The 72089-nt window shown below is 45.9% G+C and overlaps 1 protein-coding gene across 1 annotated transcript; it reads right to left on the bottom strand.

Annotated features, from left to right (window-relative positions):
* Positions 1 to 31136: 31136 nt before the first annotated feature.
* Positions 31137 to 44515, bottom strand: LOC122215182. Its single transcript, XM_042930303.1, has 3 exons — positions 44479 to 44515; positions 32743 to 33243; positions 31137 to 32002 (listed from the first exon to the last, which is right to left on the bottom strand). The coding sequence occupies exons 2-3, from the start codon at positions 33139 to 33141 to the stop codon at positions 31610 to 31612; spliced, it is 792 nt and encodes a 263-aa protein (XP_042786237.1). The 5' UTR covers positions 33142 to 33243; positions 44479 to 44515; the 3' UTR covers positions 31137 to 31609.
* Positions 44516 to 72089: the final 27574 nt, after the last annotated feature.

Raw genomic sequence — 72089 nt, 5'->3', positions numbered from 1 at the left:
TCCCTACCCTTGTATATTTCCCTTCTACGTTAAATAGGCTGAGCTGTGCGCCCGGGAACATTCTGTGGGAACAGTGGCTCGTGGCTCTCAAGACTTGGTTCATCAAAGGCAACTTTCGGCTTGCTGTCCCTTGGGTCACTTACTTAGGGAAGCCAGCTGCTGCCTCATGAAGATTCCTGTGCTGCCTGTGGAGGGTTCCTGTGTTGGGAACTGAGGACCCCCCACCCCCGCCCCAGGGCCGACACAACTTGCTGGTTATGCGGATGATTTGTGTGAAAGTGGAACTTACGACCCCGGGCGAGCCTTCTGATTGTGTTCTGAGCCAAGATCTTTACTGCAATTTAGGAGACAATCTGAGCCCGGAGCAGCAAACCCGGCTGCTGCAGAGTGCTGAGCCACCGGAATCACGTAAGAGAGTAATGGTTTATTGTTCGTTAAGCCACCAGGTTGTGGGGAAATGTGCTCTGTGGTGGTAGATAATCAATGTGGATTTGGGTCCCTGGAGGTGGAGTTCTGAGACAGCGAAAGCCTACAGTGTAGGAAAAACTTTCGAACAGCGGGTGGCCCTTGAGAAGACTGATGTAAGTTTCAGTGAAAGCCCCAAGGTGACTGAGGAGACCCCCCGGCAGCTGTGGGCTCGCTCCCTGGCTTTGCTTCTCTACATGTGTCTCCTCTGTCCTCCAACTTGCCGTGGCCTATTCCCAACCTAACGCCAAAGGGTAATAGAGCCTTTCGTGTGATCCACCCCAGAGAGGATCCTGGGACAGAAGCCAGGATGGAACGAGGTGGGGAAGGATCCATAACAGATCAAAAAAAAAAAAAAAAAAAAAAAAACAACAAGTGGAAGATAGCCAGCACGAAATCCCTGCTTTATTTTGTCTTTTCTTTTCCACATTTGATAATAAACCAGGATTTATGTCTTGTTCAAGGCAACATAGCCCACTGCTAGCCCTGTGTATGGCACAGAGTGGAACCATCCACCCACAGTGAGTCATAGTTTCTGCCGCCATTACACGGGAAAATAAGACCTCAGCCATGGTTAATCAAAGATGACACTTAAAAATGATATGGAAATTTTTGATCAGTAACCACATGTACACAAATCCTTTTGCTATTAACAAAACTAAATTTTAGAATCATCCCATAAATAGTTATTTGTTCACTTATATTTCCATTACTTTGCGAGGTATTACAAAGATATAAAGATTTGTAGAACATAGCTTTTTAGACATAGAGTTTAAATTTTTACTTGGAAGACACAAACCAGCATTAGACTAATAGCCAAGAGCTGTGGTGTAGATAGAGAGTGTATGAGAATTCAGTAAGGGAGAAAGTGCTGTAGGTGGTAGTAATGTAGAAGGGGTTTGAACTGTTCATCTTCCTTTCTGCCTTGCTTCCTTCCTTCCATCCACCCTCTTTCCTTCTTTCTTTCCATCCACCATCCATCCATCCATCCATCCACCACTCACCCATCCATCCATCCATCCATCCATCCACCATTCATCCATCCATCCATCCATTCATCCACCATCCATCCACCATCCATCTATCCATCCATCCACCACCCATCCATCCATCCATTCATCCACCATCCGTCCACCCATCCATCTACCATTCATCCATCCATCTATCCATCTACCCATCCATCCATCCATCCATCCACCATCCATCCATCCATCCATCCACCATCCATCCACTCATCCTTCTCCCTCCCTTCCTTCCTTTCTTCCTTGTTTCCTTTCTTCCTTCCTTCTTTCATCCATTCATCTGCCTTCCTCCCTTCTATTCACCCATTCATTCATCCAAGCAGCTGAAATTTTATAGATTTGTGCTGGGAAAAATTCTATTCTTTGTCCTGAGGCTATAGATGTGAATAAGAGGCAGTTGCTGTCCCAATGCAATAGCGGCAAAAGACAGCAAAGAAGCAAATGAAGAACAGAGAAAACACTTGCAGAATGGGAAACAAAATGCATATGTGATCATTAATTTTATTTGTCAACTTGTCTGAGTTATGGGGCTCAGTTGTCTAGTCAAATATTAGTCTAGATTTTTCTGGTACATGGGATTGACATTTCCAATCAGTTGACTTTAAGTAAAAGAGATTATCCTTGGTCATGTGGATGAAACTTATTCACTCAGTTGAGGATCTTAAGAACAAAAATGGAAGTTTCCAGGAGAAGAAGTTGCTTCAAAACCATTACATTATAGTTCCAAATTCCCAGCCTGCTCTTCAGGGCATGGGCCCAGGACCACAACATGAGCTCTCACCTGAGTTTGCAGACTGTGGGCCGGCTGCATCATTGGACTTGTCAGGCCCAAGTCACGTGAGTCTATTCCTTAAAATAAATCATTGCTTCATATGCACTATAATAATATAATTTATTCTAGAAATATGTATTCAGGGAGAGAGAGGGACACAAACACAAGTTTATACCTAGGCCTGCGATGTTACAAAAACATCAATGAGAATCAACAGCCATATCTAGCAGGGAGGGCACAGTGCTGGATGTGTGTTAATTTCTTTCGGAGACCACCTCTTGGAAGGCAGTGATTTGCTTTATGGGAGATGTGCTCCCTTTATTCCTGATTTGCTGAAGGCTTGTTTTTATGTTAAAGCTTTACATTTCAGATCTGCCTTTGCTTGTCCTAGTGGTAGAGATCCCAGAGTATGGGAATATACTGATAAATGATGTCACTTACAGGATGATTTGAAATGCTAATTTCCTCCTGCTGTGAACCAGTAAAGCCCTGAGTCGTGCAGATACCTTCTTGTTGACAACGAGAGACTTAGACCCGGGAAGGCAGGCGTAAAGATTTTAAAAAATTCTCTTAAAGCGTATTTTGTTTTTCTTAACGTTGTTAAAACCTTACATGATTATTATAGAAAATATGGGAATATCGGAAAACAGAAAGCAGAAAAGGGTAGTAATGCTATCGTCCAATCATCACAGCTAATAGCACTTGGTTGATACCTCCTCGAATACTTTGCATAAATATTTACACGGATCCACCTCAGTATGTGATTTGACTTTAGTTTTTTCACTTAGTGTCGTATTCCACCCATTGCTCATCTGATCACTCATTCATTCATTCATTCATTCACTGCCTGCCACCTGGATTTCTACCCTGTGCTGGACCATCAGAAATAGGCCAGCGAGGATTTACTCATGCCTTAAAATTTACTGGAACATCATTTTTAATGCTTGATTAATAATCATTTGTGCATTTTCGTGATAATTTTCTCAGCCGTTTCCCACACTTAGGGTATAGGCTCAATATTGACTGAGTGGGGAGAGGTGCTCAGAGACTGAAGACCACATGTTCTGGGTGTCCGGATGGATACCTTTTACACTTTCTTCGAACCTAACCTAACTTTCTTCTAACTAATCCCGCAGGAGAGAACAGGGTCGCCGCCACAGAGGGGGGGTCTACTTATAATGGAGGCAGGTCCCTGAGCCGGTCTCGCGGTCCCTGTCTGCCTCTCACCCCTCGGAAGCCATCCCAGGCTCAATCTGTTGTGTTCAATGCCTGCTTCTCCTTCCAGTCATGGACCCTCCAGGTCCCAACTGCCACTGTCGCTTACACCCTCCCGCCCCTTCTGGGCGAGTGGCAGCAGCCGTCCCATGCTAACAGCACGTGGAGCGCCCCCCTCAGGTGTCCTCCTGACCCCGATGGCCAGCGAGAGCCCACTCCTGAGGTCAGGAATCCCAGCCCCGTCTCAGGTCGGGCGGTCTCTAGGAACAACAAGAGACCGCTCTGCTCTGGCGGGGCTGGCCTCTTTCCAGTTCGCCAGGGGGCTGCCTTTCGCGTAATCGCTTGGCATTGTGGCAGCATAATCGGGTTGACAAAAGTGGACAAGATTTTTGGAGGCGATCAAGCACGCTAATTCATTTCAAAATGCTGAACAGGTGCACTGGGACACATGGAAGGTGGTTATTAGGCAAAAGTCGCTCAGAGGAAGGCGGGGCCGACATCTGCGCCTATTATTAGAGGCACAATGGAGCGGGCCTCCCTGGAAGGGGAGCGCGCTCCTCCCCGGGATGGGGCAGCCCTCTGCGCGAACCTCCTGATTTAGGACTTTCGCGGCTCGGGGTCATTAGCATTTGAAGGAGGAGGATGCTGAATTCATCTTTTCTTTTCTCTTTCGTCCTGGGGGTGGGTAAACGTGGAGGCTGATTTAATTAAGAAAGGCAGCAACTTCAGGCACCCACCTAATCAACTGTGAGCTACCCTGAACGGAGCAGTCTAATGAGGTCTTTGTGATTTCAACCCGCCTCAGAGCGGTCACCTCCTAGTCTCTTGGGTCCCAGGAGCTCTCCTTTGTTCTCCAATTTTTTGCTCCTTTAAACTGTCCCCATCCTACAGATTAGCTTCTCCTGGGGACACTTACTTGCCTTGGAGCCCACCGGGATTGTAAGGAAGCCTGAGCCAGCCGCTCGGGTTCTGATGGGAAGACAGTGGACACGGGGAGACTGGGAGATCGGGGAGCTCCACACCAGTGGGAGGGGCTTGGAAGGCGGCACTGCTGGACCCCTAAGTGAAAAAAAAAAACGCTGATTTTTTTTTCCTAATTGAATGGGTGTCCCAGACATATTCTTTCAAAGATGGAATGGTGCAGAAGGAAAAAGCAACGCTGTGATTTTTGGAATGAATCGGTTGTAGACTCAAGTCCCAGTCTTAGTGCTGGTGTGTAAGGTCCCTCGCCGAGTCTCGGGTGATGGATGTCGTGTCCCTTCAGGTGGCTCTGCTCCAGCAGGGGGGGAGGCGGAGGAGGAAAGGGGAAATGGTCGCGTTCGGGCAGTAGGAGGGGCTGCCTGGGGGTGGTGGAGGGGGCTGGGGGGGGAGCCAGGGTCAGCTCTTCCTGACCCATGTCCTGGGGAGGGAGCCCCAAACATGCCAGGTACTTCTGAGTGCTCCCAAGCCTTTGCTGCGCGACTGAGTGAGTAAATGCCAGTGTATAACATGGGACAGCACACTTAGAATTCTACCGGATGCCTTCCGTCCCCAAATCATTGCTCCACGTCAGTTAAAGAGGTTCTGGAACAATATCTCAACCCTCCCTACAGACATATTTTGAATTACGATAAATATATTTTCATTAAAAAAAATAAACCCTTTAATTTTTAATTCATTATGTGAAGATTTCTTCATTTATTCAAAATATTTCTTGCATGTTATAATTTCAAGACAACCGAGTATATGTACCGAGCGGGTGATTCAGGAGCGAGATAGAGCTGGAGAGAGCATCAGGGAGGAAGCCACACTCTTTCTGTGATATGATTTTGGAGGTGACATGCCATCGCCTCTGCCGAGGCCACACAGATCGACTCTGGCACCGTGCGGAGGGGACCACACACGGGTGTGCATTTCAGGAAGTGGAACTCACACGGGTGTGCATTCTGGGAGGTGGACCTCAAACGGGTGTGCGTTCCAGGAAGTGGACCATCGCTGGGGACCATCTTGGAAGCTGGCTACAGCACCGTCGATGTTACTTGCTTTCGTCCGGAGTATTCCAGCCATAGCACAAAAACCTAGGGATCTTGCATGAATTATATCGCGATGAGACCGATTCCATAACATCTGGGCATTTCGCCGCTCTGAAAGTCACATGACGTCTTGCTCCTCAGGATGGGTGGGCAGAGGTGAATAAAGCAGACCAAATATGGCATGGTACGTACCCCCCCGAGAGAGCTCAGCCTCACTTCCGCTTTCAAATGTCAAGTAGGAGTGAAGATAAGTGATGGGACATTAGACAACAGTGCTGTTTGCAGACTCACGTCCCCAGTGCAAACAAAACAAAACAGTGGAATCTGTTGTGCATAAAATGATGCTTCTTAAAACACAGCCCCCAGCCAGAAACGTACATTTAGACGTTTTTGAAATTAAAGATAGTATTTTAAGAATACTTAATGTGTTAAGATGATTCAAAAATCAAAACCATATAAGAATATATAATGAGAGCCTCGTTCCACACTTGTTTGGAATGGCTCTATTCTCTCTCGCTACCCTCGACGTTTTTATTAGCATCTCGCATAATCCAGTGTTTCTTAATATAATTTATCTCTTTTTTTTAACGTTTATTTATTTTTGAGACAGAGAGAGACACAGAGCATGAACGGGGGAGGGTCAGAGAGAGAGGGAGACACAGAATCGGAAACAGGCTCCAGGCTCTGAGCCATCAGCCCAGAGCCCGACGCGGGGCTTGAACCCATAGACCGCTAGATCGTGACCTGAGCTGAAAGTCGGACGCTTAACCGACTGAGCCACCCAGGCGCCCCAATTTATCTCTTTTTTTAATGTTTACTTATTTTTGAGAGAGAGACAGAGCATGAGTGGGGGAGGGGCAGAGGGAGAGGGAGACACAGAATGGGAAGCAGGATCCAGGCTCTGAGCTGTCAGCGCAGAGCCTGATGCAGGGCTCGAACTTGGGGGCGGCGAGATCATCACCTGAGCTCAAGTAGGACGCTTAACCGACGCAGCCACCCAGGTGCCCCTGATCCAGTGTTTCTTAACGAAAGTATGAAAAAACGCGCCATTAATTCAACCTCTCTTATGCCAAAGCAGTATACTTTAACCCTTATTCTACTCCTTGATTTGAAAATATTTCGAGGACGTGTAATGTACGTAAGTGTGCAAACCTTCAGGATACAAATGAATGAATTTTATACAATTGTACCTATTTAGCCACCATACAGACTGGTTGTAGAGAATTTCTAACATTTCAAAGGCTCCTCTGTGCCTACTTGTGGAGAAGATTTGACAAAAGCAATGCGTGCGTATAGATCAGGAACATGTGACTAAGGGAAGCTTGGTATGTCTCAGGCCCCATGCTTGTTGAGGTTTATTTTATTTTGTCTTTGGCAGACGTAGCCGAGACCAGATTGCGATAATACTGATTACGCTCCTTACTACGTGCCAGCCGCTACTTTACCTGTTTTCTGCATCGTAACTGACTTATCCCTTACAGAAGTACCAAGACGTAATCCTATCAGTCTCCCAATTTTATCAGTAAGGAGGTCGATGGACTGAAAGATTAATTCCGTCGTCCCAGCTTAGTAGACTGTGGACTGGTGTGCAAATGCGGGCATCCCAGCTTCATCCCAGGGTGCTTGGTGCACGAGTGGTCTTTCTAGGACGCAGCCTGGCTCGGATTGGTCACTGCTGCTGTAACGGCTGCGGGCCAAACACTGTGCTGTGCCCGGAGTTTCACGGTTTCCTTTTCTCTGTTTTTATCTGCTTATTTATTACGGATTTATTTGTTTGCCATTATTTATTTATTCCTATGCAGGGAGAATAGCTGTGTTGTTTCTCCTTATATTGCTGAGCTTTTCCAACGTAATACTTTCTTTCATCGATGGCTTGAGGATTTATTCAGAATTTTAAGAGGCGACGGGATTATTTCATTATTACATACAGCACACTGGAGCCTATATGGCCCTTTTCTAGAAGAAAGCTCACTTATCGTCGTGGCACATCTATGAATTACGTATACCATTGAGGTTTTATGGATGAAATATTGAGTGTCTGGAATGAATAAGTCGTCCAAGAGGACAGTCACGGCGTGAGCACAGGGCACCCGGCGGTAAGCCCAGTGTTGACTGATCTGGCTACGAAGGGGCTTTCTGGTTTTGAAGTTGACAGGATTCTCTTTCACTGAATATTTCTAGACTTAAGGCACAGAAATCATGTGAGTTCTTCCCCCCGCACTAATAGGGCTTCCTTTCCTACCCATGTTCCAGAGACACTTTCTCTTTGGTTTAGATGTATAAACGTTCATTTCTCATAAAATGTATGACTCAAAATTATAAATGATGACTATTTCAGTGTAATGTAGGCAGGAAGTAGAAAGGAAGAGGGACTTTTTATGATATAATTACATTTCTGATAAATGTAGATTTCAGTAATCATGCTATGAATCTGAAAGCATCACCTCTTTTCTGCTTGAATTATTCATTCCCTTTGACGTCATCTTCCACACTGTAAGTGACCAGCCTCTCCAGTGACAAATGCATGCGGACCTGAGCAGGAAACAGTATTTAATAATGCATTTCCTCGCCGTGAACACCTCATTCAATGATCACACACCTGCAGCTGAAAAGCAGCTTGTTCCTCTGGCCAGCTGCTGACGGGCTCGCGGAAACTTCCACAACACCCGCGCTCACTTCCCACGTAAAATCACAAAGCGTTACTGCCGACGGGGCCTTACGTGTTCCCGGGTTCAAACTGTCCATTTTCTTGGTGCCGCCCCAAGCCGAGAGAGGCTCTTGACTCTGGACCTTCGAGAAGCTCATTCACCGAGAGTCACAAAGGAGGTCAGGGACCCTGGCTGTCCCTCCACCCCCACCCCGACCACCTTTAGTACCGACTGGGAGTCACTTAACCTCTCGACTTAGTTTTTCTCCTAGAAAATAAGAACTGGTCTAACGTGGTCTTCCTTAGAACGGGAGGTGAGGCATAGCAGTCCCGAGGTGGGGGAAGGGCTCCAAGGCCATGCCACCCCTCCCCCCCAAGGTGTCAGAAAGAGAAGATATAGGGCCTCCTGGGGGGCTTCGGTGGTTAAGCTAGGCTTCACTCAGGTCATGATCTCACGGTTCGTGGGTTCGAGCCCCAGGTCGGGCTCTGTGCTGACAGCTCGGGGCCTGGGGCCCGCTTCGGATTCTGTGTCTCCTTCTCTCTCTGCCCCTCCCCTGCTTGTGCTCTGTCTCTCTGTCTCTGTCTCTCTCTCTCTCAAAAATAAATAAACATTAAAACAAATAAAAAAAGAGAGAGAAAATGTATAACTGCCAAAATCAGCCAAAAAAAAAAAAAAAAATCAAACAGCCAAAAATAAATTTATTGTAGGGGCACCTGGGTGGCTCAGTCGGTTAAGTGTCTGATTCTCAGTTTCAGCTCAGGTCATGATCTCACAGTTTCGTGGGATTGAACCCCTCATCGGGCTCGGCATTGACAGTGCGGAGCCTGTTTGGGATTCTCGCTGTCTCTGTCTCTGTCTCTCTCTCTCTCTCTCCCTTTCTCTCTGCCCCTCCCCCCTTGTGCTGTGTCTGTCTCTCTCTCTCAAAATAAATAAATTAATTAAAAAAACTATAAAAAATAAATCTATCGTAAAACCCCAAACTCATCTTAAAATGTCACCTGATGGATGTGACCTCCTTAGCAACATCCCCCTGATGACACTGGTCACGTCTGCCCCAGCCGGCCACCACCAACACTGAAAATGCCGTGTGTGACAAGCTGAGCCCCAGAGCAATGCTGGCATTAAAGGGTGTGTGTTCCGTGGGAGGCAAAATATGAAAGATCACTGTTGTTTTTTTTGATTTTTTTTAATGTTTGTTTATTTTTGAGAGAGAGAGAGAGAGAGAGAGAAGGACACAGAGAGAGGGAGACAGAATCTGAAGCAAGATCCAGGCTCCCAGCTGTCAGCACAGAGTTGACGGAGGGCTCGAACCCATGAACCATGAGATCATGACCTGAGCCAAAGTTGGACGCTCGACTGACTCAGCCACCCAGGTGCCCTAAAAGATCAATATTTAAAATATTTTTTCAAAAAGCCTGATTGTCCTAAATAGAATGGCACTGGTGGGGAGGTGGAGTCAGAGCGTGATCTTTGCCCTGGGGTTCCCTCTGTTAACCGTGACAGCCGGGACACGTTACCGAGCATCCGAGTGTCCTGCGTCTCCTGGTAGAACAGAGACCCTGTAAGCAACGATGTCTCAGCGTCTATTAAGGACCACGGTCTTAGACATGTGCTTGGTACACAACAGTCCTCAATATTATCGTAATGCTTGTCGATAGCCTTGTGGACGGTCATCCATGAAGGTTGGTTGGGATGTTATTTTGTGAACCCATCCCTCACCACCCTGGTACGTGACGTTGAATGCTTTTCGGGGCCCACCACAGAGTTCTAGGCACACGTGGCTTCAAGAGTCCAGTGCTTTGTTTGTCTTCTCTGTCCCCACAACGAACCTGCCGCCCACAGTGGTGCCGACTTCCGTTCAACCGCCTTGAACAAATATTTCTTTAAACCTTGGCGTGCGGTATTCCAACATGACCCCCCTAGAAACAGGTATCAGAAGCCCCCGCGGCAGGTCTGAGCAGTCTGTCTTCAAGGGGATCAGCCCTGAGATTGCAGGCCATTGACTTTTTGTGCGGGGAGTCTGGGGGTGGGTCTGCACACGACACCCTCTAACAGCCACTTTTACTCTAGGCTGTACCGTGACTCAAGAAGAGAAACACACGAGCTCCCTTTAATTTTGATGAATTTCACTTTTTAAAATATTTTATTTATTTTTGAGAGGGAGAGAGAGAGAAACAGAATGTGAGCGGGGGAGGGGCAGAGAGAGAGGGAGACACAGAATCCAAAGCAGGCTCCAGTCCCTGAGCCGTCAGCACAGAGCCCGACGGGGCCTTGAACACACTGACTGTGAGGTCATGACCTGAGCCAAAGTCGGACACTTAACCGACCGAGCCCAGGTGCCCTGGTGGGCCAGACTTGATAATCAAGTGACAGATGGGGCTTTTCCAAGCAAGAGAGATTTGAAGGGTGAGTGGAGTTCGACACGTGGGACGGTCTCTGGATGGTGGTAGATAATATGGTGGGGATGCTGGACAGCTCAAGTTGTTGAGAGGGAACCACAGATGACAGTGAGAGATCAGACCTCTAACCACAGAGGTAGGAATTTGGCCAACAAATTAAATTAGGTTGAGGTGGATTCTTCCTTAGTCAAGATGGCAGACGAAAACACCATCTGGTCGACACCTTGATTTCAGCCCGGGGCAGAGAAACACGCCGTTCAGTGGCGGGAAGTCTGAGCCACAAAACTGAAAGCCAATAAACGGATATTGTTTGAAGCTCTAAATGTGGGTTTATTACTCAATGATAGAAGGTAAGAATCAATTTTCCAGAAATCTGTGGAATTCAGGTGTTGCTCCTGAACAGATAACAAGTTATCACCCCAGATGCTTTTGTCCGTCAGTCTTTATGGAGCTTGAGTTCTTCTCCTACGACAGGGCGCAGAAGCGAGGAGGCTTCATCTTGATTGTGGAGTTAAGAGATTTTGGAATAGAGAGGTAAAGAAATTCTTTTGACATTACCAAGATGTCAGTGATTGTCTAGAAATCAATTCTTCTTTCTCTTTAGCAATTTTTTTTTTGTAAGAGGGCAGATTCCTGGGGGTGCCTGGGTGGCTCAGTCGGTTAAGCGTCCGACTTTGGCTCAGGTCATGATCTCATAGCCCGTGGGTTCGAGCCCCGTGTCGGGTTCTGTGCTGACAGCTCGGAGCCTGGAGCCTGCTTCAGATTCTGTGTCTCCCTCTCTCTGTGCCCCTCCCCTGCTTGCAGTCTCTGTCTCTCTGTCTGTCTGTCTCTCTGTCTGTCTGTCTCTCTGTCTCTCTCTCAAAAATAAATAAACATTAAAAAATTTCAAAAAGAAAAAAGAGTTCTTTGTGTATTTTGGATCGTAGTCCTTTATCAGCTGTGGTTTTTGCAAGTACTTTCCCCGGCTTCTATTTTCATGCTCATGACACGTGTTTTGTAGAACGGAGGTTGTCAGTTTTAATGAAGTCCAGTTCACCAGTTTGTCTTTCTGTCCATCTCTGAAAAAGGAGCCTTCAGAGCTCCAACAGGGGAAGGGTGGTGGACTCATCTGTTTCTCCTTGCGGCTCTGTTGGCGTTTGCCTCATGCGGTGCAACGCTCTGTTGGTAGGTCCGCGAAGGATGTTATGTCTCCTTGGAGAATTGACGCTCTGTCATGATGCAATAGTCTCCTTGATCCCGATAACTTTCCTTACTTTGAAGTGTGCTCGGCCAGAAGTTAATGTAGCTGCCACTGCTCCTTACAAATTAGTGTTAGTGTAGCTGTGTCCATCCATTTCCGTTTTATGTATCTTTGTATTCAGAGTGTGTTTCTCGTACGGGACATACGGCTGGGTCTTGTTTTTTGATCCACTTTGACAATCTCTGTCGTTCAATGGGTCCTTTTAGGCCATTGATGTTCAAAGTGACGACTAAGAGAGTTGGATTAAGATCTACTGGGTTTGCTTCATCTCCCTTGTTTTTTGCTCCTATTTCTGTCTTCTACTCTCATCCTATCCTTTGCGGTTGTAACCGAAGCATTTTATACGATTCCGTTTTCTCTCCTTTCTTATATGTCAGTTATATTTTTTCCCTTTTTTTAGTGGTTGTCCTGGAATTTGTAACATACGCTCACTCCGAATCCAAGTCTGCCTTTAAATATCGCTGGCCACTTTACAGGTGGCATGAATAGCTTACGACAACAAAACCACCCCGCGCTCTCTCTCCCTTCCTTGTGTCACCGCTGCCCTTCCTGTCACTGACACGTGGGTGTACATATCTGCACACGCGTAGGTAATTAACACCTTGTTGCCATTATTATCTTGACAAGCTGTTATTTGTCAGGTAATGATAAGCAGGAAAACAAAAAGTTGTTATTTTACTTTCGCGTATCCCTGCTCCCGCGCTCTCAGAGGAGGCAATGGGTTCTGACATTCACGGTCATGATTTGGTGGAACTTGCGGGGGGCAGGACGGACGACATCCACACCCTTACGCCCACGTCCCCTGGGGTGTCTTGCCCTGCAGGTGGCCCACGCCGACGTCCGGCCGTTTGCCAATCACAGTTCAGGTGTTCTCACCCGACGCGGATTCTGTGCACATTTCCCCTCGCTGCGTTCTTCTCACGTAAATTGTGACTCTCCTTGTCCACCTCTCTGTCTCTAACTTCGGGGCCATGATCCGCCCTGTGGCCTCACTTCTCTGATGACTCTAGGAAGAGTCGTTGATTTTGCAGTTTGTTCATATTTTTGCTTGTTAGGACAGAGCCGTTACTTCTAAGTTCCTGGCATGATAGGCTGGAAACCGGACGTACATGTTATTTTTGACATAAGAAGAAAGCAAATATCGACAATACAAACTGGGGAGAAAGTTGGCCTGGTCTTTTGTTGATGGGCTCCCTTCCCTCACCTGTCCCTTCCTCTTGTCCCAGCGCTCTCGTGTAGCCTCTTCTGAAATCTTTCAGTTACCTTGTCATCCTTGACCGGGGTCATGCCTGAAGCACCTTCTGGGTCACTATTTTGGCTTGGTTTTCTTTGACCCTTTGCAAGCCTGTGAGTGTGAATGACCCTTGCTGCTGAATGGCTGGTTTGTGTCTCCTTTTCTAAATTTAAGCGTTCAAGTAGAAACTTCATCCCGCAAGGTTGGGGAGCACCGCGGGAGCTGGAAGCCTCGTTCAGAGCCCCACTGGCAACCAACGAGCACAGTGAAACCCACTGTTCATTGGTTTCTGCCAACAGCCTCCATGGAGATGCCTGATGACTAGAGCTCTTGGTTCTCAGAGCGGAAGCTCCCAATTACTCGGTGCCTTTGCTGGGACACATGAGTGTTTTGTACTAAAGTCAGGGAATATATTACCTATTTGATGATCACCCTGATGTAGATGATGTGTTTCCTTTACTGCTAATGTACCATGACTCATGTCAGAGACCAAATAAGCCTTATCATGCCAGGATTCTGTGAAACGGCCGCTTCCTTTATTTTACCATCCTTATATGGATAATCATTACATACTGTAGTTCATTTATATATTACAAACAGCTTTGTTCCTTTCCTAAAGGAGGTACATGCCCACAGTAAAGAACCCCCCGGATCAGAACCATAGAAAGAGAACAAGAATCATCTGATAGCACAGGAAAACCACAGTAAACATTTTAATGAGCCTCTTTCTGTCCATATTTCTATATTTTTATAGACATCTAGATTATATGTGTATTATTTTTATAAGTAGATTCAGGCTCTGTGGGCTGTTTTAGAATCTACTGCCTCACTGAACAGTATCGGAGAAGTGTTTTCCATTTCAATAGATAGAGAACTTCATTATTGATTTTAATAACAGCACCGTGTGGGTAATTTATATTTTACTTAATCAATTTCCTATTAATAGACATTTCTTTTTTTCTTATTTTCCGCCATTGTAAAGAATGATTTAATGCCTGTATTTTTTTTTTTTTGCGCATATAATGTCGTTCTTGTATTGACACAACATGGAAACTGTGTTCGTTAAGTGAAACTTATCGCAGGTTTGTGTCTGCGATAATCAAATATTAGAAATATAAGAAAGCGATTTGTTGAGAATATCTGAACCTGCATGATGCCACGGGAATCTAAACATTTTATCCTCGCTTGACTTAAGCATGAGTCTTTGCAGGAGCTTTGAAGTAGGGACAGAGGCTTTAATGCAAATTCTCAGGCTCCCGCCCTGGAGCGTGTCCTTACGTGCTAGAAACTAGGAACTACTCCGCACTCTGGTAGAATCTGGTCTTCTCTAGGTTGTTTTCTACACTTGCCATCAGATTTCCCTGCACACTGGCAAGTGGAACTTGATTGACCCAAAAAGTAATCTCTGCAACGGTTTCCACTGCACTGAAGTCATGATCTCACAACGTTCACATCCGCTCATCCGTTCTGCACACTTCCTTTCGTGCCTAATCTCAGCGTGTTTTTCTCTCTCTTTTCATGCCCCGTAATATGCCTATTTCCATAGTACAAAGAGACCCACCCCCACTCCAACTCCGGATCCCCCCGACAACCTTAGCTTTTTGTGTTTTTTGTTGTTAATTCTAACAGTGCCTTTGAATTTATTCGGGGCGAAAAACCTCTCACAGACACCCTTGATATATGCACGGTTATGCATTGTTACGATGAGTTATTTTCTGGTGAATGAATTGTAACTCTAAGTTATTTTTTCTTCTTGTTTGGCAACGTATGCCTGCTGCCTCTTTGAAATGTTAGTTCTTACGGAGATCCGCAACATGAAAATCTCCAGAGCTTCCACTGTTTGGGACGATTACCTTGATGTTTCTTTGTTTATATCTCATCCAGGTCATGTCTTTTGTGTGACCTTACCTCTCCGCCTTCCTTCCTCCTCTCTAAAATGAGGACGAGTGGGGCACCTGGGTGGCTCAGTCGGTTGAGCGGCCGACTTCGGCTCAGGTCACGATCTCGCGGTCCATGAGTTCAAGCCCCGCGTCGGGCTCTGTGCTGACAGCTCGGAGCCTGGAGCCTGTTTCGGATTCTGTGTCTCCCTCTCTCTCTGACCCTCCCCCGTTCATGCTCTGTCTCTCTCTGTCTCAAAAATAAATAAACATTTAAAAAAAATTAAAAAAAATAAAATAAAATGAAGACGAATAATAGTCGGCTCGCCAGGCGGCTGTGGGAAGCCAATGAGATGACATACGTAAAATGCAGGTGCCTGGTTGGTGCTCGCTAAATGGTAACTCAGTGACTCATCTTGGTTGCATTTATCACATTTGCATTTGTTTGTATTTATCAAGATTTCATTTTTGATAACAGCCATCCTCCTCCCTTGGATGGTAAGAAATAAAGTTCATAAATTCCTCCTTTTGCTTAAAAAAATCTTCAGCGACTTCTTAGGGGCGCCTGGGTGGCTCTGTCGGTTGAGCGTCCGACTTCGGCTCAGGTCATGATCTCATGGTCCGTGGGTTCGAGCCCCACGTCGGGCTCTGTGCTGGCACCTCTGCCCCTCCCCCACTTGGACTCTGTCTCTCTCTGTCTCTCAAAAATGAATAAACGTTAAAAAAAAACTAAAAAAATCTTCAGTGACTTCTATAAGACATGATCTTTTGCCTGTCAACTAGCACTTTCTTCTTTTTTCTTGAGAAAACTCTGAATGTGTGCAGAGGAGTTGAGCCTTCCCTCTTACTAGGAGAAACCCAGTAATCATGTAAGCTAATCACACTAATGTGGCTAATAAGGGGAGGGGGACTTCATTCAGTCTGAGTTCATGGGACACAGGGAGGTGTGTCAGCGTAGATTCTGAGAAGGACCTATTTCCCCGAAAACAGTGATCTCCTTCCTCCTGCTTTAAATGCACAGGTGTCTGTGCACAGGACTCCGTGCTGGGACCATGGCAGCAATGTTGCCTACATGAGGCACCAAGGGGTTAAAAAGCCAACACGACTGTAGATGTCAGGGTGGAGAGAATTCCAGGTCCCTGATGAAATTCTCACGTTTCTGCAGGAGACCCGGAAGTGACTACCTCAGATTTCTTAGCATGTGATGTAAACATCCTGTGGCAGCTGTTTTTGGGGGGTGTTACGTGTGTGTGATTTGTAGCTGAGCACATTGTAACTGGGAGCTTCCTCTCCCACCGGGGATGACGGTCAGGTTTCTGGTTTGCCAGCCGGCTGCCTCCAAGTCCTCATTTATGAGATGCAGCCTCCCTCACCTCCTTTCACCCACTCGAATTCCCCCACTTAGAGCTTTGCTGTGTGTAAACCCCATGGAGATATTCGTGTCCCTGTCTCTGTAAGTCTGGTTGCCTTTGTCTGGAATTCTCTCATGCTCCTTTAATAGAACATGGATTTATCCACCCTCTACAGCCACTAACCTACATTCCATAGATGCACAGACACACAGGATGGTGTCACCCAGCACTTCTCAAGACTTGACCCCCTGAGCAATGACAAGTATTTTTTGTAACGTTTATTTATTTTTGAGAGAGAGAGAGAGACAGAGACAGAGCATGAGGGGGGGAGGGGCAGAGAGAGGGGGAGACTCAGAATCTGCCGCGGGCCCAGGCTCCGAGCTGCCAGCACAGAGCCCGACGCGGGGCTCGAACTCATGAACCGGGAGATCATGACCAGAGCCGGAGTCGACGCTGAACCGACTGAGCCACCCGGGTGCCCTTAAAAGTATTTTTTTAAACAAGACTCATATAAACTCCAGTAAGTACACATCTTGTTGAAAATGTGCATCCATAACCCCAACAGCCTAGTTCTAGGAAATGTACTCACAGTGTTGCCTGAATACAATACTCTGACACCGAGTATAATTGTGTTTTGTCTCAGGTGCTTATATTTTACTCTTCCACACCATTTCAGGGACCTCCAGTGGAGGTGGATTTACATTTGCATGGCATCCTTGGTAACAGAGGCACGACGCCCCTGCTTCCCCCTTCTGCTCTCCCAACTGTGGTGTCTCTCCCCTGCCCTCTGCGGTTGCCTCCTGCCCCCTCTGGGCTTCTCTCCTGGCCTCTTCTGGCTCACGGCATCCAGATGGTCCCGGGTAGGCCACAACTCACCTAATGCCCTTGCTTGATTCACGGCTCCCTCCTGGCCCGCCATCAGATTTGGAATTGGATTCATGCCCTGGGCAGAGATGGACAAGCCTGCTGGGTCCTCCTGTGCCGGCCTCTCCAAAGCCCCTTACCCTTCCCTTGCTCTCCTCCGCTCCCGCCACGCTGGTCTTGTTAAAGCTCTTTAACCCACTAAGCTCTGCTCTGCCTCAGGGACTTTGTATAAATTGCTCATGCACGTGGTTCAGGTCCCTAATCTGCTGTCACCTCCACGTGGCCCTGTCCAAATGTTTAACTTAAATACCACCCTGCTGGGACCTCCCACCCACCACGCCCCATCCCTCTGGGACCCGAGCCCCACATGTCCATTCACCTGTTGTTGGCTTCCTCACTGGAATATAAACTCAGGGCAGATGGGGACTCGTCTATCTTGTTCAGGGTTGTATCCCCAGAGGTCTGGCTTATAGTCACTCGCAGTAAGTATTTTTCCCATGAATAAATAAACGCATTAATTAATCACTGCAAAAAAGTGAAGAGTCACATGTTTTTGAATTCAGTTCAATAAATATATTTTCAGCCTGGGAGATAAACACACACACACACGCACACACACACACACACACGTATACTTAAATGGGAAGAGCTCGTTTGGAATCTTTTTCTGAGAATTGCGGAAACAGGATGATTCCTCTAGAAGGGAGCGTTTGGCAAGATCTCAGTAGGCTGGGAAAGTTTTATGCCAGCGCTCATTCCATAGACGTTTCCAGAGAACCCGCATCGTGACAGACAGCTGTGCCAATCTCCAAGGACTGAAATGTGAATTGAATGTTTTCTCCAGTCTCCTGGAATGTAGAAAGAAAAAAAAAAAAAGGTGATGCGCGAGATTATTGCCGGGGTGGAAGCACGTGCATGATTGGCCCAAGGCAAATTTAAGGACTCGCTTTTCGGAAGAACACTGGATCACGCGCTCAGTTTTTAATAAATGACAAATAAAAACTGAAACTAACTTCAATTCCTAGTCACTTTAGAACACTGTCCTGTGAAGTTCAGGTAGATGTGTGATAATGGGTTTATGGCAACTCCAAAGCCATCCGAACTCTAGTTTTCCGTTCTTTCTCACTCTCTCAATGGCGGTCGCATTGCGGGGGGGACCAAGGGAGATAATGAGAAACAGAATACAGCCTGACCTTCCTGTGGACCATAAACATCTTCCAGTAGTGTTAAGCGGATGCTAAATATATAAAGTTAATTATTTTGCGAACCGGTGTCCTTCAGAGATTAAATTGTAGTTTATCTCCTGCCCACTCACTGATGCAGCAAGAATTCTCCAAGCAACCTGATCTAAAAGCAGCAGCCTCAGTAAAGAGTCTTCCTGTGATGTTAGTTCTTGAGTATCTTTTTGGGGGACTTGAATTATGTTGCTAATTATTTCAAGCGCCCACTTTCCTTCGCTGGCGTGGACCTGATTAACGTATGGTTTTCCACTGTAACGTCTCAGCTGGGGTCTTTCGGAGCAGGAAACGCTCCAGTGGAATTGTCTGTGGAAGGCGAAGCTGAAATGTTTATACTGCATGGTCATGCAGTGCTTATCTGGCCCAGGGAGCTGCCTGCACTGGGTTTCCTTGCGCTCAGGTTTATTTTCTGGCACTGCTGACGGATGTGGGACCCCAACCAGAGTAATTAAAGCGAGTTCTGGATCTCTGTATGGGAACAACTAGATTGCTTCTCAAAGTCTGATGGCTATCAAGAGGGAGAGGAAAATACAAAGAGAGGAAATTAATTCACACACTAATGAATTTTTAAATTAGTATTTAAAAATCCAAACTTCAGCAGTAAACTTCCCTGTAGGGAATGGTATGGGATGGTCTGGGTTATTAGGGGGAATGAAGATACTAAAACAAACTTATGGATATAAGGCAATGGAAGATGTTTGAAGGTCAGTGGCGGCCGTCCAACTCAGGATATGAAGCCAGTAAGAGGAAATATAGGTTTGTTATTGCTGTTTTTCTTTGAAAAGGAGTAGGAACGATCTCTAAATTTAAAATAAAGGATTCCATGATGGAAGAAAGACATATCCCTGAAAGGGCATTAAAACGCTCTTGAATATAAATTAGCCATTATTAATATTTTTAATTTGCTGTGTGTCATAAATCATCCTTTTATCGTATAATTCGCCAATAAAACTGAGAAGTTAAGCTAATGTTTTCAGGATAATTATTATAGTTGTCTCTAGGTATGATGGCTCTGAGATACATAATAGAGCTCTAAAGAAATAAAGCCATGGTGGTGTCTTTCACTCATGTTGTATAGCTACGACTACAGAGGTCTGGCGTCCCAGAAAAGAGGAATGAAATTTTAAATGTATGCATCCTAATGACTACTTTGAATATTTCCTTCCAGAGAACTTTTTTAAGATCTCGAAATGGATATATCTACATTTGCATTCACTCCTGGTCTATCTATCAAGCATTAAGAAGAAAGTGTTTGAAAGATGAATCTTAAACATGGAAGGGACAAGACAACCTTTTTGGAGTCCTACCCCAGTGACAACTGCAAAGGATTGCTATTGCCAAGAGGGTGGCCGTGGTTCAGATGGGGTGGGTGCCGGTCATAGCCAACCACGGAGGCCAGGGGCAAACATTCGAGGGTCCTTCAACCATTTTTGTTGTAATTATACCATCACGGCTCATAAGTCGAAGAAACTCTACACCCTTTTCCTGCTTTCAATCTTTGTATTCTGGAATCTTTCTTGTATCCCGTTACCAACCCAGCCCTCAAAAATACCATTTAAATGATGTTCTTCTGTTGCTGAAAAGAACATGTCGTAAGCCACGGGATATGTCCTAACATGTCTTTGATCCTTTATTACTTTCTTCAGGTTGTGATAACAAAATACCAGAGACTGGGGAGCTTCCGTAACAGAAAGGTATTCTCTCAGTCCCAGAGGCCGCAAGTCCAAGATCGAGGTGTCGGCAGGGGCTGGTTTCTCCTGATGCCTGTCTCCTTTTTGCTTGTGGGTGGTGGCCTTGTCCTGGTGTCCTCAAACAGCCGTCCGTGGACTCTTCCCCCTTCCTGAGGGGTCTCATGGTGACCAAGTGTGGCCGCCACTTTGAAGGAGCTGAGAGGGAAGAACGTGCAGAACAAATCCAGCCCAACTCATGGCATTTATCTTTGGGTGACTTCTGGTCCTGTTTCGTTAAGTGTCTGTCTGCTATACTAACAGGACTTTAATGTCGCAGCTAAATCACAGTTTTGGAACCCTTCCTGGCCTTGGAGGACATCTCTGCACCCATGTGTGTGGAGAGGAGGGGGAGAGGGGCGGGGGCTCACCCCGACAGTTTGCCCTGCGGGGCGGATCTTCAGAGAAAGTCTTTGTCAGCATGTGAGCCTGTGACCTTCCCGTGTGCCTGCAGGCTGCACACACGCGTGCTCCGAGGCGTGTATCCCGGATAGGGGCTCAGGTGTGCAAGTGGGAGCTGCCACAGAGGCTAAGTTCTCACTTCCTCATCCTGATGGATTTTTCTAGATCCCCTGCCACTTTGTCTTTATATGTTTACAGTTTCTTTTGTGACGAATATACGAAATCTCTCTTCGGTCAATTTGAGTGGGGTAATTTAACTCAATGACACTTAATCCACGTTTTAAAGGAATTAGAGCCAGAAAGGGTGTGGAAAAAGCATACCTCCCGTGCCCATCAAAAATTCGTTTTGACTTGTAGACGAAGGGAAATCACCGGCAAAACAGACCAGGCTTGAGGCCAGGACAACTCTTCATGCTGACACCACTTCCCTTGAATTAAAATATTCTCTTAAATTATTTATCCGGTTTTCCTTCTGGAAATTAATCTTTGAGACAGCTTCTAAACCCTAAACAACACGAGAAAGAAATTCCTAAGTATATTATGAGGACCGAATGCTTGCTGTATCTTTACATCACTGTTCTTGCTAATGCTTCCATGTTTAAAAATTGTAGTTTTATTTGAATTATCCTATTTAACACGGAAAATTCAACCAACCAAAGCTGCCTGGAGTAAGAATTTGAGCCAACTAATATACTTAGGTGTTACACAACTCTTTAAAATTTTTTTAACGTTTATTTATTTTTGAGAGAGAGAGAGCATGACAGGGGAGGGGCAGAGAGAGAGGGAGACACAGAATCCGAGGCGGGCTCCAGGCTCCGAGCCGTCAGCGCAGAGCCCGACGCGGGGCTCGAACTCACGAACTGCGAGTTCGTGACCTGAGCTGAAGTCGGACGCTGAACCGACTGAGCCACCCAGGCGCCCCGATGCTGTACAAATCTTAAAGTCTAAAATGAACACAACCTTTAAACAGTTTCTCTTACGACCACTGGCCATTCCAAACCAGCTACCTGAGGCTGCATTCTGGCCTCAGAATTATTCAGCTTGATGGCGTTTGTGTCTTGTTTCGCTTCATTGGATTTGAGGTCCTTGTAGTCTGGAAAGCTCTCTGCTACAGTGCAGCCTCCCTGCTCTCCACTGCCATAAACATTAGGCCACTTCACCCACGTTGCTTGTGTAACCGGTCCTCCTGAAAGCATTTGCTTTGGGTCTTGATCTATAGCCCGTGAAACTTTGGAGGACCAGATGTAGACATCCTCTAAACAGCCTTCCCTGCTCCTTTGAACCCCTCCTTCCCTATAACCCCCTTCTCTTCCGCACCTCCGTGTATGCTCTGTTCTAGTATGTGTTCGGTTACTCCATTCTTGCGGAGTTGTGCGTGCGGGGGGAACGCCTTTTCAGTTGGGCCCACATTCTACCCACTTGTCGTCATCACAGATCCTGAGGCTTTATCTGGGAGGGAGGTCGATATCCTAACGGTGGGCCTTCATGACAAGGGACGGGGATCAGGAGCGGCTGGAAGGGCACAGGGCACACACCCAGTCACAGTTCAGGCTTCCGCCCCGGGGTGTGGTCTGCTCTGAGCAGAGGTCAAGGACTTGGGGGTTTAAAGACAGAGTGATCTTGCGTGAGAGACTTATCCGCAGGTGTCACAGTCTGGGTAGCCTCCAAAGTCAGGTGGGCCAGCGTTAAGGCTACAGCTGCGTCATCCTGTGTAGAATAAGATCACCAGTAGAACGTGGGGGAAATGGACAAAATTGGCCTGATGTCCTGAGCAGAGGGGCCTGGCAAGAGTGATGGATGCAGGCTAAGACCTCTGCTCGGCCTTTCGTCAAATGCAGTGAGTCAAGGTGTTTCTCGGATCCGTGCACGGGAGGATCATTACACGGGCTCAGGACATACACCTGCTGGGCACTGGGCCCTCGGGCTCTCTCAGGAACCACCTGCCTAGTTTCAGAGCATCAAACCTGTCAGAGCCACTGACACCTGCAGCGAGGGCTAGGTGCCTGTGCTGGCCGACAAGTCCCGTCCGAGAAGGCCACCAGGCGGGGATTACAGATTACGTACAGATTGTAGGTTGGCTAGGCTGGGTGCTGTGGCTTCTCAGAGACTAGAAATGGTAGAGTGATTAGTTCATGGTTTGCCGACCTGTGATTAGCACGTGGTTGGAGCTGAAGCAGCATTTATTAATGGACTGCTTTAATCTTTTCCGATTTTCTTTATTCATTGAATGCTGTGAATTCAGAGACAAAGACTCGGGAGAACCAAACCAAGAAATTGAAACATCCTCACGTCATCGTGGGAGATGAGATGGAGAATCAATCCCAGCCCGGCGCAGGCTGAGCTGCCCCTGAGCCATCAGGAAGGAAGGAGGGCTTCCCTCCGCGTGCACACGCGTGTGTCGGGCTGGTGCTCGCCATTGGAGCACGCGTGTGTCCCCGTCGGAATGCCACACGGGCTCGGGAGCCAGGCAGGGTCTGCACTGTGTTTGGAAGCAAAAGCCACAGCAGGTACCGCAGGGCCGAGAAAGGGGGTGCGTGGGACCCCGGATCATCGCGTGCACAGGACAGGAGCCCCCAGGCCAGACGACAAGCACCCTCTGCAGGTCCGTCTTGCGGAGAATCACCCAGCTGGTGACACCTGCGGCGGCAGGAGGTGAATGGAGGCGCGGCAGGCGGAGCCTTGGTCAGACCTGCGCTCCGGGGAGGGACCCCCGGTGACAGCGTGAAGTAAGTGGGAAACCAAGTGCAGACTTGCCAAATAGAAACCACTTGTGGCCTGTGTGGCTGGGAGGCTGGCGTGTGCAGCTTTCGCTGGGGGGGTGGGTGGGGGTCCGTGTCGTGGGGACGACAGTGGGCGGCATCCAGACCCGTCCCCTCCAAGCAGAGCACGGGACGCGCCCTGAAGACACAGGGGAGGGTGGCCCGCACGCCAGGGTTCGGACCTCTAGCCCGGGGCCCGGCCAACACCAAGCCCCGACCGCGAGGACAGCAGAGACACGTGGGGACACACACCTGTCATTGCTTCAGGCACGATGTGGGGGTTTGAGCCGCCTCGTTGCACTCAGCAGAGCTGCATGGCGGGGCTGGGGGCCTTCGTGCGTTTGGAGCTCGTGCTTGTTACCAGCCCGTCACCCTCTCTGCCTTCGGACACCCCAGGAGGCGGACTGGGGGTGTGTGTAATCCCGGAGGTACAAGGAGGCAGCTACCGTCCAGAGGCTGCGAGGGGACTGGCCGGGGAGGGTGGCTGGTGGTAGAGGACGGTTTCTTCCAGGTCGCCTGACGCCGGCCGAAGTTTCGCGAAACCGCGTCTGGGCCGGGAGCCCTCCCACGGGGTCCTCTGGCCAGAGCGGACGCGCCTTTTTCTTTCCAGCGGCCCCTGCCCCTGGCTGCACCCCGTCACGGCTGATTGCACGTGGACGAGTGCTTGGGGGCAGCAGGGGAGGGGCCTGGGGAGCACCCGCATTTGGTGGCAGGTGCCCAGCACCCCACGCTGTCCTCCGGGACGGGCTGGGCCGCGGCGGGCGGAGCAGAGCACCCGCGGCTTTCCGCCCGTGGAGAACATCCGACCTCCTGTCTCCTTGCAGCGAGGTGCCTGGCCCCTCACTAGAAGGCCATCAGACAATCCTTCCCGTTTCAGACGACGGAACCTGTTCCTTTAAAGCCAACACGGTTCCTGCTCCTCACTCAATGGCACGAAATCGGCAGAATGTAAGACATCAACGCTCATTTCAGCTCCCCGAGGAAATACCGTCCAGACAGCGGTGACCTAAATCGTGCCTGAAGTAAAAACATTGCTGGGGCCGGGGCTTTCTCTCCAGCTCCACGTAAGCCCTGCCCCTGTCCTTTTTGCTGAAATATTTTGGGGCCAGTTAAAGAAAAAAATATTTCTTCGGCATATGTTATTATTTAATAAGATGACAACGTGGCCTGTAAACCGAGAATGAGGGCTGAGGGCATCGGGATGGTTCTGGGGACAGCTTTTCTGTGACAGCCTGCAGCAGTAACATGGGCTCGATTGTTGCCCGTGGCTGGTTTAAGGTGCTTCAGAAGCCCTCGCTTTTTGCTGAGATGTAGAATTCTGAGAGTGGCTTCTAATTTATTATTTTCTTTGACCGTTACAATGCTATGAGCAAAATGGAAGGAAGGAAGGAAGGAAGGAAGGAAGGAAGGAAGGAACAAGGGAAGGAGGGAGGGAAGGAGGGAGGGAGGGAAGGAAGGAGGGAAGGAGGGATGGAAGGAGGGAAGGGAGGAAGGAGGGAAGGAAGGAAGGAAGGAAGGAAGGGAGGAAGGCAGGAAAACTTGGACTGCTGGTGGTCAACAAATACAATCATTTAGAAATGGAATTGGGAATTGAAAGCCATAAATTAAAAATACTTACTACTTTTGAACGTTTGCCTCACATTCTCCCTTAAGAGGCACGGCTGAAGCGTTGGCAGGAAAAAGGAAATGATTAATTTCAGGAGGGGAAGGTCGGTGGGACATTCCCGGGAAGAGGTTTTGAAGGATGGATGAAGGTCTTCCAGGCAGATGGGAGGAGGGGGTCGGGCTCCAAACAGAAGAGCTAACACATGGTTTCTACCTTTCCAGACCCAGGACAGGACTCAGGATTTATGTTACAAAGCAAAGCGGGGAGAGTCCTGTAAAAATCTAAGCTCACATACAAAGTGGAATCTTTTAATCAATACTGAAGCAAATTTGTTCTAATTAGTGTGTAAGACTTTCATAAGTCACTTTGCTTTATGCTTGGCTTAGCCTTTCTCTTTTCTAGGAAAAAAGAACCTATCTCCCCCTAAATTATGCACTTGGAATTGGTTAGGGAAATGAGAAGCTTTACAGGGGAGGATAACATAAAAATAAATCTAACATTTTCAACATTATTACTCGTCATAATATTTCAGTTCCCAGATAATATAATGTATCCAATTATTTCTTTCTGATTCTTGATGTCATTGAAGATTTAGAAGTTAAGTGTTACAGGAGAAAATCTGGAATAAAAAAACAAACCCAAAAAGGACTTTACGGTGACGAGGCACATTTTAAGCGAGATCACTCTGAGTGAGCCATTTAAAAACCTACCTATTTGTTGATCAGCTTGAATTGTCATTTTGCTCCTGTTAGAATCAGCACGTACGCACTATTTTGTTTCAGAGGACTCGTTAGGTAGGGAAAAACCTTGCAATTTTAATTTTATATATAACCTTCCCCTTAACAGTTACACTATTTAAAAAAAATTTGTTTTAGTTATTTTTGAGAGAGAGAGAGAGACAGAACATGAGAGGGGGAGGGGCAGAGAGAGAGGGAGCCACAGAATCCAAAGCAGCTCCCAGGCTCTGAGCTGTCAGCACAGAGCCCGACGCGGGGCTCGAACTCATGAACCGTGAGATCATGACCTGAGCCAAAGTCAGACGCTTAACCGACTGGGCCACCCAGGCTCCCCAAAAGTTAGATTATGATGCACACATTTCCAGACTACCCAATTCCCAAAGCAAATAAGAGAAACTGAGAAGTCTGACTTCACAATTCGACCTAAATCTTGGCCTCAGTACGTGCAGCTCTGAAAACTCATTCGTCACAATTTTAGAATCCTCGTCTGTTGCTTTTGCTGATAGAAATGAGACTGCTGGCAGGGGTTGGTCTGTCATCGGGGGCGTTTAACCCCTTTATCTGCGGGTTCGCTAAAAAGGTCACATTCAAGGTCCGAGCACAAAGGATGTATCTCACTCTGCTCGGGTGCTTCAAAGCCTTTGCCAACAAGCCTTCCTGGCCTAGTTGCTGGATCAGGGCAATGGCGCGCATTAAATTTGAACAGTCGTTGTTAAGATCATCTCAGTCCTACCAACTCATGCTGTCTACAGACGTGTTTTCCTAAACAAGAGGAGAGTAAAGTTTCCCGACTGGTGAAGGCGGGTGGGAGGCGTATCACCACCACGTGAGACGTGATTCTAACTGCCCCTCGTCTAACAGAGCCCAGTTCCGGAATCACGGTCCATGATGCTGGCGGGAGGAGGTGGGTGCTGTTCATCGCAACATGGATTCCATTTGGACGGGCAGCGTGCCCAACGTCCCTTGTCACTAGGCATGACATCATAGTCAAATTCTACCAAAGAGATATAAAAAGAAATTTGCGTGGTATCCAGGAAGTTTTCTTTGAGGGGAGGGGGTGGTGACTTTCTTGTACTTCCTTTTTGTTTATTTATTTTGGAGAGAGAAGGCAGGGGAGGGGAAGAGAGATAGAGAGAGAGAGAGACAGACAGACAGACGGGGAGAGAATCCCAAGCAGGCTCCGTGCTGTCAGGGCAGAGCCCCACGCAGGGCTCGGTCTCTCCAACTGTGAGATCGTGACCTGAGCCAAAGTGAAGAGTCGGCCGCTTAACCGACTGAGCTGCCCAGGTGCCCCTTTCCTCGTACTTCCATTCAGCTCCACAGAACTCTGGTCGCGGCACCAGGGCCTGTGGCCACCTCGCACCACAAAGATGAGGGGCACATTTTAGAAATGGTACCATACCGGGGTTTGGGGCCCTGGTCCTTGACGGCCGCGGGATTGTCACAGACGTGGTGCCCGCCCAACCCAGGCGGCCAGTTCCTAAACGGAAGAGGTAGATACGTTCCCAGTGCCTCAGGACTTGAGTTTACCAAGATGGCGGCTGTGACCGAGAGTGGTCAGTAGCTCTTAAGTAAGAGTGTGTCCGTGGGCTCTGGAAAGAACGCATCTCATCTCAAACTCCTGCTGCTCGAATTACACGCTGCGGGGGGGGGGGGGGTGTGTTTGCTTGTGTATTTTGAGGAAGTGATCTAACCCTTGTGAGGCTCAGTTTCCCAGTCTGTACAATGGGGGCAATAACACCAGGCTCCAGGGTAGTCGTGAGTAACCAAGGATGTGGTCTCGGGGCAAAGCCTGCTATACAAACCCTGGGTGGCCACGGGCCTCTGAGGCACACGTGTGACTTATAATAAAGTATGTGGACATTTCCGGGAGTGGAGGTCTCGGGAGGGGCCTCCTGTGCCCCTCGCAACAGAAGGAAAGCAGCTCCAGGGGCTGCAGCCTGACCCCCGGCGGCTCTCGGTCCCCGTGACGTGACAGCCGCAGCTCCCCTCTGTCCTGCTGACGTCTGCAGTCAGATATTTGAAGGACGCCTCTCTGAAAAGCATTAGTATTTTGGTGATGGGCCCCGGGAAGCCCATCCCGGCATACATTCAGGTTGGGGTTTATCTCCCCGTCTTGAACATATGAGAATAAAACACTCCGACAGCTGTTCAGAAATGGGAGAACACGTTTCGGGCTTGTGGGGCCAACTCACAGCGCCATCCAGACACGACAGCTTGTCTCCGGCTGGGGAGACGCTCGGGAGGTCCCTCAGTGCGGCTGGCGCAGGAGACCGTGGCCGGGCCCGGGGCCGAGCTCGTGCACAGGCAGCAAGGAAGGGCCATCGGGAGCCAGGAGGAACACGCACTGTGTCCTCCAGAGGCCCCTCCGGGCTCCTTAGCTGCCTGGGACACAGGCTCTGTCCCTGGTCTCTCTTGGAAACATCGGGTGGAGAAAAGGCCGCCGTAAGGGGAGCACCTGCCTCAGACGCCTGAGCGTCACTGCTGATTTCTGTCCGCGCCCGACGGTGCTGTGACCCCCAGCGCCTCTGTGCCCCAGCGTCCTCGCGGGGAGCGCCTCCTCCGGTCCCCAGGCCCTGCGACACCCCTCCCCCGCACACACACGTGCACACACGGGCACACACCGCCTCCACGCACACACACGCGTGCACACATCCATACACATACACACTCACTTCTTCGCCCGGATAAACTTTGCATTTCTGTCCAGACGTTCTCGCCGTCCTCACTGCCGTGGCTGACCTGGAGCCTGTCGTCTGTGCTCCCATGATGCCCTGGCTGTCACCGTCCCGCGATAAACACATACTTTTAGACCTGTCCATACGCGCACCTCTCTTTCTGACTACAGTGTGAGTTTGTTGCAAACAGGCGCTGAGGACCTTCCAGCTTTTGTCTCTTTATAAACCAAGCCCGCCACAGTGACTGAATCGCAGTGAGTCGTGAGTCCGTCTACACTGAACTAGTAAAAAGGGCTCAGCGTGTAGACGGCGTGTGCAGGCCCTTGAGGGCAGGTCGGACTGTCCCCGCGGAATGAAGCAGTGTCTCCAGTGTTACTTTTAAGAGACCTTTCCGTGCCCGATTCCTATCTCGCCAGGCTGTGGGCGAGAGGGGAGCCTTGCGGGATGAGTCCACAGATGATGGGAAGAACACACGGTATCCCAAAATGTGAATATCCACCCTCGCCGGCTTTGCGATTTCCGAGTGCCTTGTAACCCACTCGCGCAAAGGTTCAACAAGCAATAAAACGGCATTTTTATTTTTGCAGAGGGAGAGTTTACACAAAATCAACGTGCTTGAAACTGGTTTCAAAAAAGCCTAAGTTGATGACAATAGGTCTCCCGTTTTCCTTTGTGGTTTGTTTTATTTCTGCAGATTTAAAAGATTCCTGGCCTCCTCCTGTTGCAAATTAACGGCTGGGGTAACAAAGCTGGCTCCGTGCACGGGTTGGAGGAAAAGTGCCCTCCTCTCTTTGTGCCACAATTACTACAAGTAACGGGATCATTCCAGATTCATTTAGTCTGGCTGTTTAAGGCCGGGTGGGGAGCCCAAGAGGAGACTGTAAGGGGCCGGCAGATGGCGGGAGGAAGGAGTCCTGCCCGGCCCCACGTGGACCAGCCCCACACGGACCAGCCCCTGGAGAGCCGTTTATGCCACTGAGCCTGTGACATCTTTTATTTGCTTTCTAACAAAGGGCATTTTTTTTTTCACATTCTAGTTATGAATGAATGTTAAGGGTAAGAAACCTTTTAGGAAGATTCACACCTTTGCATTGACTATGTTTGGAAGGCACGGAGGGTCTCTTAGATCCTATGCAATGTGTCTGGACAAGGGCTCTGCTCATTCTGATGACCATTGACCTCAGACTCATTGATAGAAGTGACTGGTATGAATGGTCTCATATTTTTCCAACCATCTGATGGTAAAAATATCTTCTGTTATATTGATTTTGTGTCTTTCCTTATATGGTCTATTTATTTTTTAAGTTTATTTTTTTATTTTGAGACAAAGGGAGAATGTGAGCAGGGGAGGGGCAGAGAGAGAAGGAGAGAGAGAACTCCGAGCAGGCTCCACACTGCCAGCGCAGAGCCCGATGCAGGGCTTGAACTCACAACCGTGAGATCATGACCTGAGACGAAATCTAGAGTTTGATGCTCAACCGACCCAGCTGCCCAGGCGCCCCTATTGTTTAGCTTTTAAAAACTGATGTGTTGTTTTAAAGTCCTCATTGAGGTAAATATGTGATAAACTGCGCAAAACTCGATGTTTTGATGTCTTTATACAGCAGTGACGTCATCAGCAGTCTGGACAGTGAGCTTATCTGTCACCTCTCTTCTCTGTCTTCCCTCCCCCTCCTTCCAGCCTCTGTCTCGCCCTCAGGCAACTGCTGAGATGCTTTCTGTCCTGCAGGCTGGTTTGCATCTACAAGGAATATGCGATGGAGTCCACAGGAGGCACTGTCTCCGGGCAGGAGGAAGGACCTGGCTCCTTCCACTCCAATGGTTTTGAGGACCAGTCACATGGTTGCGTAGATGATCGTTCTTTTTACTACTGAGCAGCACCGATCACATGGATAGACTGCAATTTGTTTACCCCTCACCCTTGAATGGACATTTTTGTGGTTTGCGGCTTTCGGCGATTACAAATAAAGCTGCTCTGAATGTGACCTTTCGGACAATTACATGTTTCCACTTATCTTGAGTTAAAACAAACAAGCCAAACAGAATGGAATTGACTGGTCACGTGCTAGGTGTGCGTTCAGTTAAGAAAGTTCCAGATTGTGCCACAGAGCCCTTCTGGGCATTCTGTGTTCTTGGCAGGAATCCACATTGTTCGTGTCTCTCGTTTTTTCTTTTAAATTTTGCCTTTTTAATAAGCATATAGTTCTATTACACTATTTGCTAATCTGTGATTTCTTAGTGACTATCCAAATAACTTTTCATATCTTCACTTGTAATCGGTGTATCTTCTGTTGTGAAGTATGTGTTCAGATATGTTGTCCTTTTTTCCCACTGACATTTCTCTTACGGAGTTCTGGGAATTCTCTATGTATGATGGATACATGTCCTTTGTCAGAGATACGTGATTTACAAACATTTTCTAAGAGTCTGAGGATTGTTTTTCATTTTCCGAACAGTATCTTTCAAAGAACAGATGTTTTTAATTTTGATGAGGTCAGAGCATGGTAAAAGCTGACTGAGAATAAATCCAACATGGAAACCGCAAAGTCCAGGCATGAAAAATGGACCTATCCTACTTGACAACTGAGGTCAGCTGTATGCAAAGACAGTCAAACTCAGACAGGCCGAGAGCCAAAAAATCGTTCGTGTTTTCCATGATACTAATCTTAAATGGGCCATGTGACTCACAGCTCCAGTGGAATGACATAGTTTATGATTTTGGAACTCAGTTCGGGACACTCAACTGTACTGCCATCTTGGAATTATACAGAAAACACAAGACACTGTGGTTATTCCAATACTGAACTGCAAACCACGGCAAGTGTACCGTATGAGATGGGGTAAAAAAAGACTGAGGCACAGCCCGTACAAACATGTGGTAGTTTCTACATATTGTAGAAGTAAACTCTATTAAGAGATCATAAAAACAGAAAAAATAAACTAATCCTCAGGAGATGATGAATCAGAAATTAGCTTTATTCTCAGCCTTCATGGACACGTCGTCTTTTTATCAAAGTAGAATTCTCTTTGTACAGTAAGAGGAGTTTGATGCCACATCAGGCTAAAAAGACCAGTTGAGAGATCCATTTTTAGCTCTGCATGGATATTATCCCATGAGCGGAGAACTTTGGGTCTTATGATAAAGGAGTCATAACAAAACATTTCAAGACATTTCAAGACATTTCTACAAGCTATTTGTTTCTGGAAACGTGGGAAATTATTCATAAGAATTTTTCCAGGGTCCACTACAAGGGATTTGACATCATTAGTAGAGGATTCATGTTAACGAGACCAGAATGATAAATGAGAGGAGAGGAGGGGGAGGAAAAGACTGAGAGAGAGAAATAATAGTAAGTAAGCATTTACACGCAGGAATAAAAATTCTCCCCAACTCCTCCGTTTGGATTTCTACGGCCCATGCTCAAAAACTCCCTGACAGCTTGTTCCAATATGGCTGAACATTCAATATGGCGGAACGGGTAATGGTCAAGACCACAGTGGTGGACCACACACATACGAGGGTTTGGGAATTGACAGCGGTGGAGAGATGGTCCTGCGCTGGCTTTATTGGCACAAAAGACGTGCCGTGCGGCTTGTCCGTGTTCTCTTCCCCTCAACACCGTTTCTCTAAACCTAAGATGCTGATCGAGGTCGGAGCTGAAGCAAAAGCTAATGTGGGACACTTTGCTCGCCAGCCAGTCTCCGATTTCTGAGCTCAAAGCCGTGTGTGACAGGACTTGACGGCATGCTCCCTCCTATGTTGGGAAAACAAAGTTTTGGCCAATCAGTGGATTCCCTTTATTCAAAAGTATTTTTTTTCCTTGTCAAACTAGTCTTTGGGTTTGGGGACGCAGACTCTGAGAAAAGGCAAGCGGTAAGGGTGCAAATGCGGAAGAGGGTTCAAGGGCCAGAGGCCCGTGGGCTCAGACCGGATGGGGCTGTAGGAGCTCAGGGCCTGGCAGCAGTGAAGGAGTGAATGCACGTTTTAGGGGGTGGGGTTGTCACTGCTTGGCGGTGATTCTTTGACGAAAACCTGTTCTGAGAGGGCAGCTGTACTGACTCTCGTTTAGATAACAATCCTTCGGCATCCTGCATGCCGACATTTTCCACGAAGAGCATGCCTCCGAGGGCTTTTAAAGCAATTTGCCAAATGCGTAGGTTCATGGATTCTAGAAGATATTACATTTATCCAAAAATATTTTTAAAAAGGTGTTAGGAAAATGGGCAGATTAGAGAACAATAAAGTTCTTAGAGATTGAAGAGTTAATATCAGAGTTTGAAGAGCTATTTGGGGTAAAGCTGGAAAACCATCCAGAACACGGGGAGAAGAGAGAAACAAGGACGCACCTTCTGGTAACAGCAGAAGAATGGGAAGAAGAACCTATCTGATCCATATTTCAGGAAGAGAGAAGAGAGGAGAGAGAAAAAGTCCTCCAGAGAAGGGCTGTTTCTCCAAGAGAAGGGCCCTGAGACTTCTCGTTGTAAGAGCGCTCACCCACGGGTGGCTTCCTTCTGTCTCTGGTCCCCTGTGCAGACTATGTTCTCCTGGCCCCTCACAGTTAGGACAGACCACGGAAGCAGTTCTAGGGAGTGGATCTGTGCAGGAGGAACCATTAGCATCTCCTCGTCGGGGCGACTGCATGTCAGACCACTTTCCAGGCTCCTGTCTCCACCCACGTTGGGGCAGCATCGTGAGAGGTACAGCAAGGGGACATCCCAACCTGCTGGACCTCTTCTCTGAACAGCAGCCTGGACCCCTGAAGGACGTTACCCAGATAAAAAGATTTGTCCATATACGACGCTGTGTGTTCCTGGGCCAGTGGACATTCTTCTGTTGATGACGGTTTTCTTGATTTCGATGCTCTATCAATTTATTCTGTAATTTGTATACCATTTAGCCGTGAAAGCTTATATTGTAGATTGTGAATAAGATGTTAGGATGAATCGTGGACCTTAGCAAAAGTCTTCGGTTAATGTACAGAAGACTGGCGGGTCGCTGCAATGCCAACAAGGGGAGATATTAGAAACTATTATAAATCAAATCACCACGTTAAAATGTAACACCAAGAGCAAATGGGATTCATATTTAGGGAGCATATGACCGTGTAGCATATGAACTCCATCATGGTGAAGGCCACGTGGCACTTGATATCTTTAGTTCTAGCACATGCAGGGAATCATCGAATAAATACAAATATGGCCGATCTGATAAAACCTAAAAGTACAAAGAGATTAACCAAGTGGGAGAAGGAGAATGTGCTCAGCGGGGAAAGAGAATGGGTGGGTACAGGTGGGGATTCAGGTGATTCACGGCTAAAGAACGCTAGGATGTAGTGAAAAATCCAACAGAGAATGCCATCAGGTCATGCTACTAAACTACCCGGAATATAGTTTACTAAATTCCTACTTTGTATTTTAGGAATTTAGTATACTGTAGGCAGCATCTGCAGCTGCATCCAGGCTGTGTTTGCTACCGAGGTTCTGATACTTCCGGACCATGAGGACAATAGATGTGGACATATACATACAGTAGAGTAGATATTGCTCTTATATGTGTGTATGAATGTGTCATTATACCTCTGTGTCGTATGTACAGGATGCACGTGGTTGTGTGTGTGTGTGTATATATATATATATATCAAGAGCCACATTGAAAAAACACCTGGTGATCTCTGTTGCTTATTTCCAAGTTTCAGACTCTTATCATCTTATCTTATCTTATCTTATCTTATCTTATCTTCCACTCTTTTGAGACAGAGAGACAGAAAGAGAGGGCATGAAAGAAAACAGGAGAGGGGCAGATTGAGAGGGAGAGAGACTCTTGAGCAGGCTCTAGAACCCAACAAGGGCTCCATTCCATGACCCTGGGATCATGACCTGAGCCAAAATCAGGAGTCGGATGTTCAACCGACCGAGCCACCCAGGTGCCCCTGACAATTTTTCTAACCATGAATTTTGATCATGCCTGAGACAAGTGACCAAGAATTGTGTACTTCTGCGAGGAAGAAGAAAACCCGAGGACCCAGGCAGATTTTGACACTAAGCATCTGCGGATGAATACTTTTACCGAAAAGAAAAAAAAAAGTATAACATATCAGCAGGAACTGAAAACAAAGTAATGTTTTGCTTCCTTTACAGAAAGTGCTTTAAAACACAGTTTTCATATATGACAGTCCTTGTCTGCTCAGCTATTGGTGAGTTCTTTAACAAGTGACTCTTTGCCAGAAGTTTCTGGACACATTCACCACCCCAGTCAGGTGTCCCCAGGGTGGAAGTTGTCTATCTTCCCGGCAGCGGCTCAGGGGAGCCGGGTGGGTGTCCCTCCGGGCTACACATTCAGCCAGGCCATCTCAGTACTGGGAAGTTGTTCTTGGCGGTTGTCTCGACCAATGCCATGCAGCGCAGTTGGGGTTCTTTTGCCAGAGTCGGTTGCTAGGCACTTAGCAGCACATCACTCCCCTGCCCCACCCCATCTTGGACGCAGACACTCACTCCCGGTGCCTCACCGTAGCCAGAAGCTTCCACCCAGGTCACACGCTCCAGCGCAGTTAACCACCTCCTTCAGAATCTCTTGGGTTGACTGTGAAAACGCAGGCTTGTTGTGGTCCTCACGCCATGCTTCAGTGAATCAGAGTGCCTAGTCCTTAGGAAGGAGGAGTTCAAGTTCCCCAGACAAATTTTACGGACTGCAAAGTCTGAGAAACATTCCTTTAAAGATTTTTTTCTTGTCCAACAGACACTTTTAATGGTTAATCTCCCTGGATGCCTTATATTCAGAGATGACGCTAATTATTCCATAATTTGTTATTTTCTCAGTAGCTTTACAATATAGTTGACTTTTCACTTAGTGTGAGGAGCCTAACATTTTCCTAGACAACAGAATAGATGAGGTCATCTGTCTGAGAACCGAGAGAACTATCACGGAAGAAGGATGCATGGCCTGATTATTAGGAGAATCATCCTGACATTTGCCACGATGATACTAATTTTAAGTCTAAAACTATGTGAGGTTAAGTCATCGCTTTATACTTCCACTCTCTACCTTTTTTTTTTACTTGATGAGCTCACATGCTTGCTTAGCTGTCATTCTAGGTGGCATTAATAAAACAGCACATCGATCAAGAACATGGCTGATCATTTATAACGAGAACCCTAGGGAGTGTGTGTGTGTGTGTGTGTGTGTGTGTTGGTGCAGCCCATATGTGAATCAAAACACATGCGGTACACTTATAAGAGAACTCTTCAGGCTCTCCTTATGTGTTTTTTATTTTATTTGACCGAATTTTTGAGCTGGTTGCCGGCTACGCAGACTAGCCACCAAAACCAACGATAAGCGCAGGAGATTTGTTGCCAGAGGCAGTAGCTTCCGATTAAAGGTGCGTAGGTAAGGATGTAACAGGAAGAAGAGACAGAGGTAAAGTAGAGAACAAGAAGAAGTTTGGAAAAAATGAATCATGCTTCAGAAAAGAAAACATTTCCTTTATGAACAAACTTAAAAATCCTCTGCAGTCTTGAATCATCTGAGGGGTTGCCATGTGTGAGTTGGGTAATAAAAGCTAGAGAGGATCGAATTTCTTTTCTTCTCATGGAGGAGAAAATGGCCTGGAATCCCCAGAGAGCGGGGGGCAGCAGAGAAAGAACAATCAGACAGTAAGGCCGATGTGTTCTGGGGGAAGGGCCGGAGCAAACATTGCTTGCTTTGAAGAATGTGAGTAGTTTACCTCTTGGTGGAGTTTTGGGCAAGGGCTACATTGCTTGTGGGAGATGAGCTGGGGGGACCCCAAAGTGGCCGTGACTGAAATAGATTGAGAAGGTAGAAAGAAGACCGAAGGAAAGTAAGTTCTTGGGAAATTTTCAGATATCTTGAGGACAGCTTGTTTAAAATGATGAAACTGGATGGATACATCATTTTATGATGCTCCCTCCATGTTGAGGGCGGTGTAGACATCGGGGGTAGCCATTATGCTTACTGTAAGAAAACTAAAATTGTACATCATCTAGCAGAAAAGTTCCTATCTCAAATTTAAGTGCTCCACACTTCCTTTGGAAATATTTTTGGAATGACTACTAAGCAGAAGTACTGAGCACCAGTACTGCCGTGCAACGTTTGGCTTCCTCCCACATGGGAGCCAGCTCCTGAAGATGATCTGGTGTTGCCAACTGGGTAATCAGGGTGGGACGGGGAGTGGAGATGGGGACACGGGCTTGCGTGTTCCAGTGTGGAAGAGTACTCAGCATTTCAGGATCAGCACTTAGTTCAGCAAAGCCGGAAAGAGTACAGGAGTTGGGACTGCAAAGGGAGGTTTGGGCGGGATCACGAGTAATCTGGTAGGTCAAGCTAAGAAATTTGGACACTAGCTTGCAGGTGATGTGGAGTTTCAAGCGATCAGCTTTCCATCAAAAAGTCACCCCTGTAGATAGAGTATGAGGAACTTGTTCCTTATTGTAATCTAGCCACGGAACCTGGCCATTCAGGAAACCCATTGTCTGATGCGTGTAGATAGTGTGGGTGTTACTGGATTATAGATTCCTCTGCCCCTCTTTCCGAGATGGGATTTTCCCTCTCCTGGCTTTCCATCGGATAGAGACCACTAATGATGACAACAGAAATGTCAACAACGATCCAAAAAGCCCATTCCTTGATTTACATCTTTCCCTCTCTCAGTGTTCGGGGAATTTAACAGGTGCAGCCGCGGACCAGCAGGAAAGACGTAGCATTTTCACGCGAAGACAAGTGGAGATTGCGTTAGAACGCCCCTCTCCCTTGATTTCTCGCCCTCTTCCCGCTTCCATATACGCGTACATGTGTGTTCGCAAACCCATTTCAGGACCGAGCGTCTGTGAATTATTAGACACTTCAGGATTCAACGTCTCACAGTTCCGAGGTACGCGGCAGCATTCGCGGTGGAAAAGTTATGTTCCTTTCCAAGGTAGGCTGCTGTTCCATCAAAGTAAGTAACCGTATCATTATTAAAGAATAAGGTTGGAAGCAGTAGACGCTGTCTCAGAATGAAGGGGTGCAGGTGTTTGGCTTGAAAAGAACGCTCACGTGACCTCCAGGGCTACGGAGGTTATGGGTAATACTTCTAAAGGATGATGCAAAAGTCATGGCAATTTGTGTTCCATCAGCCACTAACGACCGAACAGCATTTCTTTTTTAAACAGACGGAAGTTTTGTTGACAGATTATGTAACAAAATATCGATGATTCATGTACATATTTTTATTCTTCTTTTGCAAATCACATTTTTTTTTTTCCTGCAGAGATTAATTTGAAAACTCTTTGTTATGGAACATCATGTACAATTTCACATTCTAACATTTGTTGAGCATGTTATTTCTTGAGACAAATGATAACATTTTAGCTGCTTCTCATTTTTCAGGGGAAATGCTATTTTAGAATCTGGCATCTGGTACAGGGGAAGACTCGTAGAGCTCATTTGGAGGATCGAAAGTTTGCTCACTCAGGTATAATTTGAAATATTAAATTTTTTTTTCAAGTTTATGAAAAACTGTACCTCCATTCTATATGTGCATGTGTGTGCACGTATATCATAAGCTTACACACACACACACACACACACACACATACACATTTGTATTTGTACAGTTAATCTCTGTGGGAGCATAATCACTTAAGGTCATTCTGCTGTAAAACATTTAAATCATTAAAGTAGGTTTACCTCCCATCCCCAGCAACACCACCCCCCCACTTGCCTTGGGCTAAAACGAAATTTCAAAGGAGCTACAAAACTTGAATGGCCTTCCAAGAACCCCTGCAGGGTTCATTAGCGGCACTGGAAGTTGATCTAAGAGTTGTCTAATCACCACTTGAATGAAATCTACCTGGATCCTAACAAGGGTGGAGGAGGGAATTTGTAAACTTGGTTTTGGATATTTGGAAATGATGACCCTGGATTCACAACAGAGGTCCTTGGTGCTAACGATGCATGGGTTTATTTTGCCCAAATATCGCTGCACGTTTTTGAGCTGGTGAGGTCAGCTGAACACCCGTAAAAGCAGAAATAAGGCAGCCAGCGATCGGGTAGCCTCCATACGGGTAAGCCATGAATCTCTCTCTGAAAATCACCAAGAAAACAGAGTGGTTAATTTAAGTGAAACTAGGGTTTACTCTGGACACACTTAAAGGAGTCAGTTTCAGACATGCAGACATTGGATCTTTCGATGACCTCTACTGCTCCTTTTAGAGCCGGGCGGGACCTTTTTAAAAGACTCTGCTATGCACAATGCTTTGGCAGAATTGACTTTGTAGTTAATGTTAATGCAATTAATGCAGTGTACGAAGCTGATGCTTCTCAATCCAGGAACATGTTTCTGTCAAGTTAACTGGAATCAGTGGAAAAAGTTGATTGGACATGGAATTTATCACATCACTCGCAATTTTCATTCTTGTCCACACAAAACCTTTCTGAAAATTTGGAAAAAAACAAAAGCAAAAACAAAAAAAAACCTTTCTTCCAAGTGTTAAGTGAGAAGTCTAGAGAATTCCAGTGGTGCATCCCTAAGTGGAATGTATAATTACACGGCAGCATTAGCGCTCGGGCTGAACTGCGCACCCAAAGTCAAGGCTGACTCGTGGGCTTTTGGTACAGGGGTGAGGGATGCCAAGTCTGTGGGTCCTCCTCAGGGATGGGTTCGGGCATCATGAGTGATGTCCTGTGGTCTCCTCTCTCTACATTCAGCGTCAATTTCCTTTGAAACTAATATGATTATCTTGCATCAAACTCCAGTAAATCCGACTCGACAGACTTCATTATAAGAATAAACACTTCTTTTAATAAATTTGCAAACCCATGCACCAGATTTATAAAAACATACTTTAGCCACGTAATTACTTTCAGAAAAGACATCTGATTCCACTTTTACCCATCACTGAAGTTCTAATTACTTTGATATAATAGCTGTGGGATTTTATTTTTTACTGATCAGACAGATTCCTCACTAATATGTAGCAGAAAAGAAACATTAAAATTCTGCTCTATTTGACAGGGCTATGGAGTCAGTTGGATCCAATTTGTTTTCCCCAATTCTATCATATTGAAAGTAACTTTGATGTTCCTTTGGCTGTGTGTACTCAGGGAAACGAAATATTTGGTGCACAATGAGATCAAGAAAAAAAAATAATGAATTTGCCCTCAGGTGTTGTGTTTCTGTACAAAGTTGTGTCTTATCGAAGCAGGCTTAGTCCCATGACCAACTTCATAGATTTGTGGTATCAGTTTGATTTCTTACATGATTACCAGAGAGCACAGTTGGTTTAATATCTATATGACAATTGAAACAGCTTATATGTAAGTTAGTGCTGTCTAAATAAGATATTAGTACAAACATACTGAAACTGTTTTGTGTTGATTCTTGCTGCATTGTAATCTCACTAGACCTTGGGATTATTTGCTGTCCTGGTACATCGTTTTTCCTCTTGTTTACCATCGCCATTTACTCATTGTTGCAAAGATTTTGATGACCTATTCAAATGTTTTGCTGTCATTCCCTTATTTTTTTTTGCTAGAAGAACAATTTTTTTTTAAATATCCACCTTTAATATGGTTATGGAATCAGGGAAAGGGAACACTTGTCCCCTCCCCCTCTATCACCAGTCTTAAAATGCCAATTTTGACTGTTTTAAGCCAATATGGTGGTTTCTCCTTGCCAATGCTTGGTTGAGACAAAAGCTTATGGTGATTCTGATGCCTGAGTAGACAATCCTGGGCCCGCTTCTGAGAAAAAGTTTCTTTACCCTTATAAAGGGTTGTGTGGAGGGAATTTTCCTTTGGTGAACACGTCTATAACTGTTTGATGAGGAGACTGTTGGATAAGGAGACGCTCAGAACCGTGTCAGCCATCAGGGAGAACAATGCTGGGGACAAAGCCCAACCTGCTGAAGGGAAGTCTGTGGCAAGAAGGACACATTCTGGGTCCCTGGTTGTGCTGAAGCACCACTGATCCAATCAATTCGAGACCCTTCTTGCCTTTGGATTTCTTGTTATGAGAGAGAATAAAAGTCGACGTGGTTAACTAATTGACTTGGAGTTTTGTTGCCTCAAGCCGAATTTATACTAAATTGTACTGTTTACGGAAGACTATGCCAGAAAACTTCATAAACACAGTGGGGGAATTTGATTTTAATCGCATATAGTTTCCAATGCTGACAAGGTTTTAAAAGAATGCAAGTCAGAAATATTTGGAAGGCAATTTTGTAAACTTAAAATGTATAAACTACGTGTTCATCGTTCCTTTATTCCCCGATGCCTTTATCAATTTGGTGAATATTTAGGAAGCACCTAGTATGTCTCTGAATTAGATCGATTCATAGAGCGATGAAGTTTCTACTGGACACAGTCAAACCAGAGCATAGACATCTTTTTCTTTCTATGCTTTATTCCACCGATTTTGAATCACTTTCAAACTTCCAGAAAAATCGCAATTAAACAAAAACTTAAACAAATTGTTGAGGCTAAATTGTGGCGTGGATACGTTCGTGTGCTTTTTGCACAAACAAGCCTATTGTCTTCCTCCACGACCACGCCACAATCACAAAATCCTGAGATTTGCAAAGCTAATGGAGCTTCTCCAGCTTTCACGAATGTCCTTTATAGAAAAGGATCTATTTCAGAGTTGCACATCACTATTGCAATTTCTCCTTCGTTTCCTACAGCCTGAAACAGCTCCTCGGTCTTCCCCATGACTTTCATAAACTTGGCACTTTTAAAGACTCCGGGTTTGTCATTTTGTACCAAGGCCCACACTGATGTTTGCTTATGATGACAACCACACTCTTCATTTGGGGCAAGAAAACCACAGAAGCGTCTCTGTGTTCGTCGCATCCCAAGTGGCCACGTGTGGCTTGGGTTTGTCCCTTTGCTTGTGAGGTTAACTCTGAGCACTTGGCCGGGGGTGGTGTCTCCTCGGCTTCTCCAGTCACAGCTCAGTCGTTCACCCTTGGTAATTGACAAACATTGCGTGGGGGTGGTTGCTTTAAATATTCTGTTCCTCCACAAAAGCGTAAGATCCTCATGAGTTTATTTACATCAATAGGGACTTGGGTTTTCCTGTTTTTATCCAAAGGATCATAATCCATTGGCAACGGTGTTTATTTTGACGCCCAGTTGTCCCGAATAGTCCGGGGGAGCGCGTGTGCGCTGGCCAAGAAGGGGGCTCCGAGGAGCCTGGCTATCTAAATAATATATTTAGATATATTGGTTTGGTCAAGGAGAGGGTCTTTGTCATTTGTCGTCCTGCCATTTCGACTCTGTTTTCTTGTTTTTATTTTTATTTTTTTTAACGTTTATTTATTTTTGAGAGAGAGAAAGACAGCGTGAGTCGGGGAGGGGCAGAGAGAGAGGGAGACACAGAATCCGAAGCAGGCTCCGGGCCCCACGCTGTCAGCACAGAGCCTGAAGCCGGGCTCGAACCCACGAACCGTGAGATCGTGACCTGAGCCGAAGTCAGATGCTTAACCGAATGAGCCACCCAGGAGCCCCAGTACAGTTTCAACTCTGAATGTTGACTTCTGCCCATAAAAATAAGTTTGTGCCCCAAAGTAGAGAATTGGAATCGTTGAGAATTTGGAATCATGCTGGAGGGCTGTGTTTCTTGAACCGTTCGTACCCCTCAAAGCCAGCCATCCAGTCACAAGGAACCAACGTAAGCACCCATCTGGGGGGACTCCAAGGACTCCACCTTGTTGGCCATCTCCTTGGCGTAGACTGTGCACCGATGATTGGCACTGGGGAATGTGCAGTACCGTGAGTTCAGCTTCAGAACGTACATATACGTCCTCCAAATAGTTTTAAGTATATTTACACAACGGGACCCTGCAATTTGCAGGCTGTAAAATCACCTTCTCCCTTCTACCGTTGTCCTAGGATGGCTCCATGTTTCTCTGTTCGTTCTTCTATGTGTACTGGTCAGCGAGATGCTACCGTTCCATGCTTAAAAATGTAGTCTGGGGACACCTGGGTGGCTCAGTCGGGTTGAGCATCTGACTCTTGATTTTGGCTCAGGTCATGATCTCCCGGTCCGTGGGATCAAACCCCACATCAGGCTTGGCACTGACTGTGTAGAGCCTGTTTGTGATTCTCTCTCTCCCTCTCTCTCTCTGCCCCTCCTCTGCTCTCTCTCTTAAAAGAAAGAAAGAAAGAAAGAAAAAAGAAAGAAAGAAAGAAACTAAAAAAAATGTATTCTGTTGCTGTATTAAGAACTGAATCATCCAACTGAGCACATAGATGAGGAACACCCATCGGTAAGCACTTCTGGTAAGCTGCCCAACTTAACGTGTGAGACCTTTGCTGTAAGCGTCAATTTCTCATTCTGTTGTCTTATGCCACCAAGAACGGTGGACTCACCATCAGGGGCGGAGTCCTCTAAAGTGTTAGCACCGCCTTCTGTGAGCTTCTGATGGTCATTTGGGGCTTGGTGGTGTCCTGGTCAGTGGCGTCCACCCCTGGGTGGGTCATCAATCTTAATTGAGGAGCCTCCCAATGGTTCCCTTTCAACTACTATAAGGCTCTTCGAGGACAGCCCTTGTCTGTGACGTGCTCTCTTCGTCATTGGTTGCTGTTGCCAATGTACCTTTTTTCCTATTATTACACAGCAAGCTACGGGGAAAACTTGAGCATTTATGCATTTAGAAATGCTATGAACACAAGAAAATCATTCCCCCACTCCTGGAAATGCATCAGCTTTTGTTCTTACTCTGTTTTTAACAGGGGCGCCTGGGTTCAGCATCTGACCCTTGATTTCGGCTCAGGTCACGATCTCATATTTCACGAGTTCGAGTCCCACGTTGGGCTCCACACGGACAGCGTGGAGCCTGCTTGGGGTTCTCTCTCTCTCCTTCTCTCTCTGCCCCTCCCCCATGCTCTCGCCCTGTCTTTCCCTCTCTCTCTCAAACTAGATAAATAAACTAACAGTAGAATAAAATAAAACGACCACTGCCTACCATCTTTCCAAATGTCAATGACTCGTTTGTCTTCACTCATCCCTTGTCATTAGTTAGGGTGATCCTATTAAGAGGCTGCAAAGTAGAGTTTTACTCTACAATGTCTTGTGATTCTCCGGTACCATATTCTTTGGTGTGAGCTTTGTTGGAGCACCCCCGTGGCCCCGGCAGCCCTGGCCTGCCGGGCAGTAGCTCTGTGCCCCATCCACGTCCTCACGGGCCTCCCGCTTCAACTCAGCCACCCCGTGTCCTGGCCCCTAGGGCTCATATTTCTTTTTATTTTAAATTTTTTTTTAATGTTCACCCATTTCTGAGAGAGACAGAGACAGAGCGCGAGTGCGGGAGGGGCAGAGAGAGAAGGAGACACAGTATCCGAAGCAGGCTCCAGGCTCCCAGTGGTCAACACAGAGCCCGACGCAGGGCTCGAACTCACGGACCGTGAGATCGTGACCTGAGCCGAAGTCGGACGCTTAATGGACTGAGCCACCCAGGCGCCCCTCCTATTTCTAAATACATATGTTGGTTTAATTAATTGCCAGGTCTGACAGTAAGCATTGCCAATATTCCCTTTTGTTAAAAATGTTTATAGCAATATTAAGACTATTATTTTGAAAAGAATCCTCAAGTAGCACAGCCTAATTAAAGTGCTATTGAATATCTGCTTTCAGTCTGTTTCTGTCTGTTGTTTACGGTCTGATAATTAACTGAACCCCTCTTCACAAAATAAAAGTAGAAATCTTTTGGGCACATACTTACTGGCTCTTGGTTAAGATGCTTCGAGTATTTCTGGAGAAAGTGGTCCCAGCACAAAGAGAGAAAGTGACATCCCTATTGAGGGAAACCTTCCACATTTCTAAAGAATGACTCAAAACTGGACGGAAATTAATCCACAAATTAATCAGGTGTCTATGATGGAAACCCTGTGCCGAGTACTGTCTAAAGGAAACAGGGATGGGAGTCAGTGGGTCCCTGTCAGGGAGAGCCCGTTAGCCACTCCCACGCTGAACAGAACTGAGGAAATTAATGCAAACGTAATTCCTGCAAAACTCACTTGAAGACAGAAGTCAGAATGAAGAGAAATGGAAAAGAGGCATCGTGGATAGAGTCGGTGAGGTGTGGCTCCGACAGAGGACCTGAACGGAAAACCGGGTTCAACTACTTCTATCCCTTACTAGCTTTAGTGTTTCTAGTCCTTGGGCTTTTTATCTATCACAGAGAGAGAATGAGCTGGGGAGAGGTAGAGAGAGAGAGTCCCAAGCAGACTCCTCACCGTCAGCCCACAGCCCGATGTGGGGCTCGAACACATGAACCCCGGGATCACGACCCGAGCCGAGGTCGGACGCACCACTGACTGAGCCCCCCAGGCGCCCCACTCTGTTGTATTTTTAATAGCACTTACCTTTCCACATAATTCTAGAATGTGCTTATTTTCCGATGATCTTTTATTGGCTGTCATCCTTCACTAGAATGCCAGTTCTAGGCCGGCAGGGATTCCGGTCATGAATAGGGTCTCCACACAAGGGGAGTATACCGAAGCATGTTAAGAGACGAATGAAGAAGTAACTCCGTATGCCCGACTTGGAGGTGAAGAAAATGATGCCCATCTGAAATAATGTCCCCTGCTCCCATAGTTACAAGAAACAGAAAGAGATTAGAACCCAGGCACCTTAATTTCCACATCCACGCATATGCGTTATTACTGTCTTTTGTACATTCCAGGCAAACAGTAGAGATGACATATTAATTAATGATGACGCTAAATTAGGTAAAATAAAGTACTTAGGGAACTTAATAGAAGACTTAATTATGCTTCACTTTTTCGACACAACTGGCCACATTAATAAAATGTATACAATACGAAGCCTGAGAGAATGTGCCCCGTTAACCACCTAAAGGTCTGTGTGTCTGGCAAGATGCTGGCAACAGCCCTGGGGTAGCCTTTGAGAAAGGAACTTCTCTGTTTTCTGAATGAAAACCAGGTGCCTAAAGGTAAGTAATCCTCGGTTTGTCTCAGAAAAGTACGTAGACCATCATATGGGCAACTAAGATAGGATCTCACCCAAAAAGTCCCGTGTTGCACCTTGTATTTTTGCCTTCTGACTTCAAAACCCACGACCCTCAGGCCACACAGATTGTGGCTTTATGATTTATTTGAGAGGATAAAGCGGTTCTTGTTTAGGGGGCTTAACGAACACGAGACTCCCGCGGAGGAAAACGCAGGCGGCGGGGAGCAGTGGAGCCACAGAAGCGTCAGGGGACCGTGCAGCCAGGGACACTGAGAGCTGCTCCCTTTGTCTTTCCTGCTTCATTCGGTTCACCTTTGGTGCAATCTAGGACTTGGGCAAACGTATCCCGTCGCCACAAAGAACAGACATCTATTGCAGACAGATCTCCAAGAATCCAAGGGATCCAACCCCAAGGTGACGAGTCCACCAACGAATCCTCTTCCCCACGTCTCCCAACATGTAAGTATTTGAGGTTCGACACAGAAACGGGGCCTCTGGGAGGATGGAAATTCTAAGGGAAGCCTGTACCTCAGACATAAGACCTGAGCAGCTTGTCCACTTTAAGGGGAAGGGGCCAGGGGCTCACGTCATATGTCACCTCCTCCTTGTCAACTACTGTGTGACTTCATTGTCTTTTTACTTTTTGCAAGTTCATTGTCCTGTAGTTCTTTTGATTTCCATTGTATACAGGTAAGGAAAATGAGGGTTTTTGAAAGTTGAAATAATTCCAAAAAGATCACATGACTGGTAACACTTGCAATATGTCATAATGCTTTCCTAGGAAGCCCCCAGAAGGACCCTCTCTGAGCTAAAATTCAATTCTCCCTCCCACATTTACCTCGATACTTTATAGCAGAGACTTAATATCGAAGCCAGGGGGAACAGAGTGTATTGGCTGTGTGAAATGGATAGTTCAATTTCCATCCATATCTAATTCCGGATTTCAATTTTCTTGTAAAATCCCCATCTTTCTTTTAAGACAGCTGCTTAGTCCCTTGACTTCAGCTGCTCTCCAGGATTTTGGCTTGGATCCCTTGTAGCAAACTGCCCATCACACACAGCCTCTGGGCTAACAGAAATAAACCCCTGCCTGGAATCCGAGTTTGGGGTAGAAACAGCTTTGTTCCGGCCCTTTATCTCATATTCCATACATGACCAGCCTATCTACTCATAAAGTGCACGCTTCCAACGATGGCGTTACAGCACATGTTACCTGCTTCAATTTCCACTAAACAATTGGAAAGCCGATGATTTATTCTGCCACCAGGCTTCCAAAACGCAACCTGGAGGTCTAAAACTCTGTATGGTAAATAAGCAACTAGTATGAATAATAACAATGCAGCAACTAAAGAGACCAATAACTCTTGGAATTTAAATAATAATAACAGTAATGTAAGAGACTGTGGCTATAGTGAAAGCCATTATGTTGCTTTCATGTGAAAAAAATGTCAAGAAACAGCTTAAAACATTCACATTAGTATTTACGTTCTGGGGAGGGGAGTTCATAGCCGTTGTTTCATTTCTTGTGTGTATTTTGAGATAATTTCATTTTTAATAAACGAGAGTCAATAGAACATGAGATTTGTACAAATGGTTGCGTCCCCGATGAATCCCTGATATAGTTGATTATATTATTCAAAATTAAATTCCATTTTCCAAATGGCATTGCAGAGTGAAGCTATGGAAGAAAATTTTGAATGGAGACAATTCAATAGAAAGAGCAGTAAAGGGAAAAAAACTCCTTCTTTTCCACACACGAATTTTGTTTATTAACTCACTGCTCACCCGTACATCCAATATCATTTGGTGAGGAGATGATTTACCTACAGAAAATGTCTCAGGCAACAGAAGTCTTAGCCTTTAAGACTTTTGAACAATTTTTATGAAGATCATCTCAGAGTTTGTTGTACATCTTTCTTTCCTTTTAAACATTGTCGTGATGAGTCCTAGTCATGATTTTTAAACGGGGATGACATCACCGGCTGCCTCAGTAAGTCGGGCCCTTTACCTTGGTACCAAATGTTCTCAGACTCTTCAACTTCTATATTTTTTCCTGCATTGTGCCTTTGGCATCCCAGTCAAAGGGAACTGTTTTTTTTTTTTTAAATTTTTTTTAACGTTTTTTATTTATTTTTGAGACAGAGAGCATGAACAGGGGAGGGTCAGCGAGAGGGAGACACAGAATCTGAAACAGGCTCCAGGCTCCGAGCTGTCAGCACAGAGCCCGACTCGGGGCTCGAAGTCACGGACCGCGAGATCATGACCTGAGCCGAAGTCGGACGCTTAACCGACTGAGCCACCCAGGCGCCCCCAAAGGGGACTGTTAACAGTCAGCATGTTCTCTTTTAGGTCGCTTCATTCTTGTCTAACCAACTAAGCTGTAAGGAGCTCCTCTTTTAGTTCTGGCAATATTCCAAGAGGAGAGAACTAAAGGTACCTAGAACTACACATTTACCCCAGACTACCCTGGACCAAATCCCCAGACTTCGTGTGATCGGTCTGCAGGGATCTCTTCTTCCCAGACGAACTCTGTCTACCGTCAGGGGCTTCTACCTAAGCCCTGCTTTGACTTCAGATTCTGGCACCTGCAAAGTCTGTGGCTTTGAGCAAGGAACACGGACACACCTAGACTCACTTTTCTCATACGCAAGACAGAAATATTAGTATGTATCACACAGGATCGCTGAGCACAGAACATTCATTCTATTTATGCCTCTTCTCCCTCCGGCTTCTTCCCGAGGACGTTAGGAGGAAGGAGCTAACCAGACGTCCTTTCCAGGTGACCCCTGCCGGTAAGTCAGGGGGCTCTTCAAGGCGCTGTCGTATTATTCACAGTATGAACAGTACGATGGAAATTTTAAGCCAGAGCAATGTGTTTCGGTGCCCCCTAACCCACCCCCGCCTCCCTGCCCCACCATGTCATGAATGCCCCGCTGACTTCCATAAATCACCACCACCACGCTGATCGCGGACTTGGGACAGCAGAGCAGCAAGACAAGAGAAACAACTATATTGCCCGCAACACCCTGGCTGGCTTACCTGTGTCACAGAGGTGGTGTGAGGGACAGTGGAAAGGGCAACGGGCGGGGAGGATGAGAACATGGCATCAGCTCCCCCCCCTCCGTGGGGTCTTCCTTGTCCCCAGGTGCAGATTGCTCTGTCCTCCAAAACCCTGGTGGGCTGTGAAATTCCATCATTATTACTCGCGCCTACGAGGTAAAGTTTTGACGGACATGGGAATTTTTTGAAACGGATGATATAATCGTTTGAAATGAAACCATGCAAATTGCTGGTGATAGCATCATCCTACAACTGTATCATCAGACCCACTTTTCCAGCATGTCTTGTTTCTAAGTTAGGAGGTGGGGGAAGAAGCTGGTTAAAAAGGATTGGCTTTGTGGTTCCACAGCAAAGAGTGCGAGTCCCTGACCCCCTTTGGCAGACTCTGCCGTGCAGTGACCGGTCAATACGTGTTTGCAATTAGCATTATTTTTATTTGTATTAGACTTAGAAATGCAAGGTGTCTTAATGTCTATATTAATCCCAAGTATTATTAATCATCGAAAAATTGTGGTTTTTCTTTTTATATACAACACCACAAAGCGGCCAGTTTCATCGAACTGTTTCTGGAGGTTGTTTTCCTCCTGTTTTATTAATTTATTCCTACTGGCTAGTCTCTGATATACAGTGTAACTCAGGATCAAAAATAGACGCGAAAAACCACACTTTGAGGTGTTAAAATTAACAGAGAAAGCCCCGAGCCACTCAACCAACGAACTCAGGATTTAGTGCTCCTTTGATTCATGAGGCATCTGCATCTGCGGCTTCTGCTGCTATCTTACTCTACTCCTCGGTGGAGGTGATTTACAGCACACAGCATAGTTAATAGAATTTCCACCCTGTTACGGGAGCGAGGGAGTAAAATACACCAGAGTCCCAAACCAAAGAAGAATTCCACACTGACAATTTACAAGGAAAATATTACAACGTCTGGGGATTACTTATGTGTACGCAGCTAAGTGATCCAGGTTTCAGTCGAAAGATGGGCACGCGGCTTCTGAAACTCTAATGTCGCTATAGAATTCGTGCCCTACATGAAATAGACAAAAATATAGTGTAACCTGCATAACACAGAAAAACCCTCTATCATAATATCTAACCAGCTCTCCATCTGAAGTCACGGATTTTCAAATACCTCGGTGGATGGATGGCTCCCAGTAAGAGAGAACATCTGATTCCACTTTCACTGGAGTCCTAATTACTTTGATTTAATGACTGTGGGATTTTATTTTTTACTGTTTGGACAGATTCCTCACTAATACTTAACAGGCAAGAAACATTAAAATCCTGTTTGGTTTGACAGGAGCAGAGTTTAATGTCAGCTGGACTGAATTTATTTTCCCAAGTTCTATTTTCTCAAAAATACCTTTGATGTTTTCTTTAACCAGATTTGTTTAGGAAACAACTATATGATATTCAGGGGATCCAAATGCATTTCTGATTCAATCATAACATCAAGATTCGGTGCACCACCCAGTTCAGGCCATCTCACAATAGCCTTCCATCATAAACAGACAGTACGATTCAGGAATGAGCCACACCACATCAGTCAGTGTCTATTTCTATTTGGGTAAAGTTATAGCGAGAAAAACACATGGTCAACCATCAGGATGTATATTTTTACTCCGTGCTTCTCTTCCAAGAGCATTTTTCCGATTCTTCTTGGATACCCGTCTGTTCTCTTTTAACCCCCTGTACTTCCAACATACCCCCTCGCTCAGTAAGTCGGAATTATTTTGTGCATGTTATGGACATGGGAGCTCTTAGAGTCCCGTGTATGCATCACAGAGCAGAATATCTGGTCCAGCTAAACTGGCGTTCCTTCTTAAATGGAGCTGTGTTTGATTTACTCGTGTACTTGTTATCTGCAGGGTAAAAAAAGAACCTTTGCATTATAAAATATTGTAGAGTAAATGTCATTTTATTATTCATAAACATGTGTAGTAACACAGACATAGGAATGGTTGGCAACGAAAGACAAAATTTTTTTTTAACTTAATGACTATGAGCGGCTTGTAGCTAGTACATTCATTATGTTGATTTCCAAGGACAGATACTAATGAATGAATAGGATTCAGTTCATTTGAGCCCGTATAATCGCAGGTTATGGACAAATAACAGACCTCCAGTTCTAGCTGCTGAAAAAGAGAACATGTATTTGCTCATGCAGCTGAGCAGAATTCTAAGTCTAACAGAGAATATTGGTGTCGGCCCAAAAGTTACTACTACCCTTCTTTCTCGATCACTGAACGATTTCCAAATACAGTTGAAGAACCTTCGATGCCACATTACTTGTTCACAGTCTCTGTTCGAGGGGAACATAACCTCAGTTCTGACTGAGGACGTAGAAGGTGAAGTCTACGGGCTTCATTCTGGGAAGGGTTTTCCTTTCGATACCAAAGGGCAAGTGAGGAGAAAGTCTCAGTACGGTGAAATGCCTTTGATCCCAGAGCTTTGAGGATGGAATGTCGGGAGCTGGGGCAGCCATTGGGCAGCCATTGGGCAGCCCAGAGGAGAAGACAAGATGCCCCGAGACGATTCAACTACTTAATTAACCCTAGAACAGCCAATGTCCGTTTATTCTTAATGCCCGGGAAAGATGGAATCCCCATGTATTTGGGATCTCTAGTGATGTACCCTTGTTTATTCCTGACGTTGACAATTCGCCTTGTCTGTCTTTGCCCTTGATCCATATTGCCAGTGGCTTCGAAACTGAATTAATATTTTCAAGGAATCAACTTTGGCTCTGTTGATTTACTCCGTTTGTGTTTATTTTCCATTCCAGTGATTTCTTATTTTTATGATCTTTTCCTGCTTTTTATTTTATTTTGATCTGCCTAGTTTTTCTACATTTTTATATGAAAATTGGATTGACCTTAAGTTTTTTACGTGCTTCTAACGTGTACATTTTGGGCTATAAATTTTCCTCTAAGTACTGTTTTATCAGCATACTGCAAAGCTTTCATATGCAACATCGTTATTAGAATTTAGATCAAAATATTTCTAATAGTCATTGTGATTTCTTCTTTCAGTTTTGAGATATTTAGGATTATATTGTTTCTTCTTTTTTTTTTTACATGACTGTGGACCCTCTAGTTATTTTGTTTTGTTGTTGATTTCTACCTTTATCATCAGAGATTCAGTTTGATAATATTTTGTTGAGGGGGTTTGCATCAATATTCACAAAAGTTATTGGTCTGCAGTTTACTTTTCTTTTAATGTCTCTAACTAGCTTTGATATGAGCATAAAGCTGATGTCATATGAAGTGAGGACATGTTTTTTAATTCTTAACCACAAACAGACTGTATTCCATAATTAAAAAAAAATTCCAGTGAGCAATTTAGGAGCTATCAGGGACAGGTAGATGGCTAGTGATGCTGATTCCAGAAGAGAGACTATTTTGTATTTCCATCTGTTTCTTCGACCTGGAAATATCTCTGTATTTTATGCAACAGGCTTTGCATAAAATTCCCTCTAGGAGGGAATCTCATTGTGGTGTAATAAGCATCCCTTGTGAACGGTATTCACGTGTGCCTTAATCTCTTAGTCCCGGAGAGGGTTGGGGGAGAAAGAGAGACAGAAATCAAACGCTTTTTGACAGCAATGATATGCAGGCTTCGTGGGCTCCTTTGTTCTGAGCCTGACACATAGGGGAGGCAGGACGAAGGGTGAGTCATTGTTGCAGAACTAGAGCTGACCACCCCCTGCGTTAAGGACAGAGGCCCTGCTTCCAGGAAAGAACGCCCCCCGCAGGGCGGTGACAAGGAGGGAGGGTCACATGGGCTTCTGCAGTCTGGAAGGCCACTGTCAGGAGTCATGAATTCTGTTCTCCCTGGTCAGCCTCTCAGTCTTCTGTCTCTAGCTTTTCCTTTCCCCCGACATTTCTCCCACGTGTGCACAAGCCATGTCATCTGGAGTGTGACAGGAGGTGCCCCAAATCTCTGAGTCCCAGACCAGCTCTGCTGGGAGGGCCTTTTTCCCGCCTTCAGTTGTTCATCCAACAGTCCTTGCCAACCAGCTGATCGAGCAAATGTTCAGATTTGTGGTGTTTGCTTGTGAGATTTTGTTTAGAAAAATTAATTGTAGGCTCAAATATTTCGGAGGAGAATAATGTTTGCCTTTTCTTTTTTCATTCTTCTTATAATCTTTTTTTAGCGTTATTTCGTTGTTTCTGTTTGGTTTAGGATGCATTACAAAAACCAGTCTTATGTGCATACGTTCAGAGAAACCCTGTTTTAAACATATATATTTCATCAGTAAGAAGGCTCTAGTTTCTTGTCAAAAGTAGTCATTAACAGCCCAGTGGGAATGCAGCCATGCCTGGCAGCTGTCGGCCCGGGAGAATCTTGTGGATAAAGAGGTATCTTGATATAGAGACTAGTTTATGTCATAAATAATTGCATTGGCCACTCACTGGATTTTGGCTGGAATCAGGAGATAGAGGGTTTTAGCAAACGTTAAGTAATACGGATATAATTCTCCCCCAAATGCCCTGTGCGCTCGTCTCTTCTCTATTTCCCACTCCCTCCCACCTCCACATTTCTTTTTCTTTCTGTTTGACTATTTATTCAAACATGAATTAGACCATGGGTTATTGTTGTTTTGTTCCCTGGTCTTGACCTACAATAGTGCATAGCTATCTTCCCATGATGTTTATCGCCAGGAACACACTCACTACTTAGTGCGGTGGTCTGCTATGAGCTTTTGCTCCTGTTGTGTTGAAGAAAAACCAGTACACGTACATGCGACGTTGTTTGGACATAGGTGGTTTGCACATGTAATCAGCGAAGATGAGATCATTAGGGTGAGTGAGTCCTACTCCCATATGACTGGCTATCTTGTAAAAAGGGGAAACACACACACACACACACACACACACACGCACACACACACGAAGAATGCCATGAACACAAAGGCAAAGCCTGGGGAGAGTCCATAAGCCAAGAACCACCAAATGTTGTCAGCGAACACTGGGAGTTAGGAGAGCTGCAAAAGCACCATTGCCCTATCAACACCTAGATTTCAGACTTCCTGGTCTCCAGAACTGAGACAATTCACTTCCGTTGTTTAAGCCACTCAGTTGGTGGTGCTTTGTTACAAAAGCCGTAAGAAATGAATACGCTGTCCCAGCCTGGGATTTCATGACTTCACGATAAGTCTTCAGTGTCAAGGTAGAAAATATTTTTCAAGATATGTTCAGAAAATAAATCTGAATCATTAATTGACTTACCTCTCTATAGATTTCAAATCTGTTGTATTTAGGGGATTGAATCCATTTTACTTGTCTTTGAATCCCAAGTACCCAGCATTTGTCTATAAATAATGAAGGGCTTAGGGGCGCCTGGGTGGCTCAGTCGGTTGAGAGTCTGACTTCAGCTCAGGTCTCATGATCTCACGGTCTGTGAGTTCGAGCCCTGCATTGGGCTCTGTGCTGACAGCTGGGAGCCTGGAGCCCGCTTCGGATTCTGTGTCTCTCCCTCTCTCTCTGCCCCTCCCCTGCTCATGCTCTGTCTCTCTCTGCCTCAAAAATAAATAAAAACATTAAAAAAATTAAGTAATGAAGGGCTTATATCCAAAATATATCAATTACTCCTACAAGTCAATAATAAAATGCTACACTCCAATAAAAGAAGGACGGGCATACATTTTCTATGTGTCCACAGAAAAGACATGCAAATAGGCGGCAAGCTTATGAAAAGACACTCAACATCACTGTTCATCAGGGAAAAGCTCTCAACAAGATGGGTTAACAGATAATAGAGTGTAGATAACAGATAAGTAAGTATCACAGCGAGTATAACCTGTGTATAACAATTCACCCTGAATTGTGAAATTCAGTTGTATGTATAAGAGTTTTCACGGGGTGCCTGCGTGGCTCAGTCGGTTAAGTGTCCGACTTCCACTCAGGTCGTGATCTCATGGTCCGTGGGTTCGGGCCCCGCGTGGGGCTCTGTGCTGACAGCTTGGAGCCTGGAGCCTGTTTCAGATTCTGTCTCTCCCTCTCTCTCTGACCCTCCCCTGTTCATGCTGTGTCTCTCCCTGTCTCAAAAATAAATAAATGTTAAAAAATTTAAAAAAAAAAGAGTTTTCACTGTATTGCTCTTCTAACTAGTGTGTAGGATGAAACATTTCCATAATAAAGTATTAGAAAAAAATCCCAATTTTGAGATATTACTCTACCCTCTCTTTCTGCCCCCACAATTCTTCTCTGATGCCTAAACCCCATTACAAGTGGGAATAATCATGTCACCCATTTTGGCCAAACCAGTGTAAGCAGATGTCTCTCGCTGTGGCTTCCAAGATAGACTGTTTAACTGGAACAAAGATAAGGTGCCTTGAGATGCTCTAGGGTCTTGTAGTCACGTGGACAAGTCCCGCTGGAATTGTGGCAGAACAGGAAGACACAGGGAGTCCGGCCCGGGGGGCACAGCAGAGACAATCTCTTAGACCTGCACTGCCCAGCTCCATGCCTCTTCTTTAATGATTCAGGGACGTTCTTACTGCTTGAAGCTTGCTTTCATTTACTCAAAGTGAGGACTGAAAATAATAAGCCTGCATTTAGGCATTGGCATGGGGGTGGGGGGGAGGGGAGTCGGAACTGAGGGCCAAACCCCAACAGCCTGGGAAACTGTAGTCTGTTGTCCTGTGGCCACACTCCACCGGGTGCCAACTGAGACTGCAGGGTGAGGAGAAATGGTAGGAAGCATCCAGAATGTGGGGCTTGGTTGGTTGCTTCCTGCTCTCTTGAGTGAGGTCCTGTCCCTGAAGAATCTACTTGGCCTAGGGCTATCGGTCTTCAAATGGAGCCAGGGAGGGAATCTTTTCTGAAGGGGGCATTCTCTACCTGCAGTCTCTAAGTTATGTTTGTTATAACTCAGCAGGTTACAAGCATAAAACGAGAAAAGAGAATTGATTTTGTAGGTGTGACAGAACCCAGGTGTGCCCCTAGTGACTGCTGTATGATCCGGTCATGCCAAAGATACACAGGTTTTGCCTTGATTAGCTCCGTTCCTGCCCAAATACACACATCTCTTATATTTCTTATTTCTCAAGCCCAAACCAGATGGCAGGTTTCTTCTGAATACTCCTGGTTTCTCCCGAATCTCCGAGAATACTAGAGATGCCCAGGCCTTTCTTTCCTGGCTCAACTGCTTTGGACTGACTTGGCCATTGGGAGTCTCAAAGGGAAGGGGGTCAGAGGAACGAAGAAGACAGCATGTTTCCTCCTCTGTCTTTGCCTTGGGGCACTTCTGGAAGGCACCGTGTCTTCTCAGGTGGTGGCCACAGGAGGCACAACCACCGACGCCACCGTTAGTCTCCATCCTGAGTGGCTTCCTCTCTCAATTCTTTGGGCCCGAGGGCAGTGGGCTCCTTTGCAACCTGCTTATTCTTGCTTTGTCAGGCCTGTTTCTCTTTGTCCTTTGACTCCAGTGATGCTTTCTTTACCTTAAATTCTCTCTGTTAAGCCTTTCTGATTGGATCCTGAGTGACAGACGTCCCAACCCCAGGCCAGATGGCTCCACAACGGGCCGGGCTTGCTCTGGTTGGTGACAGAGCAGCCGAAGGTGGGGGTGGACGTGGAGGGGCCAGAACTGTGTGATAGGAGTTTAGCCGGCTTTCTGCAGTCTCACCAATGAGTTACGTCACTTCCTCTTCCACGGCAAGGAGTTAGAGTGCTGAGAATGTCCCATATTTTACCCCGGCAGCTCTTAGGGGACCAGAGTTTCCAGTGGCTGATGGCAGGAATGTGGGCTCATGGAATGGTCTCACCAGAGCAGCATCCAGGGTCTGGATGCGTGTGCACAATGGTGGTATTTATTTATTTATTTATTAAATAAAGTTTACTTATTTATTTTGATAGAAAGAGTCAGTACAAGTGGGAGAAGGGCAGAGAGAGAGGGAGAGAGAATCCCAAGCAGGCTCCGTGCTGTCAGCACAGAACCCAGTGTGGGGCTCAAACTCACACCGCAAAAACATGACCTGAGTGGAAATCAAGAGTTGGAGGCTTAACCGACTGAGCCAGCCTGGAGCCCCACGCAATGGCAGTACTTAAAATTGCATCATGGGAAAAGACAACGTAAGGCATACTGATAGTGCCAGGAAAGAGGAATATTACCCTAAGCAACTTAGGGTCTCCTGGGTGGCTCAGTTGGTTAGGTGTCCTACTTTGGCTCAGGCCATGATCTCACAGATCGTGGACTCAAGCCCTACGTTGGGCTGTGTGCTGACGGCTCAGAGCCTGGAGCCTGCTTCGTACTCTGTGTCTCCCTCTCTCTTTGTCCCTCCCCCACTCACTAGCTCTCTCTCTCTCAAAAAGTAAATAAAAATAGAAAAACACTAAGTGTATTAAAATATTTGTAATATAAAAGAATTAAAAGTTAGCATCATACCTTCAGAACAAAAAATTTAGTGACTTACTGAAATAGTATATATTGTTTCCATTAGAGGTGATGGTAGGTGGCTTTTCAAGTAAATTATTTATTATGTATTATTATTCTTTTTATTATTTCTTATTTCCCCCATTCTGTCAATACCGGAAGTAGAATTCAGGGGGACCCTGAGGGGGACACTGAGGGGGACACTGAGGGGGACACTGAGGGGGACACCGAGCCATTGCAGCCACTCTCCCCTGCCCCCATTGGACAAACTGTCAACAAAAGCGAATCAAATGACAAACATATAAAAACAAACCCCCAAACCCGATTTTGCCTTGTCTGGGTTGGTCCTCATCCTCCATATTCTTTGGAAGCAATAAAGAATCATTCAAATGAGAGCTTTGTTTTGTTTTTTTCCTTCCAGTTTAACAGGCAGATTCAGTGCGCCTCACCAGGGTCATTGTTTTGTTCAGTTACGTTTAGGAATTGAGCCTAATCCTCAGTGAGCCAACAATGTATTAAGTGGCTCACAATAAAACAGAGGGTCAATAAGGGAGACACGCAACCTTGAAAAGAAATAAAACCATCATTTCCTCAGAAGACTTCCCTTATGAAAGGGGAAATAAGAACTTAATTGGCATCCAAACTAACAGCAGCTGAAAGCCCTAAAGCGTAGGAGCAATTAGACCTCAAACCCAATTAGCCTCCCCTTCCTGTGCCACGTGGAGGCAACAGGTGTCCCCCGACTCCTCGGCGGCGGCTACTTCCTCGTTAGTGCTCCCAGGTTGCTGCCGAGGTGAGAGGGGATTGGATTCCCTGGCCCCTCTTGTCCTGAAGTATAGATATTTCAGAAACCAATTATGCTGGCTTCCCCAGGACACGGACTTGCTATAAACCTTGGTCTCCTCAGGCCCTCGGCCAGGATGTCTTCATCACTTACTATATGGCCTCTTCTGGTATGTGAGTGAACTTGGGATACTAGTCAAAGTATGGAGTTAACATCCTAGTTTCTGTCCTAAATGACATTAGCAGGTATTATAGTCCATAGCAGCTGTTATGATGACCGTTAAGAAAACAATGTTAGGCAGGGGAATAAATATGCAGGGCGGTAAACAAAGTTGGTGGTAAACCATAGGTATCGATTGTAGGATAGGCAACGATAAGACATGGGACACACCGACTGGAATCATTGCGGGGACGAAGGACTCTTTGTTGGTGAATGCAGATCCTGAAGACCAAAATCAACTGACGCGATGGCCAACATCCGGCAGAGAGAGTCAAGAAAGTTGTGAGATTTAACAGAATCGATACATAAAAAGTACCCAGTACAAAATCTGGCAGGAGGCTAGTGCTGAGTAAGTGTCAACTCTTCCCCCTAAGTTACGAAGGCAGTGCTAAGTGAGGGTCCGTTTCGTGAGGACTGTGCTGGCAGAAGACGGCACGTAGTCTGAAGACAGAGCCAGAGAGCTTGGTCGGATACAAGAGAGGGGCAAGGAAGGAAGGTTAACTCTGAGAAATGTCTACAGTGACAATGAAGATGCTGACAATACAGATCTTCCCTTCCTGGTGTGTTGACTTTAGATGCCCACTCTTGTGGCAAATATCCAAATTCATTCTTGGAATAGATGAGCTGTGTCTTTGGTTGAGATGAATATGTCAGATGAGTTTGCCATCTCATTGTGATTTATACAGGCTCTTCCTTCTCATTTCCTTCCATTTCCCTTGGACTGAACAACAGAATCCTACCCGTGGGTGGGTGGAGAGCACAGCATCTCTGGGCCCCTTCTTGCTTCCACATTAAGCCCTGTCTCTTTAAGAAATTAACTGGGAGACCATAGTTGCTTGAAGGTCTATTATCCAGTGCCTTGATTGACATTCACCATACACTGGGTCTTTCTGATTGGTGAACATTGGCTCTGCCAGGATGTAGAACACTCTAAGCATGGGATCTGTCAACCTCCAATGCTGGTCAGTCCAGTTTCAGGAGGGAAAAGGATGCCTCCTTCCTGATCGTGAAGCTCTATGCTCCTTCGCAAAGACTTGCAGCTTCTGTACGTAAGTGACTACTCGAAAGCGCTTCCCTTTCAAGGGAAGCAAAGTCGAGGAGCTTTGTAGAGCTACCATCAAGTAAATAAGCATGAGGACCTATGGGACATACAGCACCGAGTAGAGTGAGAGGGAATACTTGGGTTCTACTCAGCGGGTGGCTGTGAAGTTTGAGTAACTGCATCTTCCTCCCCCAGGTGATGACTCTTCCAGGGGAAGAACTGAGCAGTGCATGCAAACCATGGGCTTGACATTGAAGGATAACAGGTAGATGATATCTTTCTCATTTTGAAGGAGTCACGGTAGGGTCTATGACTTCCTCTTGACTTTTTTCTCACCGGTACAATGGCAATCATGGTTTTACACACAGATGATCACAGATGTACATCATTGGGCCTGCCAGCAAAGGAACCCTCTCTTCCATTTAGATATGGTGATAAAAGGTCTAGGGCAACGTTGCTCAGAGAATGAGCCATGGACAGACTGCTGGTGTGGCAACTCTGGAGTATTTATCGAAGGTCTGCTAAGGGATTAGGTGCTATCCCCAGGTGTATGTCTACCATATCAATGAGCACATATTTGTTTCAACCAACAGTTTTCCAGAGGATGTTGTTCCGGGAAGGGAAGCCTGTGCCCAAGCTCCTTTTGTCTCAGAGACGTGCACTTTGAGTAGAGATGACCCCACGGGGCTGAAACACCTCAGTGTAGGTCATCTGAGAGCCAGTGCCAAAATCGCTCATAGAGTTCACATGTCCTGGCACTGAATCCTTTGTTTCTTATAATACATTCTCTATTAGTGATGTAGTAAAATACTCTAAGCAATTATAAAGAGTCTTTTTTTTCACACGGTTTGGAAAACTTTGGGGTTTTATAACAACATTCTTGTTTCTTCCTTAATCTTCACCAAATGTACGTTGAAGTTTTTTTCTAGCAAGACTGTTTAATTCATGACAATTAAATACAAAAGTCAAGTAATTGGGAAAGGAGAGGTAACATGTGATAAAAAGTCCAAGGTACAGAAAGTAATTCATGATATTCTCCTTTTCCATTTGCCCCATGGAAAGCACAGAGATAACAACAGAGGGCATTTCATAAGGTAGAGGAGTAAATGAGGTAATCTCTAGCAGCTGTTGAAAACAATACCTGGAACAGTAAAACTTCCGTGAATATTGCCTGTTCATGGTGGTACTGACATTAACGATAACTAAAGATTTGCGCAGACCACGATCTGCTTTCAGCAACTCGTCTACATGTCTTGGGTAAATTATCTAATTTCATCCTTTCCCCAGCCTCAGTAGCTACTACTATTACCCTCATTTTACAAATGAGAAAACTAAGATCAAGAAAAGTGAAATAACCCGGAGCCCTAGAGCTGGTTAGTGGTGGAGGGGCAGAGAAGGCAGGCGGTCTAATGGTAGAGTGTGGGCACTTAACTGCTCTTGCCTGATGATTCAATAGTAGGAAAGTTTCCTTTCCACAGAAAGGAAACTCAACACGAGATGCATCTTATGCATTTTTTTTTTTTTTTTTTTTTACCTAAAAGCTGTTGGTTCTTTGAGAGACAAGTTTTTACCTGGTCCTGGGCTGCAGGAAGAAACTACTGAATAGTAACTATCTAGTAGAAGTAAATCAGGACTAGATATAATTCCCGGGAGGGCATTGCAAAATCATGCAGAGGTTTTCCCCATAAAACCCACACTCCTATCACCGTTGGTGACGGTCACGGCATAATTTTGACTCATGGGTCTACGAAAGTAATTCTGTAGAAGACAGCGAGTTATATAGCTCACCTGTCTCCTACAATGTGTTTGGCAAATTATTGATCGACTACAATGTTCACTGACTTTCTACAAGGAAAACCAGCCACCATAGTGATGACTTCTCGCATACATAGTCCTACGTAGGAGCCTTAAAGGGAAGGCCTTTTGTTTCGTCTTTTGTTTATTTTGTACTCACTGCCTAGCCACCCCATCCAGTCCCTTGGCTTTCAACAGCAAGGGACCCCTCGCCCATGTTCCAAACTCAGCCGCCTATTCAACATCTCTGCTGGGATGCCTGGCAGACCGTTCAAACCCGGCAAATCCTAGACTGGGCTCTGATCCCTGCCCACTAACTTGTTCCGCCGCAGCCTTCCCCATCTCAGGGAAGACCAACGCCAACCTTGCTGTTCATCAGGCCAAAAATCTTACAGTCACGCTTGCTCCTTCTCTCTCTCACTCTTCCACCCCATCCATCAGCTCGTCCCGTTGGACCTCCTTCAAATTGTATAGACGCCGACTGTTCCTTGTTGTTCACCACATTTTCCCTGACCGTGGTGCCCTCCACCCCCTCCTCTTCCCCAGATTCCTGCAATGCTACAGCGTGTTCGCAGTCTAGCCACCACTGCAAGTTTTACGCGGTAAGTTCCAGTTTATTTCTGAGACAAATTCAAAGTCATGGGGAGTTTGCTCCTTCTTCCCCAGTTCCCGTCCTCCATTCTTTCCTACAGCTCCTCCCTCCCTCATTCCATCCACCTCCACTGGCCCTGAGACTGGTTCCTAGACAGCAGGCCTGCTCCCGTCCGGCCTTTCCTTGGCTTGTTTCTCTTCCTGAAAACCTTTCCCCAAGACGACCTGCTTGCTTGATTCTCTCGCTTCCTTCCAGCATTTGCCCAGATTTCCCTTTCCCGAGGAGGCCCGGCCTGAGCCCCGTGCTGATCTACTTCCGTCTCCTGGTCATGTTTTCCTGACACGGGAGGCACACGTCTGTGGGTAGTGAGGGAACACTAGTTAGATGCCCCACTGTGCAGCGTGTGGGCACCCGGAGCACTTATTCTGCTGAGTCCTCTGCTTAGAACTTCACACGGATCATATTTTGAACCTCGTGAAATTGGTACCTTGAGGGACGAAGACACTGAAGCCCGGAGAGGTGAGAAGCGCACTTCAAGTCACGCGGTAAATGGGTAGAGCTGTGACTTGAGCTTGTGGCCCAGGCTCTAGTGCAGAACCTTCCTGCCCTGCCCGCAATCCATGCCACTCCTCTGGGGACCCACTGTTGTCCCGTTACGCACACTGGGCAGCAACGACGCTGTCGATGTGTCTTCTCAATAAGCCTCACTAGTAAGCATGACAAGAACTGCAGTTTTAGGGAGAAAAATATTGAGATAAAAGTTATGTAGGCATCAAAGGTCACAACGTGAGTGAAAAGCAGAGCTTGGATTATAAACCAAGCTTCCCAACTCCCTGCACAAAATACTTTATGGACTGTAAAATTCTCCTATGCATGCGGCCCATGAGATCGTGCAGAGAAAAGGTCCCTGTTATCTTCATTGGTCCAACAACCAGATCCTAGAGGAAAGAGTAGTGATTGGATCAGTAACACAAGAGATATCCCAGGCTTTGAGCTGGGGATAATTCCTGAAGGTGGCTAAAAAGGGATCCCTGGGGTAGAGCCAAGACAGGAGAACACTTCTATTTTTAAAGAGCAGGTGAACTCCTACAGTGACACACAAGCTTGCCAACCAGCGACGTGGCCCGTCCTGGTGCGCCTTTGTCACGAGTATAATTAGCACTGCAAGCTTTCTTCGTGACCTTCCTATTTCCACCCGGCCAGAAGAAGGGGGGCTACCACAGGAACGGCTGTAAGGGACCCAGGATGAGAAAGCAGCTTCCCGACGGTGCCACCCACACTGACCTGCGCGCTCGGAGCTCCCCAATCTCCATTCTCAGCAAGTCTTGTTATTTTCGATCATCTTTACTCATTGTGTTGCCTGCTGGAGCTTCCGGACTCATTAAGCTCCCTGAGTGAAGTCTGCATAACAAGAGATCCCAGGGCCGTGCCTTCCCCTGCAGCGACGCCCTCCTGCTCACCCAGAGCTGCGGAAAGCTGTGTGAAAAGCCCTTGCCCCGTGGCAAGGGCATGTGTCTCAAATTCTCCCTGGGACGAAGCCATCACACATCTCCAAGTGGCCCCGGCCACAGCAGTGCCTTGAAATGCTTTACGTCTAAGCCATTCTGAGAAGTGAGAAGAAAAATCTTATTGTTATAGAAGGTCTGTGCTTACTTTTTCATAAGTGGGCCTGAAATTTGGCCTGCAGTGTTTTTTTATTTTATTTTATTTTATTTTTTTTTTAGTCTTAGAAAGTTTAAACAAAAATGTATCCACCTCTCATTTAAAAAAAAAAAAAAAAAACCACGCTGGAAAATATACATCCTCACCGAGGGGTAATTTGCTGTTCAAATCATAGTGAAAAATCAGTGTGAGTTTAGGAAGAAATGTGGAATTGCTCAAACACAGACACACATATACACACACACACCATCATCAACACACACAAAACCTCTCAACGTTTCTTTTCCTCTTTGGTGTGTGTATGCCAAGTGAATGTTCCTCAGATGCTTCCATATGTCCCCAAATATGTGCCTTCCTTATTTCATTATGGCAGGTTAATAGATGTGGCAGGTTAGATTAATTACGACTTAAAACTTGGCAGTCCACAGGAACAAAAATATATGGCTTGCAGATACAATACTTCTGACAATATGACTGATTTTCTTGGGGGGAGAAAAAAAACCTGTCAAAACATGACATGTCAGATCCAGTTTCCTTCTACCAACATATCACAATCTGTTTTGATGGAGAAAGGATATATTTTAATTATTTGTTTTTAATCTGACTCCAGACTTGGCATATGGCATTTCACTAAGTTCTCGCTACATATTCTGGTAAAAACAAAAACAAGCTGTACGGAGCTATTCAACTTCTGGCATAAAAGTTATTTTTAAGAGCTTCGATCGCTTCTGATGAGGTTAAAGGATTCAAAAAGAAAAAAAAGCCTCCTAAAGATTGAAGTGTCATCCGTTCAGAAAGATGTGCCAGAAATCAATCACAGTAGACATTAGCTGTTGGCAAAATGTGTTTCCTGGGTGAGTAGGGCCATCGAGGTAAACAATCATTGGTCTTTCCATCAGGTTTTTCCTCTCTGCGATCCAGAGACAGTCAATGGAGAGAAAAATGTATCTATTACCTAGTATCTTCAAACCGTGGCTAAAGCCCTTTGTCCCTCAACGCAAACTCAAAAGAGGAGGACAACAGACCTTTTATTTACCTGGCTTTGCTCAACATGCTTTATCAATGCCTTTACTGATAGAGCACAAAAAAGCAGTCCTGACAAGTTTTGTTTCTGTTGCCTGGAGGCCAATTAACCAGAACTATCAACTAACCAGAACTTAACAATTTTTTTTTCTTGCATCCTGCATTAGAATAAATAATTAAATAAATCAAAACCCTTATTCACGATTTTGTTTAAAATGTTTAAAAATTCCTTCCAGCAAAAAAATAATAATAATAACATTCAGAGAATAGGCTGATGCCAATACAGGTTCAACCTAAGAATTTAGATTAGAATTACCAATGCACCTGGAGATGATTAATAATGTTCAGAGACGTCCATTCATTTGCTTAGCCATTCAGACAATAAACCCTGACTTACCATACGATAGACACTTTGTACTGAGTTAAAGCACTGTATGGACTGTGAAGATAAGACACAATTCCTGCTCTGAAGCAGTTCGTAGTGTTCAAGAGAAGCATCATGGTGACCACCGGGGAAGGGAATGAAAACCGAGAGATTTTAGCCAGGATCCTCGGGGCACAGGGTTATTCAGGGACCAAGCCATTGGAGACAATCCTAAATTTAGAGGTTAGTGGGCTCACTAGAGTTTTATATTTCACTAATGTCCATGAAAGGTCCATGAACGTATTCCAGCTAATCCACACAATTTAATAATTTTATCCACTAGAGTGGATTTCTAACATCAGCTTGCCAATGAACAAGACCGTGTTTTGATGGATGACTATCTGACATTTATTATACTAACTAGCAAAGCCTCTGGTATTGATGAGAGATCCACGTATTTAAAGAACTTTTAATAGCTTTCTCTGAAATTTGGAATTCTGGAGTAAATGCTAGCCTACAACCAACACTGGGTTACGCATAACTAGAGCAGAGGTTAAGCTCGCCCAGTGTGAAAGCACACACTCACACACCCTGACATGTGAGAACGCTAATGCAGATCTCATCATTCTCCCTCCGGAACGTAGGACGCTAGACGCGTCAGTCGGGCTCCTCAGTTTGTCTTCACCGCATCCAACCATGGCTGGTATCCAGTAGACAGTCAACAAAGATTTCTTGACCACAGAGTCAGATTGTGGACGGGGACAACAGGTGCGCGGAAAGGGACAAGAACCCAGGAATAGAGGCCCCAGGGAAAGAAGCGTGTGTTCCATCTGTTTCTGAAGACGAGGTCACCGAGGGCACACGAGAGGACCTTGTCTCAACTGGAGTTGCCGTGTTTGGTGGCATTTGATCATCAGCTCCCCCTTGGCGAGGAGGGACTAAGGCTGACAAGGCGCGTTACAGTCCTTGCGCATTCGTGTGTGGGATGCGGGGCTGCAATTCTCCAGGGCACTGACTCACTTACTCTGAAGAGCTCAGTTTTTGTCATTATCATAGTTTGCATTCTTAAACCGTAATTCTTGTGCTAATGTGACGCTATTTGACTCTGTGGTTAAGATGCTGTCGATAGGGATGCCCCAAACCAAGTAGACATATCACGTTTCCAGCTTAAGGTTGGATGAACTAATGTCTAAAGGTCAAAGTGAGGATGCCAGGGTAAATACAATTACCAGTGGAGACATGAGAAGAATCTAGAAAGATTAGAGAGGGCATGGTGGATGTATTAGAGGACCTTAGACTTACATATGAGAGGCAATACTCTTTTCTTATGAATCGGGGAGACCAGTGGTGAGAATGTGAAACAGTGTTGAGGAAGTAAAGAAGGAAGTTTTGAACAGAGTGGAAAACACTGATTGCTGAGAGTTGTATATTTAAGTGAGATATACTCCTCATTGAAGCAATTAATCCTGCACATTCTCAATGGCTAAGAGATCACAATATCAACGAAGCTAAAGCTGAAATCACGTGGGAATATGACACAATGCCTAGAAAATTGTCAGGATTGCTTTTCCAGCCACAGAAACATGCTCGCAGTAAGGAGAATCGCTCCAGTGGTGTCCCTTCCCGGGTCCATCAATGTAGAAGACTCAGGGCGGGGTGGCTGGAGACCCCAAAGGACAGCACACACTTTGGGAGATGAGGGCATCAGTGGTTGGTAGGTCACACGTGCAGCATGGCCAGGCCGGAGCAAGTGTTAGCTGAACATTGGTAGAGTGTCCCCTACAACTTGAACCAGAATGCTCCCAAGAGGAAAAGATCTGAACTGTGCAATGCTATCTCCTTCTCAGGTGAGAGCTCGAGCCAGAAGAAAGACAGATGAAGTCCCCCAAAGTCACCTTGGCCCTTCACTTACCTCCCAGAGGCTCCGGGGCAATAGAAGCAGATAGAGAAGCAGATAGACCAGTAGATAGACTAATAGATACCCGCTTGGAGAGTCACTGATGCAAAACAAAAACAGTTCCTTCCAAAGTTCTCTGCTTTTCCTCCCCCCCTGAGAAGCTTTGGCCAAAGAAGGAAGTATTTTTAGTGCGGTGCTTTTTCTAAAGTGAAATAAGAACAAGGAAAGATACTTTGACGCTTACTAATGAAACCATTAATGGAACTGTCTATGTGAAAACCGTTTTCGCAAGAGGAGATCAGAGTTTCAGAGCCCCTGACAGTTGTACGATGGGAAGAAGAGCCATTGGCAAGATCCCGGCGCCTTTCACACGAGAAAATGAAATGATACGGCTTTAGGCAGACAAGATTATATTTGGCTGTAAGTATGTTTTTAACGCCCTTTTAATCAAATTCTTAAAGTGAGAAGTCCATGAGAGACAATTTGAAAGAAAACCTCACGGACTTTATTTCCTATTTGGCAAGAAATGGGGGAGAGCAGGTTTTAAAATCTAAAATTATCTTATTTTCCCTTCACTGTTAGTTTCTAATTTTTGTCTATACACACAGTGATTTCACATCTGAGTGATCGGGATTGTGTCTGAATAGAACTGGGTCTGACATGTTTGCTGTGGCCTTGCATGGGAGAATGAGGACAAGAGCACTCTCTGGGGTCCATTTTATAAGGACACTAATCCCATTCATGAGGGCCCCACCCCCAAGACACAACGGCTTTCCAAAGGTCCCACTTCCTAATCCATCATGGCGGGTAGGGGGGACTAGGATTTCAACATAAGGATTTGTATAGGCAGTGGGGGTGGGGGACAAACATTCAGTCCACTGCATTAACTAAAGTCCATATTTCATGGTAGGGCTCCCTGTTTGTCTTGTGCATCCTTTGGGTTTTGACACGTGCAGAATCTAATTATCTACAATTACTGCACGTACCCCGTGCAGAAATGCTCTCTCACTCATTTCTTCCTCCCCCCCAACCCCTGACGACCTCTGATTCTTCTGCTGGCTCTATAGTTTTGCCTTTTCCATAATGTCCTACAGTTGGGACTGAACAGTGTGGAGCCTTTTTAAGGCAGCCTCCTTCACTTCGTGATATGCATTTAAAGATTCTGTTCTTTTTATAAGTGTGTTCTCCAAAGCTAAGGATTCTTTTCGTGGAAACGATGTTCTAAAATTTGAAAAGACATCGTTCGTTTTCCTCAACTCCAGTTTCCTCATTTGTAAAAGGGAGATATTTTCATTTCCATTCCCAAGAGTTGTTGAGCACTGAAAGGCATCATTTACCATCAGAAAAGTGAAGTGTTAGACAAGCATCATTTTTTTCTTAAAATATCATAATGAACTCAAGGACATGGGGAATTTTTGGGGAATGGGCACGGTTGGATGATTGCTGACTTGGATGAGGAAGGAGAGGCCAAGTTCTTGTTGTTGCTTTTGATTTTGTTCCATAATCATTTCTTAATATTATTTATCATGTGGCCAAAGTCCTATTAAGAGATGAGTCACTGAGAACATATTAACTCAGAAAAAATTGCCCATCCTTTTCCAGTTTATTAGTTTTATAATGAGCAATTGGTATTTTAACTTTTCTTTAAGCTTCTCAAACTTATTTTATATTGATCCACAATGACTTCAAGTAAAAACTACTGCTCTTGTGCGTGAACAGAGTATTTCGTTTCCACATCTTACATGGTGTTTCTACAGCAGACCCTTTTCTGTTGTATACAAATATTTTTATTTTGCACGAAAGGGATTTCCTTTCAATCCTTGCACTGTAATCCAAACTTGCCAAGGACTCATGGTATTCTGTTGATTTTCCTAGTAGCAACAACTATTGTCTGCTCAATATCATTGGGGAATTATGAGTGAGTGTTAAGAGTCTAAGATCATGTGAGAAAATGTATTTGTTTCATAAAATGATTCTTGGATCATCTTTGGTATTTCTACTATGTAATACACTTTTTTTGGGGGAGAGAGAGAGAGCACATGGGTGGGGGAGGGAAGGAGAGGGAGAGAGAGAGAGAGAGAGAGAGAGAGAGAGAGAGAGAGAGAGAGAACCCCAAGTCGGCTCTGCGCTGAGTGTGGAGCTTGACACAGGGCTGGATCTCACGACCCTGGGATCGTGACTTGAGCCAAAATCAAGAGTCAAACACTCCACCGACTTAGTCACCCAGGTGCCCCTATTATACTCTTGGATAAATTAAAGATTTAAAAGGCTCTTCCATGAATCATCTTTCCTAACTTTTCCTTGATCTTTACCGTGACAGTATTTATATCATCTTGCTCATCATTGAGAAAAATATGCATTTGGGTTTACCCTGTAAAAGATTTGAACACCATTGTATAAATGTATCTGCATTCTAGGTGTCAGAGGGTTGGAAGAAACAAAAGAACTATAGAATGTCTCCCTCGTAGTCTTATCGATGCAGAATAGGACTCTGTTGTGCAGTGATGTTTGTTTTGAAAAGATTCTATGCGATGACCAAGACATAACTGACAATTATTAATTTTCTCCAGCACATTCAGTTGCTCTTTTTGGCTCTTTTTTAAAACCAAATTAAATACGGTTCTAGGAAAAATGTTGCAGGACATGGCGGGAGACCCTGCTCAGAGGAGGGGACGGGGCGGCCTTCACTGGGAGAGGGCAGGGATGCTGAGGAAGGAAGTCATACTCTGAAGGCTCAGACACACTGGTCTGCAGAGGCTGAGGCTGGCACAGAGAGATCAAGGGACCCCCTGCCCCGTCACAAGTTTTCTTCCAGTAACAAGCAACAGTGGTCTACCCCGGGTTGGCAAGGAGAAGCCCCCGAGGAGGGCATGTGTTCAGAGTCGCTGGAAGCTGAGAGTGGAACACGAATGTGGAGGTGTCCCCCTGGCACCAAATCCAAGTGAGACAGAATCTACAGCTGCTCAAGGGAATTCCAGAAACCCAGCTGCTTCCCAGAGGGACTCATCGTACCCACCGGGAACCTGGCAGAGCAAGAGACACGTCCATTTCCGGGCAGAAACATTCTGTTTCTTCAGGGATGGATGTCTCTACCTGACATGCGTTCTGTTCATGGGTGAAGGTGACAGGAGACCGTCTCAGACGAACAAACCATAGACTTAATCAGTGGCAGAGCAGCATTATATGAAACGCTAAAGGGAGTTCAGGAGGCACAAAGAAAAGTACCAGATGGAGATTAACATGTACATAAAAGAATGTGCAAGACCGTCATTTGTGAATATGAGCCATCTAAATCAGATAGCTTCCCCCATTTTAATCGTGTTAAGCTAATTAGCCACTTAAATGAAAATAATGGTGGGGGCTTGTACTCGATGACACACGTAAAAGTGAAGTCTGTGGGAACGGCACCCCGGATGGGAGGTGACGGGGCAGAGTGTCGGGAGGACCTTACGTGACATGTCGCATGATCTGCTTATTTGCAGCCAGACTGTGTCAGGATCTGGTACATCCCCAAACAATCCGTAAAATAAAGAACTTAACTAATTCATTCATGTTAAAAGGGGTTGCCTAGTAGACAGAAAGTTGAGACAAAATGGTAACGTAAAAATATACCTAATTCAAACTAAAAAGGAAAGGAAAGAATGGAGTAAGAAACAGATGGAACAGATAGTTTTTCTTTAATGTTTATTTATTTTGAGAGAGACAGAGAGAGGTGGGGGGAGGGGCAGAGACAGGAGGAGAGAGAGAAGCCCAAGCAGGCTCCACACTGTTAGCGCACAGCCTGATTCGAGGCTCAAAGCCATGAACCGTCAGATCATGACCTGAGCCGAAATCAAGAGTTAGACACTTAACTGACTGAGCCACTCAGGTGCCCCGCCCCCCACCAATAGTTTTTATTTAAAATAAAAGACAGTTTTCTTTAAAGCTTCATGTCAGATTTAAATGAAAACATACCAATAATTATGTGAAATAATAATGGCCTGAGTGATAAAATTTAAGGCTGGGATTGTCAGATGGGATAAAAGAAACAGAAAACACCCACCACATACCATCTACATGAAGAACGTTAAACAGATGCACAAACGGACTAAAAGTGAATAGACGAAGGAAGAAAGGTCATAAAAACACAGTTGCAAAGTAATTTAGATTAGTTGTATTAACACTAGACAAAGTAGATTCCAAAATAAGAAATGTTACCAAGGGAGGGGCGCCTGGGTGGCTCGGTCAGTGAAGCATCCGACTTCGGCTCAGGTCATGATCTCATGGGTAGTGGCCTCGAGCCCTGCATCGGGCTCTGTGCTGATGGCTCGGCGCCTGGAGCCTGCTTGGGAGTCTATGCCTCCCTCTCTCTCTGCCCCTCCCTTGCTTGCTCTCTGTCTCTCCGTCTCTGTCTCTCTCTCTCTCAAAAATAAATAAACATTAAAAAAGTTAAAAACAAAAAGAAGTATTACCAAGGGAAAATGGGGACATTACCTAACTATAAAAGAGTTATCATCGAGCAAGTGCAGTGCTAGAGAAAAGTACGTGCAAGTTGCAGGAACGCACGTTTGGGGACGGGAACCGCACGTGGCTGTGACTTCTGCTACGATTCCCAGGTACCTTCCGAAACAAGGCAGGTAGGTAGCACTCACTGGCCCACCTGAGGAAATCTCGTGCAGGGGGCAGGATGCCTGTCACAGCGGTGTGGGCAGAGCAGCAATGGCAGCGACAAAGCCGGTGGTGAGGGCACGCTTCACGTCACGGAGGATGTTCGGGACACAGGGGCGCTCTTCCCCGCCAACTATCACTGACCTCCACGACGACCCCCAACTGAACTGTGTTTAAGCAGCAGGAATGCAGTGCACAGCCTGACCGAGTTAACACGCTTCCCCTAAGGATGCTACTGAGGACGCCAGGCACGTCCACAGGGCGTCTCCTCGCCCGCGGCATCTGCAGAAGTATTATTTTAGGTCTTCGCGACAAATAGCGATGCTGCTTTTTCCTCAGCAATTGTTTTCTCTTTTGTCCCACGTCCCAAGAAGCTCAGAACCTCACTTCCAAGCGCCTAGGATTTCAGAGCCCTGATTTGATACGAAACTTCCTTTCTGCAGCACTGACCTTCTCTTTCTCGACTGTCGTCCTTTTCCGTCTCCTTCCTTCTGTGTGTTGGTCTTGTTGTTGGGCAGGACGGTCACCTGAAGGTTGATCTGGGGCCAGAGAAGCATCTTTAGTGGGAGCTCATGCACACAGCTACTGGCCGGAGACCCTTTGTCACCTGGGCCTCCCTTCAGGGCTGGAGTGTCCTACAGTCCGGTCCGGTAGCTGGTTTCTCCCAGGGCACACAAACCAAGAGACAGAACGAGGAAGCCACATGCCTCTCATGATCTAGTGCCTGAAGGCACGCGCCGTCCCTCCTGCCACTATGGGAGGGAGACCGTACTCGAGTGTGAACTTCAGGACACAGGGATCACTGAGGTCATGTCGGAGGCTCACGGCCATGGTTCTACTTCCAAAGGAAGCGTTATGGTGCGCGATACCAAGGAAGGCTTCACAAAAGATATAATATTTAAAGTAGCCTAGAAAGGCCATCAGACCTTTCACACGTGGAAAGCTGGGCATGAGGGACACAGAAAATACGTGATAGATAAAAGATATAACTGAATATAACTATGAATTGCGATGTTTGAAATAGCAGGAAATAGGACAATGTAATTGGAGTGACCGATGAAGAAAAGAGGGAGCCAGGAGAAAACGATGCTGAAAACGATAGATAGGAGTCAAATTGTGTCTTAAATATCACAGGAGTGGGGGAAGCTTGATACTTTCTAGGAAGAGAAACTATGAAATTCACTTAAGTAGGAAAGCAAAAATCCTAAGTATCTTGTAGCAAGACTGATGGCTAATTGAAGTGTAATGATCAACGTGGACATTGGTGGGCTTTCTAGAACCTGTGTCCCCTTCCCACGGGTCCCCTTTTGTGCTTCGTGGTCTATTTTCTCTGGGGAGGTTGGATACCACCAGCAGGCGCTAACTGCCCCGAGGTCACGGACGGGCTCAATGGGGCATGTCTGGCCTGAGCT

Source organism: Panthera leo, chromosome A3 (genome assembly GCF_018350215.1).
Source record: "Panthera leo isolate Ple1 chromosome A3, P.leo_Ple1_pat1.1, whole genome shotgun sequence".
In the NCBI taxonomy this organism is placed as follows: Eukaryota; Metazoa; Chordata; class Mammalia; order Carnivora; family Felidae; genus Panthera; species Panthera leo.
The sequence above is the reverse complement of the archived record's forward strand: the minus strand, read 5'-3'. Positions and strand labels throughout refer to the sequence as shown.

Coding starts and splice junctions, on each gene's coding strand:
- LOC122215182 (XM_042930303.1), bottom strand. CDS start 33,141: ATGGTATACAAATTACAGAATAAATTGATAGAGCATCGAAATCAAGAA. Junction 32,003..32,742: donor CAGAAGGAAGCCACCCGTGG/GTGAGCGCTCTT, acceptor TTCCCAACATAG/GAGGGAGCATGCCGTCAAGT.